Genomic DNA, 72,089 nt, shown 5'->3' on the forward strand with positions numbered 1-72,089 from the left:
TGCCTCCCCTGAAGGACTGGATCGGTGTAAATATAAAAATCCTCTCAGGCCAACTGTTCCGTGTTTTGGTGCAATGTGGGTAGAGTTTTGCATGAATAATTAATATGCAGTGACGTAACAATACTTGGTGTCCCGCTTAAACTTAAAAGGCGACTTGGAAGGAGCAGAGAACTGAACTTGTGTCGGAAAGCAACACTTTCACCATGTCCGAATGGATTCGGTGTCTTGTCGCACTGGTGGTCTGCTTCCAACGTAAGTACAACGCATAATCTATAATATCGATGCATTTCACTTTGTGTGCATGCATGACAACTCTAAGATTAATTTACATTCCCCCAGATACAGTCGCAGATTTTGTTTTGACTCAGTCCCCGTCTATCTCAACTTCTGCGGGGAAAACTGTAAAGATCACTTGTACCATGTCAGGAGACAACGTCGGTAGTTACTACGCGAGCTGGTACTGGCAGAAACCCGGCAGCGCCCCTGTGTATGTGTGGCATGAAAGCTATGGCAGAGCTTCCGGTATTCCAGAGCGATTTACCGGTTCCGTAGACTCATCTAGCAGCAAGATGTGCTTAACCATTGACAACGTGCAAGCGGAGGACGACGCCGAATATTACTGCGCTGTAGGTAAAAATTATGTCATCACCTTCGGAAAAGGAACCAAACTGAATTTAGGCAGTAAGTGTTTTTTTCCTTCTAATGGTCATTTTATGTTATTTCGGTTTCAAAACGGTGCTTAAGTTGACTCTTAATTGTTGGGATATTAGCCACTAAAAACATTTCTGAAATCTCTTAGATCGATATAGTGAGTCAGTTTAAAAGGGGAGAAAACATTGTCATTAAAGGATATTAATTTAGCTTTGCATACATTGACGATTGAGTGTTTTTAAGAACAAGAAATCGAAATGGCGCCTGATATTATTGATGGTGCCGAATCATGAAGAGGGCATACAAGCCATTTATTACCATGTTACAACAATGTGGCTTCAACTTTGATGGGAAACTGGAAAACACAGGAAAGTAACTTCCAAATGCATTGATTTGATTTCCCCAGGGAATGGTGTAAGGCTGAAACAGAGCGACGGAAGTTATTCAGCTGAGAATGGAGAACAAATCTTCCTTCCTCCGCAATATGGACCAACGACTTATCCAAATTACATGTAACTTTCCTCATTCCCTGCTGCACAAACATTAATTCTTCTTTTTTCAAATCTTTTTATTGTTATATACAGGAAAAATAACACGAGTACATCGAAGTAACAACACTGACAATGCCTCAAAAAAAACATTATCTTAAAGATTTGAAAAATAAATTTCAATCTTTTTTAACATTAATTCTTCTAAACTCTGTTTTCTATTTCCCAGTTCCCTGTCGTTCTTTTCTCCCCTTGTATTTGTTGAATACATTTTCTCCCAGTTAAGAAATTACTAACTTGAACTACAGGGGGACCAATATCCTTTCAGGGAGGTTTATTAGTGCTATTGGGGAGGCTTTAAACTAGATTTGCAGGGGGATGGGAACCAAAGTACCAGAGCTGACAGCATGGCTGGGGTGAAAATAAATGTTGTTAAAAGTTCAAGCAAATCCGCTAATAGAAAGGTTGTGAGTGGTGGTAAAAATCTTCTGAGCTGTATATATTTCAATGCTAGGAGTATTGCGGGGAAGGCGGATGAGTTGAGGGCGTGGATTGACACGTGGAATTATGATGTTGTAGCAATTAGTGAAACTTGGCTACAGGAGGGGCAGGACTGGCAGCTTAATATTCCAGGGGTCCGATGTTTCAGATATGATCGAGGCAGAGGAATGAAAGATGGGGGAGTAGCATTGCTTGTTAGGGAAAATATTACAGCAGTGTTCAGGCAGGACAGATTAGAGGGCTTGTCTACTGAGCCCTTATGGGTGGAGCTGAGGAACAGGAAAGGTACGGCCACATTAGTGGGTTGTATTACAGACCACCCAATAGTCAACGAGAATTGGAAGAGCAAATCTACAGGGAGATAGCAGGTAACTGTAGGAAACATAAAGTTGTGGTGGTAGGGGATTTTAATTTTCCATATATTGATTGGGACTCCCATACTGTTAGGGGTCCAGATGGTTTAGATTTTGTAAAATGTGTTCAGGAAAGTTTTCTAAATCAATATATAGAGGGACCAACTAGAGGGGGTGCAATATTGGATCTCCTATTAGGAAACGAGTTAGGACAAGTGATAGAAGTCTGTGTAGGGGAGCACTTTGGTTCCAGTGATCATAACACCATTAGGTTCAACTTGATCATGGACAAGGATAGATCTGGTCCTAGGGTTGAGGTTCTTAACTGGAAGAAGACCAAATTTGAAGAAATCAGAAAGGATCTAAAAAGCGTGGATTGGGACAAGTTGTTCTCTGGCAAGGATGTGATCGGTAGGTGGGAAGCCTTCAAAGGAAAAATCTTGCGAGTGCAGAATTTGTATGTTCCTGTCAGGATTAAAGGCAAAGTGAATAGGAATAAGGAACACACATCAAAGTTGCTGGTGAACGCAGCAGGACAGGCAGCAGCTCTAGGAAGAGGTACAGTCGACGTTTCAGGCCGAGACCCTTCGTCAGGAATAAGGAACCTTGGTTCTCAAGGGATATTGCAAATCTGATAAAGAAGAAGAGGGAGTTGTATGACATGTATAGGAAGCAGGCAGTAAATAAGGTGCTTGAAGAGTATAAGACGTGCAAGAAAATACTTAAGAAAGAAATCAGGAGGGCTAAAAGAAGACATGAGGTTGCCTTGGCAGTCAAAGTGAAGGATAATCCAACGAGCTTTTACAGGTGAGATTAAGAGCAAAAGGATTGTAAGGAATAAAATTGGTCCTCTTGAAGATCAGAGTGGTCGGCTATGTGCGGAACCAAATGAAATGGGGGAGATCTTAAATAGGCTTTTTGCGTCTGTATTTACTAAGGAAACTGGCATTAAGTCTATGGAATTAGGGGAAACAATTAGTGAGATCATGGAAACTGTACAGATCGAAAAGGAGGAGGTCCTTGCTGTCTTGAGGAAAATTAAAGTGGCTAAATCCCCGGGACCTGACGACCTGTTCCTCGGACCTTGAAAGAGACTAGCGTTGAAATTGCAGGGGCCCTGGCAGAAATATTTAAAATGTCGCTGTCTACAGGTGAGGTGCTAGAGGATTGGAGAGTGGCTCATGTTGCTCTGTTGTTTAAAAAAGGATCGAAAAGTAATCCGGGAAATTATAGGCCGGTAAGTTTAATGTGGGTAGTAGGTAAGTTATTGGAGGGAGTACTGAGAGACAGAATCTACAAGCATTTGGATAGATAGGGACTTATTAGGGAGAGTCAACATGGCTTTGTGCGTGGTAGGTCATGTTTGACCAATCTCTTGGAGGTTTTCGAGGAGGTTACCAGGAAAGTGGATGAAGGGAAGGCAGTGGATATTGTCTACATGGACTTCAGTAAGTTTAGCCTTTGACAAGGTCCCGCATGGGAGGTTAGTTAGGAAAATTCAGTCGCTAGGTATACATGGAGAGGTGGTAAATTGAATCAGACATTGGCTCAATGGAAGAAGCCAAAGAGTGGTAGTAGAGAATTGCTTCTCCGAGTGGAGGCCTGTGACTAGTGGTGTGCCACAGGGATCGGTGCTGGGTCCATTGTTATTTGTCATCTATATCAATGATCTGGATGATAATGTGGTAAATTGGATCAGCAAATTTGCTGATGATACAAAGCTTGGAGGTGTAGTAGACAGTGAGAAAGGTTTTCAGAGCCTGCAGAGGGACTTGGTTCAGCTGGAAAAATGGGCTGAAAAATGGCAGATGGAGTTTAATGCAGACAAGTGTGAGGTATTTCACGTTGGAAGGTCAAACCAAGGTAGAACATACAGGATTAATGGTAAGGCACTGAGGAGTGCAGTGGAACAGGGGGATCTGGGAATACAGATACAAAATTCCCTAAAAGTGGCGTCACAGGGTCGTAAAGAGAGCTTTTGGTACATTGGCCTTTATTAATCAAAGTATTGAGTCTAAGAGCTGGAATGTTATGATGAAGTTGTATAAGGCATTGGCGAGGCCGAATCTGGAGGATTGTGTTCAGTTTTGGTCACCAAATTACAGGAAGGATATAAATAAGGTTGAAAGAGTGCAGAGAAGGTTTACAAGGATGTTGCCCGGACTTGAGAAACTCAGTTACAGAGAAAGGTTGAATAGGTTAGGACTTTATTCCCTGGAGCGTAGAAGAATGAGGGGAGATTTGATAGAGGTACATAAAATTATGATGGCTATAGATAGAGTGAATGCAAGCAGGCTTTTTCCACTGAGGCAAGGGGAGAAAAAAACCAGAGGACATGGGTTAAGGGTAAGGGGGAAAATGTTTAAAGGGAACATTAGCGGGGGCTTCTTCACACAGAGAGTGGTGGGAGTGCGGAACGAGCTGCCAGACGAGGTGGTAAATGTGGGTTCTTTTTTAACATTTAAGAATAAATTGGACAGATACATGGATGGGAGGTGTATGGAGGGATATGGCCCATGTGCAGGTCAGTGGGACTAGGCAGAGAATGGTTCGGCACAGCCAAGAAGGGCCAAAAGGCCTGTTTCTGTGCTGTAGTTTCTATGGTTCTATGGTTGTATGGTTTAGACGTTGCCTGTTTGAATTTCGTGGATACATTTTCAGTCACAGCACATAAACTGTGATCGCGTGAATGCTTTATCTGTGGTATGCCAGTGTAATTTCATAAGTGGAGAAATGTAATAAAATCTCTTATCTCCCATATTGACCTAAACTTTCGTACTAACAATAGTAATATTTTGAATATCTGAGTATTTATAAAGGATGATTACCAGAAATCGATATTTGTGTAGACGTGTTAGGGAATTTTGGTAGGGCTGGTGGGTGGCTGTGAGCGTAGAATCAGTGAAAGGATGATTCCCAAAGGAAACCAAGCGCCGTCCATCTGAATCGTCAGTTCTGCGCTTACTATTAGCGCCATTTCACCATTTAAATGCTTCCAGCCTTTTCTCTCTTTATTCCAGAATTAGGGCGACTGCAGCATTTTCTTAGCTGTATGTTTCTAGAAAGGGTATTGCGTGAAGTTAATAAGTCATAATAAATCCCACTCACGAAAGTTCCCTGGAAAAGACTGCAAAATACACGCCCAATATGCCCTCTATTAAAACGTTTCGTTATTTCTGAAAGTCGCCCACATTGACAAACGACCATCTAAAAACTGAAAAATAATCTATTCAAATGGAGAGAAAAGTCAATCCTGTGCCACAACAACTCGGATCTCATTACTCACTAAACTGATAAAAGCCGCGGAGTTGCACAATTACCAGTGCCCCAGTAGTAGAGCTGGGTCATGCACTTTCGGAATTCCGCGCTCATGCGTACATCCGGAAACACGCCAATAATAACCTGCCATCTCCGCCAGGGAAATAATTGTAAAAGTAACATTGTAGGAATCATTTAGCTCCTGCTAGTACCCGGACAACAAGCATCCAATCCATTAACGTTTTGTAACGCTCAGGGCTATCGGCTCGTGTTTATCTGGGGAAAACCCCGTCCGCCCGCCAAACCGTGCCTCACGTTTGCGTAGTTGCTGTGCAATGCACCCTGGTACAAACTCACACATCAAATATCAGACAGCACACGATGTACGATTTACAGATTGCACTTTGTAGATTTTACTGGAACTATGTAATTAATAGAGATACAATATAAAAGGAAAGTAAAAGGCGCCAAACTGATCAGAGTTCAACCATTTCATGCACAACCGTTGGAGCTCAATTAACGGGGTCTTCTTTCCACCAGTCGATCCCCTCCGACCTCCTCGACCCGCCGCCTGGGACCACCCACGGTTGTCGACCAGAGCGCGTCCTGCACTTCCTTCTTCTTCGGTTCTCCTCCCGAAAAGCCCGCGCACTCACCCCGGTTCCCACACATACAGATACAGTAACATAGCTTCCATTGGTCAGCTCCTCCGTTATCTATAACTATAACCCAAACATTTCACTGCAGAGAACATTACCTCATAGTTAATACTGAAAAGAAGCCATTGCATTATTACACTTCAGGGGAGCATAATTAGCAATTAACAGTTAACATTACAGTTAATATTACTCAGAATCCTACATTCACCCCCCACCTCATGACATTCAGATAATTCGTCAACCCTTCCTGCAGAGCACACAGCCCAATCCAAATGCTGAAAGCAGTGGCATAACTCCCCAAAACTGTAGACATCACACCTTTCTCCCAAGCACTACATAAGCCAACCTGTCCGGAGGGTTCCTAATCTGCTGAGACTTCCGTACCCGCCCGCCACCCCGAGCTTCTCCTGCTCAGCCACTACTGGGGACACTTTGGGGCTAGCTGGCGAAACCTCCCGCGATCTGTCACTCAAACCCCTCTGCAACTCGGAGCCCCTTGCCTCGTGTTCGGGACTCCCTCCCTCTCCTCCAGTGTCCGGCTGCACTCCCTGTTGCACACCAATAGCCCCCCTCATCTCCCCTAAAGCAGTGGGAGAAGGGGCTGGAGTCTCTTCCTCCATGAGGAAGAGCGGTTAGCCACCGGCAGCATGTACCGTACATCGGAATCCTCATCCTCCGAATCATTATCCCTTTCCGGGGCTGGGCCCGGCCCCGTCTCTTTCACGGTGGGCTCTTCCCTCGCCCCGCGCCTCCGCAGAGTCCTCGTACTAGGCGTAAACTCCAATTCGGGCTGTTGGTCTACCTGCACCTCTTGGCTCAGGGGCGACAGGTGGTTCCGATGGAGTATCTGGACAGGTCCCTTCCCGTCCTCTGGCCTCACCCGGAAAACCGGTAGGCTGGGCATCTGATTTTACACCACATGGGGAATGGCCGCCCAGCGGTCAGCCAACTTGTGCTTTCCAGGTACAGTAGTCCCAAATTCCTTATGAGGACTCGGTCCCGGCAGGAGTTGGGAGAACCTCACTTTTTGATCATACCTTCTCTTATTTCCTCCATTCTGCTTGCCGGCCGCCACCCCCGACAATTCATAAGCTCTTTTCAGCTCTCTCGTCATATCAGACACATACTTCAGATAAGGCTTCGGCTGTACGTCACCCGTGTCAGTCCCGAAACAGAGGTCAATGGGCAACCTCGCCTCACGCCCCAACATCAGATAATAGGCTGAATACACAGTGGCTTCATTGCGTGTACAATTGTGACAGTGAACCAGAAGCCCAATATGTTGGATCCATCTGCTTTTTTTGCTGATCTCTAGAGTCCAGTGCATGTCTAGCAAGGTCCGATTAAACCTCCCTAGTGGGGATCACAGGATGCATGATAGGGCGTGGTCCTCTATTTCTGAACTCCCAGCATGCCCAGTAACTCATAGATGAGCTTACTCTCAAAAACCCGTCCCTGATCACGATGTATCCGCCGGGGAAGGCAATAATGCACGAAACACTTCTTCCATAACACTTTTGCCACCGTAGTCGCCCACTGGTCCTTGGTCGGAAAAGCCTGAGCATATCTAGTGTAGTGGTCCCTGATGACTAAGACATTCGCCGTGTTGCTGGCATCGGGTTCTATGGACAAACAGTCCACACACACACCAAGTCCAGGGGCCCTGCACTCTGCAGGTGTGAAAAAGGAGCGGCCTGGACAGCCAGTGTCTTCCGGGGTATGCAGCGAATGCATGACGTGCAGTACTCTTCAACCTCCGACTTCATTCGGGGCCAGTAAAACCTGTCTTTGAGCAATCCATAGGTCTTCTCCATCCTTAAATGTCCAGACTCATCATGCAGTGACTTCAGCTCAATCTTCCGATACTTCTCAGGCAAGACCAACTGCCAACACCGCAGTCGATCCGGGGGTGACGTGACCCGGTAAAAAAATTTGTTTCCTCAACTTCAGCTGAGGCCATTCCCTCAGTAACGGAGGCACCGAGGCGTGTTTCGTCTTCTCCACCCATGCCATATCTCCGTTTTCCACCGCGTACCAAACGGTGCCAATGCCCGGGTCCTCTCGCTGAGCAGCTGACACTTGCCCCGGACTCAATTCCAGCAGCTGCTTGGACTTCAAAGCAGTCAAGTCACAGTAAACTGCGGGTAAGGCGTCGTCAGAAGTCCCCAATGAGTCCACTGCGCAATACGACATCTCCTTTTCCTCAGCCTTCACAGTGACGGCAAACTGACAAATGGCCTTCACCCCAGAGGCAGGAACGCTCTCCCACTCCTCGTCCCTCTCCAGTTCCTCATGCATCCGTCAGGACAAAGCGTCCGCATCGACGTTCCGGCTCCCCGGCCGGTACTCCAGGCTGAAATCACACGACGACAAGGCCGCCAACCACCGATGGCCTCTAGCATCCAGTTTCGCCGACGTCAAGATATGAATAAGCGGGTTGTTGCCCGTTCTTACCTCAAACTTGGCCCCGTAGAGATAGTCACTCAGCTTATCCACCACCGCCTATTTCAACGCCAGCAACTCCAACTTGTGGATTGTATAGTTTTCTCGGAGGGCGACAAACTCCGGCTGACAAACGCTACAGGTCTCAACCCGGCTCCCTCATCTTGATACATGATGGCCCCTAATCCCCCTCGGCTGGCATCGGTGTGGAGTACATAGGGTAACCGGGGATCCGCAAATGACAGAACCGGTGCCTGGGTCAGCAACTCCTTCAGCGATTTAAAGCCTCCTCACATTTTGCATCCCACCTCTGTCCGAAGAGTTCCGACGGGTTGAGATAGTCTCCAGTATCCCATCACCTTTTACTTTTCTGCCCGTGGCGGGAGGGGGGGGTGGGGGCGGGGTAACCACGCAGAAGCTGGGTCAAGAGGTGACTCATTTTGGCGTAGCCCTTCCCGAATCTCCGGTATTAACCACAGAACCTCAAAAACGAGTGCAGAGTGCACACAGTCTGGGGCCTCGGCCACGTGGTCACTGCTTCTATCTTCGCCGGGACTGTAGCTACTCCATGACTCGAGATTACGTGCTGAACATAGCTAACAGACGTGTTGCAGAACTGATATTTGTCCCGGGAGAGTTTTAAACCCTTCCTCCTTCCGTCTGCTTCGCACTTTCAGTAGCCTGACTTCGTGCTTTTCTCAGAATCAAAGTTCCACGATACAATTTCCACTATGACAACAGTCTTAACCATACTCAAACCTCGGAGTATCACTTCCTCCGATACATTAGTCTCCACTCCCCTCAACATGCATGCATTGCTTACTAGCACCCTCGCAGCCGCACACCATCGCTGAAAGGCAGTCTCCATGACAACTGTACTTTAAACAGAGTGATAGCACAGCATCTACAGAATTCAATCCCGGACGAGCTCCCACAAATGTAACGCTCAGGGCTATCGGCTCGCGTTTATCTAGGGGAAACCCCGTCCACCTGTCAAACCGTGTCTCACGTTTGTGTAGTTGCTGTGTAATGCATCCTGGTACAAACTCACACATCAAGTATCAGACAGCACACAATGTACGATTTACAAATTACACTTTATAGATCTTACTGAAACTATGTAATTAATAGAGATACAATATAAAAGGAAAGTAAAAGGCGCCAAACCTATCAGAGTTCAACTACTTTGTGCACAACCGTTGGAGCGCAATTAACGGGGTCTTGTTTCCACCAGTCGATCCCCTCCGACCTCCTCGACCCGTCGCCTGGGACCGCCCAAAGTTGTCGACCACAGCACGTCCTGCACTTCCTTCTTCTTCGGTTCTCCTCCCGAAAAGCCCGCGCACTCACCCAGGTTCCCACACATACAGATACAATAACTTAGCTTCCATTGGTTAGTTCCTCCGTTATCTATAACTATAACCCAAACATTTCACTGCAGAGAACATTACCTCATAGTTAACATTGAAAAGAAGCCATTGCAGAGGAATTACAGAATAAGCTGAAGGAACTAGAAAAAAAACACAAACTGAGTTTGGCACAGGATACACTGGAGGAAATTTTTAAAAATTAGGAAAGAAATTAATCGTTTGGCTGCACAAGAAAATTAGAAAAAATTTAATGTTTCTCAAACAGAGACACTATGAAAATACTGGCGTGGAAAATGAAAAAAAATATATATGTAGCAGAAAATACAATTCATAGAATTAGGGATCCAAGAACAGAAGTGATTTAAAAAAAATAAGCTAAGTGAAATTCAAGAAGCTTTTGAAATGTTTTACAGAACACTATATTCCAAAGTTCCAGGGGGAAGCATAATCCGAAATGAAACCCTCCTGAATTTATTAGAATTACCCACAAAAAACAAAGAGCAAAGAACAAAATAAAACGATGACTGCTGACATAACTGACGCTGAACTTAAAACTGCAATTAATAGGGTTAAATTAAGCAAGTCACCAGGATCAGATGGATATACGGCAGAGTGGTATAAAGAGTTTAGAAGTGAGTTAATTCCTGTTTTGATCCCCACACTGAACTGGGCCCTAAGAAAGGTGCAAATGCCACCCAGCTGGAAGGAGACGATAATCTCAGCTATACCGAAAGATGGCAAGGATAAAATGGGATGTGGGTCATTTAGACCAATATCTGTTCTTAATGTGGATTATAGAATATTTACCACCATCATTGCCAAACGATTAGAAGATTTTCTACCCACACTGATACATAATGATCAGACAGGTTTTATACAACAACGCCAAACACAAGACAACATATGAAGGACACTTCACATTATGGATCATATAAAAAAATGAAATTGAAGCAAGGAATAAGCGAGGAAGCTGAAAAGGCATTTGATTCGGTTAATTGTAATTCTCTTCACACAGTTTTACATAGATTTGGTCTACATGACATAATTATTAAAACTATACAGGCACTATATGACAATCCTACTGCCAGGATTAAAATCAGTGGATATTTATCTAATAGTTTTACCCTAGAAAGGGACACGAGACAGGATTGTACATGGTCACCGCTATTCTTCGCATTATATCTGGAACCATTAGCTCAATACATCAGAGAAAATTAAGATATCAGGGGAATTGCTATTAAAGAGACAGAGCATAAATTGGCCTGTTACACGGATGACATTTTGATCTGTCTGGGGCAACCAACGTACTCTTTACCTAAATTGATGCAATCCTTTGACAATATGGCCAATTATCAGGATACAAGATCAACATAGATAAAACCCAACTACTTTCATATAACTATAGCCCACCAAGAGAAATTGAAAGTAGATATCGTTGGGCATGGCAAACAGAGTCTGTCAAATATTTGGGCATCACTATGCCAAAAGCTTTGGCAAAATTATCAGAATGAAATTATCAGCCTATATGTAAAAAATTAAGGAAGATATAATAAGACGGACCTAATTCCTTTTCTTGGTCTCAATTCAAGGATTGAATCTATTAAAATGAATATACTGCCCAGACTACTATATCTCTTTCAGACCCTACCAATAGAGATTAACCAAAATCAATTCAGTGAATGGAACAAGATGCTATCAAGATATATATGGCAAGGTAAAAGGCCTAGGGTTCATCTCAAAACTTTGCAATTAGCCAGAGAAAAGGGGGGATGGGGACCACTTTTTCCTACAGATTATTATTTTGCAGCACAGTTGAGAGCTGTGATATGCTGGTGCAACCCATCATATGACGCTCAATGGAAAAACATTGAGGAGAGGATACTTTCCATCCCCATACAAGCAATCTTGCCTGATAACATCCTACAAAGTTACATAAATAATATTGACAAACGGTGGGTGAAATGGACTCTTAAAATATGGAAAACTATTACAAAAGAATATAAACTAGAGAGAGACATTGCAATTCTTAAATGGTGTGCATATGATTTGGATTTTACGCCGAATGAACTGGATGCTAGATTTAAGGACTGGACAGCTAAGGGGATAACAGCTATTTGCAATATAATGAAAGAAGGAACACTGTTCAGTTTTGAAATGTTCAAAGGGAAACTCTTATTAGAAAAACAAGAGTTTTACCGGTATTTACAGATGCGACAGTATGTTAATAAGACGGTTAAAAATGTAACCAAGGCAAGTACATGTCTGATAGAGCTATTTAAAAAAGCATATAATTCAGACAACGGTAGTAGAATAATTTCAAGCCTGTTTAAGGGTTTGTCAAATCTTAAAACACATTCGACTTCATAGATTAAAACAAAATGGGAGAAGGAAGGAAGGATAATAATATCTGAGTAAGACTGGAAATAATATGGAGGTATCAATGGAAGTGTACCAGTTCACAGAAATGGAGGGAGTTCGGGTGGAAAAACTTGATAAGATATTTTATTACACCATCTCAGAAATCCCATTATGATAGTAACTCCCCAGTTTGCTGGAGAAATTGTGGAAATCAAAATGCAAACCACTATCATATTTTCTGAGAATGCCCCGTTATCAAAGACTATTGGAGTGGGATACATAATGCCCTACAAGACATCTTTAAATGTGAAATACCCTTAGGGAGTAAGACCATATATTTTGGGTATATACCTCAAGAATGGTTGAAAAGAGATAAATATTTAATGACTGTACTGCTGGTGGCTGGTAAAAAGACGCTTACCAGGAAATGGTTATCACAGGAGAGCCCAACTTTAGATGTATGGATGGAAATTACAATGGACATTTACAAAATGGAGAAGATAACAGCATCTGTTAATCATAAGTTGGAACAATTTTATTCATACTGGAAAAAATAGTTTAACTACATAACACCTCATCAGCCTGATTTTATTCTCACAAGTCAATGAATATGTTGTTTAAAAAAAAGATCACTCCCTACTCTATACATAGTTTTCTTTCGATTGTTCTTTCTTTCCTCTCCCTTCTATAAGTGTATACCTCAGATAAGTACTATGTGGAGATTTGTGACAAATATGATTATATGATATATATGTACAGTGTCTGAAATACAGCCTGTGGAAATGTTTGTTTGATGATGAAATTCAACAAAAAAAATTACAAAAAAAGAAAAGAAGCCATTGCATTATTACACTTCAGAGGAGCCAATTTATAATTAGCAGTTAACAGTTAACATTACAGTTAATATTACTGAGAACCCTACAATTATATTCTGAGTCGCGAAACCTAAGACAGATGCCCACCTATGTCCAGTATCTGACTGCAATCCCAGTATGACCTGTCCTGGCAGACTTCAAATAATTTATTTTTCTAAACTTATTGATTTATCTGCGATGTTCTCAGCCTTCTGCAGTCTTGCACCAATGTGACTCTGATATTTTCACATTTCCTCTCTATATGTTTCAAATGGTTTTCATAATATTACAGATTCGTTTTCAAAAGAGGCAAACATTTATTTGCAGAATTCGCAGCTGCGTCCTAAATATCTAAATTATGGACTTTTTACAAGGTCTTCTTTGTTCTTCATTCTATCCGACTGTGAAGATTTAGTCTGTACAATATTTACTGTGCCTTTCAACTCGGCAATAAAAATATTACTGCGTTCAATAGACCAGAATGGACTACTGGTGTAGTGAGAGCGCAGTCTGAATAGTGAGCTCGTCTGAGTGTCATGGTCCCGTCCAGCAATGCCCCATCTTGCTATTATCTCCTTGATTAGGTCTTAATCCCCTCGTCTGATTTCCAATTGTTCCCAATTTTCATTAATCACCGCACACCTGCTTTCCATTAGCGAACTGAGGATAAGAACCTCACTGTCATGCTTCGCCAATTCGTTGGTCTATTCTCCTATGTGTAAACCTCGTTCCCTGATTCCTTAGGACTGTCAGTTCTAAATCCGCGCCATTCGCTAGATAATCTACGTAAACCTTGTCTCCGTGTAAAGATTCTCCTGAATACCTGTTCCATGTTCGTGGCTGTGCTAACCCCTCACGAGCCTGTCTCCGTGCCTGTGTCCCGCTCTTTGGTTCGCCCCCAGTCACGTCCTTGCAACAGAAAGAACTGGTCAGAATGAACCCAGCGGACACGGACCCCATGAACAGGCTCTCGCCAGCCAAGGCTACCTACTGGGAGCCCACGACCAATTGCTCATAGTGGTCACGGAAAACCTTCGTGCGCTGTCCATGAATGTAAGGAAGGTCAGTGAGCAGGTTGACCGGGTATCCGCTTCCCTTACTCCGTCCCTGTGAGCAATACGCACAGCCTGGGATGGCTACGCCCCTTGGGTCGGCCACACAATCCCCTCGAGAGCCCTAGGTACCCGAACCGGAACCCCACGCTGGGAACCGACCTTCTTACTACAATGCTCTTTGGTCTTTGAGCAACAGCCATGTACATACACGTCGGACAGATCAAAAATCATGGGGCCTTTACGAGGGGATGCCTTGGCATGGGCCACCGCGATCTGGGACAACCGACCAAAAGTCTCTTCTTCCTTCTCCTCCTTCGTCTCCGAAATGAGGAAGGTATTTGAACAGCCCATTCGCTGTAAGGACGCCGCTAAGCGCTTGTTAATTCATTATCAGGGTTCGCGAAGCGTAGCAAGATAATCCATCGAGTTCCGAACATTAGCGGCCGACTCTGGGTGCAATGACGAGGCACCACGTGAAATGTTTCGGCAGGCCCTCTCAGATAAGATAAAAGATGAACTGGCAGCGAGGGAGGACGCGGACAGCCTGAACTCACTGATCCCTCTAGCCTCCAGGCTAGATAATCGACTTCAAGAAACATCGACTGAGAGAAAAGACCAGTCGCCCCGCTCCTCGGGTCATCCCACGGTCCACCTTACCATCTTCAGCAAGCCTCCCTTTCCCGGCCGCTCAAAGTATAGCTCATGCTCCGACTGTCCCCACTACCCTGGGGGAGGAACCGATGAAGCTGGGACGGAACCGTCTCTCCCCTGCCGATCGACTTCGGAGGCGGAGAGTTGGGGATTGTTACTACTGCGGCCAGCCGGGACATTGCTGGGATACTTGTCCTCTGCGCCCAAAAGAGAGGGCTCAGCAGTAGAAGGGGGGACCCTGGTGAGCCGGACGACATTCCCTTCCAGACCCGAATGCAGATCGCGGCTACCGTGAACTATCAACAACAGTCCCTGTCCCTATCTGCCTTGGTGGAATCCGGTACCGAGGGAAATCTGCTGGACGAGGACATAGTCTCCCGGGCCGGAATACCTCGGGAGCCGTTATGTACCCTTCTGGAGGCCCGGGCGCTGGACGGAAAACTGCTGGCTCGCGTTACCCACTGTACGGCACACCTGACCTTGATTCTGTCCGGAAACCATTGGGAGGAGGTACGATTTAATCTTATCCTTTCTCTTCAACCTCCTATAGTTCTAGGATATCCCTAGCTAAACCACCACAACCCCTACATCAACTGGTCTACCGGGAGGATAGCCAGTTGAAGCCCGTTTTGCCACACCACCTGCCTGCGGTCGGCTCCATCCTTTAGGGAGGCTACCGCGACCTCGCCAGTCTTGGAACCCCTCGACTTGTCCGGGGGCCTCGTTATACTATAGAGTCTTTTAAGAGACTTTTAGATAGGTACATGGAGCTTCGTAAAATAGAGGACTGAAGGTAAGCCTAGTAATTTCTAAGGTAGGGACATGTTCGGCACAACTCTGTGGGCCGAAGGGCCTCTGTTGTGCTGTAGGTTTTCATTGTTTCTATTTTTCTCTGTTTCTATAACAGTAAAAAATAAGTACCCAATGCCCCTCATAACTCGGCATTTGAACCACTTCACGGAGCCACCATCTTCTCGAAGTCTGACCTTCGTAGCGCCTACCATCTAGTCAGGATGAGGGTGGGAGACGAGTGGAAGACGGCCTTTAATACACCATTAATTCATTTCGAATAATTGGTCATGCCATTTGGCCTCACCGATGCCCCCGCCGTTTCTCAAGCCCTAATCAATGATGTGCTGAGGGACTTTATTAACCGCTTCGTGTTCGTCTACCTTTTATGCTATCTTAATATTTTCTAGCAGCCTCCAGAAACATATTCACCATGTCCGTGTAGTCCTGCAGAGACTGTGGGAAGACAAGTTATTTTTGAAGGCGGAGAAGTGTGAGTTCCACGTTCCCTCGGTCAGTTTCCTGGGCTACATCATCGAGAGCGGGCAAGTGAGGGCAGATCCTGTGAAGATCCGGCCGGTGGAAGAATGGCCCAGACCCACGACCCGCAAGCAGCTTCAGCGGTTTTGCGGTTTTGCAACCTTTTTCCGCAGATTTATCAGGGATTATAGTCGGGTGGTCGCGTCCCTCACCCGATTTACATCGCTCACAACACCTTTACTTTGGGACTCCGAAGCCGATTCAGCTTTCACGGAACTAAGGAGACGTTTCACGACCGCACCCATCCTGGTCCAACCGGACCCCTCCCGCCAATTCATTGTTGAGGTTGATGCCTCCGACTCCGGGGGGGAGCAGTCCTTCTCACGATCAAGTCCGGACGAGAAGCTTCATCCCTGTGCTTTCTTTTCTCGCCGGCTGCCCCCGCCGAGCGGAATTACGACCTGGCGAATTGGGAACTACTGGCGGTCAAGCTAGCGCTGGAGGAGTGGAGGCACTGGCTGGAGGGGGAGGAACGCCCGTTTATTGTTTGGACTGATCTTAAGAACCTGGGATATATTCAGACCGCCAAACGTTTGAACTGCCGCCAGGCCCGTTGGGTATTATTTTTTGGACGATTCAAGTTTTCTATCACATACCGTCCAGGGTCCAAGAACGGGAAACCTGACGCGCTCTCCCGCCAATACAATTCCAAGGAGGACACTTCTAGCCCAGAGACTATCCTCCCACTATCCTGTGTGGTGGCTACCCTCATTTAGGAGATTGAGTCCTTAGTAAAGGAAGCCCAGCGGGATGACCCTGACCTCTGCAATGGACCCGCCGATCGCCTTTTTGTGCCTGAATCCGTCAGTTCTCAGGTTCTCCGGTGGAGGCACACATCTCGGTTCGCCTGCCACCCCGGGAATGATCGGACACTGGATCTCCTGAAAAGACACTTTTGGTGCTTTCATGAAGGCGAATACCCGGTCCTATATCTCTGCATGTTCCGTCGTTGCCCGTGGAAAAGCCTCCCATCGGCCACCTGCGGGATTACTTCGTCCCCTACCTGCCCTGGTCGTCCTTCGTCGCTCACCGCCCTAGATTTTGTCACCGGTCTACCCCCTTCAGGAAACACCACAGTACTCACCGTGGTAGACCGGTTCTCCAAGACAGTGCACTTTGTAGCCCTCCCTAAACTCTGAAGTCCTTCTCGTCTGCCACGTCTTTCGCATCCATGGAATTCCCGCGGACATCGTCTGCGATCGAGGTCCTCAATTCGTCTCGAAGATATGGAAGGCCTTCTGTCAAGCCTTAGGTGCCTCGGTCAGCCTGTCATCCGGCTTCCACCCACAGACGAACGGGCAAACGGAACGGGTCAACCAGGATTTGGAGGCGACGTTACGTTGTTTAACAACCCGCAACCCGTCTACCAGTAGCAACCACCTGGTGTGGGTTGACTACGCCCACAACTCTCTGGTTAGTACTGGCATCGGAAGGTCTCCCTTCGAGTGCAACAAAATGTGAATGAATTTCTTAGAAAGTCTCTATAACGTCATCCTAAATATTTCAAAGTATCTTTTGTATTGGCAAGAACTCGAAAGATAATTGTTGACTATATCGTCTCCCCTGATTCACTACTAAAATTCCTTTCAAAAAGTGTCATCAGGTATTAAATACTTCCTTTACAATTGCTAGCTCACCACCCAATCTTCCGTACATCTGTTCCAAAATTAAAATAAAATCGTAGGGGTTGTAAATCTGAAAAGAAAATCAGAAAATGCTGTTAGCTTTCGGCGACAGGCGGGGGGAGCGGATGTTGGGTTATACTGGAGGGCTTTTGACTTAAAACATAAACACCGCAGTTCGTTCTCCTGTACACATTTGCAGATATCCCATTTGCCGCGATACGATGTGACATGGATAGAATTTGCAGGAATAATTGAAACTTAGTGATGTTGCTGTGTTTCAGGGTTATTAAAGGGAGGCCAATAATAGAGATCCGAAATTGTGCACAAAAATATTTCGTTTTTGAACCTTAACCATCTCTTTCACGGTGCCTGAATAGGTTCCGTGTCTCGCTTCGTTCATGTTTCGTTTACACTGTAAAGCAAACCATTAAGGCAGTAACTCGTTACACTGTATCTGAATATTCATTTTATCGTTTCGGTAGCTACAAACGCTGAGACTTTGTTTACTCGGTGTCTTACTTTTAATTCTATTTCTCCGGGGGAAACCGGCAAGGTGACCTGTCCATATCAGGAGACAGTATAGGATATTATTACCCGAGATGGTATTGCCAAACACATTTGCGTGATATGAAAGCGCCAGTCGTATAGCAATCCCCATTGTTTCACTGGTACTGTGGACAAACCGAGCTGCTTTTTGCTTCACTTGACCATCTACCGTCTTTTGTGTCTCCATTTTAAAAAAAATTCAAGTTGGTACTGGATTCACTTATTAAGATGGCCCTCTCCGGAGACACTTTCACTTGAAAGGAGATAGAAATGTTAAGTCCAGATGTAGCATAGACATGGGTGATACATTTTAAAGCACATTAGCGGAGTCAGTGAAAATAAAGAATTCCCAAATACACCAGTGCAACATCGGCCAGCTTGTGTTCTTTACTCACGGGTCTTCATTGCACTAAGTTCCATATTCTTGGGAGCATACAAATGTTTGTTGTCATATTATAACACGCATCAAAATCTCGTACTCCCTCTTTCACAACCCGTCCCCGTTTCGATCCAGCATGGTATACCCTTGCTCATAGATAAATCTTAGAGTGGATTGTAAGGTCGGCACGAATTCGTGGGCCGAAAAGCCTGTACTGTGCTGGAGTGTTGTATGTTTTGTTTTCTAAACCGATATTCAATTATGTTGGTCCTTCGCCCCACCCAGTTTAAATGCAACCCGTCCTTCTAATCTTGGTCCACCTGTCCCAGAAAGGAACACAACGATCCTTATACATAAAACCCTCCTTCCCTCATCAGCTCCGTGGACACGCATTTAATTGCACTATATTCCTAATTTGCGCCTTGGCAGTGCGTGGCACGATGGGTGATTGTAGGATCACCTCCCTTAAGGTCCTTTTTTTTAATACTGGTATGTCCTTTAGCTGAAGGGCGTTAAAGTCCCAAAGTACGAGGAAGTAAGTTTCTGGACAAAACAGTCGCTGACGCTTCATATACAATATTGCAGTCAATTTGGGACATTGAAGCTCAGGAAAGATGTTATTGGTTTTAGGGAGGATCCAGAAATTCCCTGGGATGACAGGGAGGCTCTATGGACTCATCCAATAATAACAATTAACATGACGGAATACTATACAGTAGACAGAGCGGGGGAAATCCTCTGCAAGGATAATAATGAAACATGTTGGAGTTTGCAGTTAAATTATATCGTTCAGATGCGATATTTTGCAGCATTTTTTCTCGTTTACAGCAATACGAATCTGTACCTCAATCTACTAAAGCCGGGATACTGAATAAATAGATAATTTCAAAAGTATCATCAATAATTTTGATTCAGAAAAGAGAAAACTGCATTACATATTCGTTTCGGTATTTTCAGTTGCCCCAGGGCAGAAATGTTCACTTAAAAGGGAGTAAGGGACTGTTCTTAATTTGCGTTGTAACAAACGAGAATTAAATGATAGAAACATGCTCTAATTTCAGTTGGGTGCCTACTTTGCGCGGATAGAAATATCAGTTTTTAACATTGTAATCCTTACTGCACTCAAAATCTATTCAGAATAGGTAATCTCTCTTTATTCCCCAACCAATGAGTTTTACATATTGGATAAAAGAGTTTAAACGCCTCTAGCATATTTCATTAAGCTCCCAGAATGTCTGGGAACTAAATCAAAATACCTCAGCAGCTGAAGCAGTTTGCCTTCACATTTTGCGGATGTTGAACTGCTGACAAATGTCCATCCAATCCTAAAAAGCGATGGCGAAAAAGGGTTTAAAATTTCAAGGTCTTCGAATGACCATGAATATTTCTGACACTTAGACATACTCACAAACGGGATTTTTAAATGACCATAATATGCATTTAAATTAAACAACTAAAACTTGTTAACTCGCCTCTAAAAGTTAAAGATAAAAATGTTCAAGATTGCAAAGCTTAACAAAATCCACTTCAAAATAAGCCAGTGCCTCGTGTGCCAGGAACGAAAGACCAATTTCTCTAACAGTATTGCTGAAGATGTCATTGACTTTCTGCTTCACTGCTCGTGATAACCGCCTGAATTTTACTATTTTACATTTATTGGGAGCTTAGTTTTCCTTTTAATATTTGAAGATGCGTTAAATATATGGTAGGATAGGTGTGGCAGAGGGGGTGGCGTGGCTCTGGTGGTAAAGAACGACATCAAATCATGAGAAGGATGTCCCATAGAATAGGAAGAAGCTGTAGGTTGAGTTAAGAAACTGAAAGGGTAAAAGGACCTTGATGGCAGTTGTACACAGGCCTCCAAACAGTAACTATGGTGTGGACAACAAAATTATAACGGAAAATAGAAAAGGCGTGTCAAAAGGGCGATGCTATGATAGTCATAGGCGATTTTACCATACAGGTAGATTGGAAAAATCAGGTTGGTAATGGATCACAAGAGAGTAAGAGAGTGAATTTGTTGAATTTGTTTAATGCCTACGAGATGGCTTATTAGAGAAGTTTGTCGTTGAGCCTACAGGTTTGGGTGTTATAGAATGAAACGGGGCTGTCCTTAACCTTCCTTGTCAGCTACGATTGTCCAGCTCTGCCATTTATGAACAATTTCGTCTGTCTATCCTGCGCCTTATGAATCGTTCACAGATACTTCAGCCACCTCGGTTCTGCCGTCACCCCGGCCACTATCCCTCTCCTATCCAGTGGGCAAGCTCCTCTTTCATTCGTCTGTAATTCCTTTTTTTCCATTGTGATGCTGATAATGTGCTCTGATAAGGAAATATATAGGGAGATTTAGTATTTAGCATTGGAAATGTGAGACAATCTGACTTGGAGAAGGTGATCCCACAATCGGTGGATCTAGAATGAGATCAGATAAATATAAGGCTGCATCAACTATATAGTTGCTTGAGAGTATGGCCTTGCTGTTGTTCAGAAAGTACGAGACAAAGGCTGGGATTCTAATTTGCCCATGATTTTCTGAATAGCTGAAATTGCATTAGGGTCAGAGCAAGGAGAGACGTGCACCAGTACGTGGAGTTGAGCAATGATATGGGGATGGATTTACTTTTACCTCCGGGGATTCGTTACTGAGGACACGTTATGTTATCTGCATTCACCACCCACAGACATTGTCTTCTTTGGATGTGGAGGAACCACTTTCTCTGGTCGAGCTTGACCAAGTAAAAAAACGGGGAGGCAATGAGTGCAACAGAACCCTGAATAATTAAAACAAACGTAATTTATATTAGTCTTATATTTCACACCCACACTCTCCATTTAAATAAATGCGTCGTGCATAGAAGAGGTACAGCAAATGCTGGAAACCCACGTAAATGCTGGAGGACCTCAGCACGTCAGGCTGAAAAAGAGGCCCTAGACTGAGATGTGAGAAGGGAATGCGGATGGGAATTAAAATTGTTCGCCACTGGGAAATATCGCTTTTTGCGCATGGAATGAGGGTAGTCAACAAATTGGTCCCCCCAGTTTACGTTGAGTCTCACCAATGTAGAAGAGGCCGCATCGCAAACACAGGATACAGAAGCCGACCCCAACGGATTCTCAGATGCAGTGTTGCCTCAGCTAGAAGGACTGTTCGGGGCTCCAAATAGAGGTGATACTGGCAACTTCAGCAGACTCTTTTTTACAGAAAGTATTCCAAGTTAATATCGCTGATGAACGAAACCAGCTCCTGCATACTTCTCTTCGCCGAATCAATACACTGCATCGAACAGTTCTTGTTAACGTAGTAACCGCGTTTAACGACCGCTGCTCTGGTATTTTAATTATCAGTTTATATATTGGCATGAATTTCACTTCGCCAGAAAATTGGCGTGGACAAGTCTTGCTCACTCCCAGCCCACTGATATGTACAGTATAGATCCAAACAATGCATTGGCCTTCAACAACAGTCGGATTGAGTTTAAGAGCTGAGAGGTAATGTTACACCTTTATAGGACTCTGGACAGACACCACTTGGAGTACTGTGCTCAGTTCTGGTCACCTCACTACAGGAAAGATGTGGAAGCCATGGAAAGGGTGCAGAGGAGATATACAAGAATGTTGCCTGGATTGGGGAGCATGCCCTATGAAAATAGTTTGGCCTTTTCTCCTTGGAGCGACGGGGGATGAGAGGTGACCTGATAGAGGTGTATAAGATGATGAGAGGCATTGATTGTGTGGATAGTCAGATGCTTTTTCCCAGGGCTGAAATGGCTTACATGAGAGGACACAGTTTAAAGGTGCTTGGAAGTAGGTACAGAGGAGTTGTCCGGGAAAGTATTTTTTTACTCAGAGGGTGGTGAGTGCTTGGAATGGGCTGCCGGCGACGGTGGTGGAGGTGGATACGATAGGGTCTTTCAGGAGACTCCAGGATATGTACATGGAGCTTAGAAAAAATAGAGGGCATGGGTAATCCTTGGTAATTTCTAAACTAAGTAAATGTTCGGCACAGCATTGTGGGCCGAAGGGCCTAAATTGTTCTGTAAGTTTTCTATGTTTCTATGTTAATGAGTTGCCCTGAGAACCAGGTTCGGATACGTTACGAGTGGCATGCCAGCTGCGCAGGTGAACAATTTACAGTTCAGTTCGGACTTATTGTCTGCGAAGCTCCTAATACTGGCGTGCTCGTTGACATATTGTAATCTGCAATGGCAAGTCTGTGAAAGGTCTTGTAGTTTTCTCAGTAATGCAACCCCTCAAAAACACTTGATGCCGCTGAATGTTCCTGACACGCGGAAGATCTTGAAATCTCTCATGAGCACTGAAAAGTAGAATAGAATTTAAAGGAATGCTATTGAAAAATTTAATTAGTAGCTAATCAGCATTTGTATATATTTTAAAGCTGTAAAATATGTTTAGTTAATGCAAAACTATTGAACATTGTTAGGCTGATCATTTTCCCAGTGCAACTGTGACCCTTCGTTCAATTGTTCGTTCTTAATTAGGTTACCAGATTATCGGCCTCTGACATTAGTGATTTTATCCTTCACTGCTGGGCCTCACGTGAACTCCACGTTGAACTTTATTTCTGAGGACTCTCTGGAATTCTCTGCAGAGGGTCGCCGGTAAGTTCCAGTTATTCGCGTTTAGGTAGATTTCCAAAATTAAAGTTAGATGTTACAGTACTCCCAGTCCAGTGCAGCATTTCTGAGCAGATCTGGCGTTTCCGACATCTGCGACTTGACCAGCAGATGGCAGAAACGTATTACGTAATATTTCGTACATACCGCCGCGTTAAATAGTTGTGTATGCATTTTAATGGCAGGGAATTCTGCAATTAACAACAACAGAGAACTTATTTTCCATGAGCAAGTAAACCAAAGCACATTTAATAACCGTTTCGCTTCTTTAGATGCAATATTACCAACAGTAGCTGAATTTAGAAACAGAAGCTTTGTCGAAATAAGAAGCGGAAACGAGAGGAACCAGAACAGAAAGTCATACAGTGCTGGTCTCAGAAAACAGACTAGATTCTACATGAATATTTTGAGTTGGTAGACTGGACAACGATCACAGACTCAGCCTCCAGTCTACATGAGGATGTCACCACCTTCACAGATTTTATCAGAAAGTGTGTTGAGGACTGTGTACTACAGAGGACACCCAAGTGTTCCCATACCGGAAACCACGGGTGAACCGGGAGATCCACTCTCTTCTGAAGTGCAGGCCTGCAACATTAAAATCATGTAACCCTGACCCGATAAGAAATCAAACTGTAACTTCCATAAAGATGTTAAGAGACTATCCCAGTCCACCGTCGAGTCTCGGTCCAGCCGTTGCTATGGCAGTCCTTACATATTTTAAAGGATTACACAATCAAATGGGCAACATCGCCGAAAATACCACAGTCTTTCCCGAGCAATTTCACAGATTCTCTCCACGCTTTATGCAGAAGGGACGGGTATGATATGATGCACGTGAATCTACTGTCACCGTTGCGGACGTAAGATCAGGCTTAAACATTTATTTGGATGCCTGTGGTGTGGAGGTGATTCTGGAGGTGTGAAATTTGTATGTAGTTTCAAATAACTATTTTCTATACTTAATAAATACAGAATTGTCCTTTGATGTTTGGCACATAAAATGCCGAATCCCAAGATGGGCCAGCCAGACCTTTCGACAAATAGCGTCTCCATATGGTGTCTGCTGTACCTGGTTTTGTCGAATAAAGAAGCTGCTTTGTATCCAACACTACTTTTCTTTTGTGACTTCATTGACGCAGCAACAGAGAGGTTGTTGTTTTCCAGATTATCACGCAAAACATTTACAGCATCATGTGATATGTCATTAATACATCGACTTACTGCACTGCATCTTGATCTAGCATTTTACCTTTTATAATTTTAAATGCTGGCATTATTAGGTTCTCACCAATTGTGTGACCTTTCCTTTCCTGGGTAATAAGTTATGCTGCTAAACAGCTTGCATCCTGAGTACTTTTACTGAATGTGGCTTTGTTGACAAAAGCTTTACACTGATTGTTTTAAGATTCAAATAGCTGTTTAAAATAATCAGCACTTTTACGTATCACATGGCAATGATTTGTAGTTAAAGGTCCTTTCTAGTTTGCTGGAGACAATGCTGCACGTGTAAGTTGTCTGCCACAGACTGGGCGCAATAGAATGGGACGACTTGAATCGCCAGTCCATATAACACCGATTGATAAAGTAGCTTTCGTTGTAAAGACGGATTTGTTTGTGTCTGTTATTGCACTAGTGCGGGGAATTGACTTAAAGAATTATAATTCTTCATCATTAACTTTATCAGAATTGTCCATAGGCACAGGCCTAGAATCCTCCTCTTCCATCTCACACCTCCTCTTCAAAAATCGCCACATTGGACCATGAAACATGTCCGTGAAACACATGGATTAATAAATGGGAACATTGAGAAGAAAATATGGTGAGGCTGTTGTTGGGGAGGGGGTGGAAATTCGGATGGGAGAGAGTGACATCACAGCCCAAGTTGGGCAAGGCCATTCAATGCACATAAAACGCACTTCATGCTCCTCATCAGCCAACAGCCCTTCCCCCCGTGTAATACAGCGCTAAGCAATTATCAGCGGCCTCCCCATCTCACATTAAAAACTAACAGATAACTCAACCAAATAACATGGTCCTACTGCGCACTGATAAACTGTGCTGGGAGACTTCTAATGAGATTGCTGACGGGACTGTTCAGACACTGCCCAGCACTGCGAGCGCGCGCATTGTGTGTTGTTATTGCTGTTGAATTCTAAACTGCTCCACGTCCTTAGATCTGATAATGTTTCTTATTCCTTGCAAAGTTATATCACTGTTTTATGGATCGAATACTAGTCATTACATCTTCTGCTGGAGATTATTTGATCTTCTATTTCCCTTTATACGCTGTACCAAACATAGAAATACTTTACAGATTTTTAAAGTGTTATGGACTACTCGGGAACATTTTCTGGAAGTGATTTTATCAAGAAAGCAGTTTTGAGTTTTGACCGATTAATTTGCAGTTTAATGTTGATAGAGAGCAGGTCCCTATTGACGCTACAGTTAGATAATATGAGGACAGGGTATGTACTTTTGCGGGTGCAAGTGAGGCAGAAGATATGATGGAAGACTGAAAGGCCAGACAGATCATTATAGATTGGCTGGCGCCTTGATCCGAAAACCCAGAGCAATGCGGATTTCCAAGACAAACAGAGGTAGATGCAGATAAAGTTATTTAGACTTTGTTAATACAGGGAGTTTTGCAAGAAATAATATATACAAATAATTCTCCCCCATGATCAGTTCAAAAATCCGATGAAAGTCGAAGGGTTGCCATAGATTACCGGGAATTGAATAAAGTTATCCCTTTAACGCCTCTACTGTAGGCGTAAGTTCTGAGACTATGATTAAGCAAAATTATGTAGCACTACTGAATGTAATCAACAGAATATGGTCTGTCCCATTAAAAAGAGAGTGTCAATATAAAGTTGCTTTCACTTGGAAAGCACAACGGTATACGTGGACAGTTTTGCCGCAAGGATTTCATAATTCTCCATCCATTTTTCATAAATGGTTGGCTAGTGGGCTGAAAGCCTTCTCAACTCCATACTGTTTCATTCAATATGTAGATGATCGACTGTTACAAAGTCCCGAAATGAGCATTATGAGTTATTTAAAGAACTACTGCAATTGTTACAGGAGATGGCTTTGAAGGTTTACCCGAAAAATGCTCAAATCATAAAGCGGCAGCTTAGTTACTTGGGACTGGTCATAGTCCACGGGAAAAGAGGGAAAGATAAACAGCATGTGGATGTAGTGGCTAAACTACATTTCCCCATTGACGTGAGGAGATCGAGGTAGTTTCACCGTCTGATAAGGCTTTGGAGAGACCACAAGAAGAGTTTTCCACCAAAGCCGACCCACTTATGGAGCTCCTCAAAAACACTGTTCGTTGAAATGAAAACTAGAACACAAATAAGAGAATTTTAGATCTCAACACTCGCCTTGCAGAAGCACCATCTCTTAAGACACCAAACAGTTCCGAGCCATGCCCTTTGGAGGCCGCTGCCACCAGTAGCTTGATATCAGCAGTGTTACTCTAGGAGACACATGGTCGTCTGGAGCCAATGACGTATGGATCTCGAATGCTTACTCCAGTAAACCAAGGATATACAACACGTGAGTATCAACTATTAGCAGTGTTTAGGACAGTTAAGCATTTCACATATCACGGCTCCTAATCCGCTAACTATTTTACCAGAGAATACTACAATTTAGCTTTTTTTTGGATGGTCGTTAAAGATTGGAACATTCAGTCAAACTGGATAAGTCCGATGGGCATTGCTATTAGAGGGTTATAATGTCACAGCTAAAAGTGGTAACACGACAAACGTGCTTGCTAACAATTTAACTTATCTGCATGAACCTCCTGAGTGTCAGGTGACAATAGTCCAAGTACGGAATGGACATTCGTTCCCATCAAAAATCAGGAGAGGAAAATAAAGTCGTGTGACTGGAAAGTTCCTCTTTAAGGATGTTTGTTGATGCATCGTCACCAGTTCAGGATGCAGAGAGACTTACAGAATGTGGTATATATGTAGAAGTGGAGGAAGTATTGGAGATCGAGTTACCTGAACCATTAAGTGCACAAGCGGCAGAGCTTGCTGCAATAGTTTTTGCTGTCAGCCATCCAATGAGAGATTTCCTTCAGGAGGAATCATATTCCTCAGATATTATGTGCGTTTATAATAGATTGACTATTATAAACTTACCGTCATGGGAAGCTCGGGGGATATGCCAGAAGGTGAAAGAAACCAGATGATGTATTGGTACCGTGATATTTGTGAGCATCAAGGAGCAGATAAAGCTATGGAGCAGTTGACGCATCTGTGTTGCTGGCAAAAATACAAGGTGATATAGAACATTATTGTAAGAATTATTGATTTGTATCCTGTATAACCGAAATAAATTGGCTAGAAAAGTGGGTCTATCCTGATTACACAGCCTGTTAACTCACTTTCAAGAACCCTACAACTCATGCTCTCCATATTTATGACTTGCGTATATATTATTATTAGTTTGGGCTTTTTTCCTTTTATAATTTCACAAATTGTTGTCTTTGTAATATTGGACTTACTGTGATTCCTGCAAGAAATTGAATCCCAGGGAAGTATATCGTGGCAAATATGTATTAGGGTAATAAAATTGACTTTGAACTTTGGCCCTAGAAAACTGAACGAATGTCTATGTCACAAGCTGTCGCTGGAATGACATTTTATAAATGGTTTTGTTTCTTCGAGCCATGTGTGTCTTCTATTTAAGGCAAGTAACAGATCTGTCCAAGCTGTTTATCGTAAATCGAATGCCTGATAACTTGAGAACTGCATGAGGTCAGCGTATTTTGAATAACAGTGTCTATTTCAATGAAAGTTTTGTTCCGAAGCAGAATCTCAATCCGAAACGTCTATCACCCTGTTACCTTCTCAGATGTTGCCTGTTCGGACAGTGTTTCGAAAATATTTGCTCTGTAGTGCCAGACGGCCCCAAAACCGGATCCTCTGTGCATCAGCGCAGCGTCTAACAACGCAGCAGGATGAGATGGGTAAAGTAAACTCCATTCACAAACTTTCTTTAAATCACTCCTGTAACCACATCATCGGATAAGATAAAATAAAGATGGGTAAGACACTGAAAATAATCTCTGCTCTGAAGTGTTCTAAATGGACACGCATTGCTTGCGCAACTTCCCGACGATGGTCGAAAGAATTACCCAAAGTCACTTGTATTTCTACATTTCCTCCTTTTCAGATACTTGATGCTCTATTCCTGTTATCCATTAGCCACTGAAACTAATCGTTAGCTCAAACTCTTCAGGCTACCAGTGAGCTAGAACTTTGCAAATGTGGTGAAGGGGCTTATCACTAATATGCTCTATCTAAAAGGGTGATCACATAACAGGCCACATGAAAAACACCTATGGGAGTAATGTCCCCTCTAATTTGTACTGACCGGTGTGTGCCAACAAAATGTGCACGGAGAATTTTAAAGTGGAAGTAAACTTGAAGCGATTCTAAAGATGATAAGCTACCAAGTCCAGTTGATTGTTCATTGTTTGAAAGAAATAAAGTAAATGTAAATAAGAACTTTGATCTCCTCTGGGTTTGACCGTTTTCGTTCTCGTTCATCTGCACTCTCATAAAACATACGAAGGAGGCCTGCAGCGGTTTATGAAGGAGCTTTTACGTACCGCCATATGTGACTTGCTCGTTAAATTACAATTTAAAAATTCAAGTTTCCAAATATCCCTCAAATTCTTTCCACTTGCAAACTATCCAGCAATTTTTTCATCGGGACAATACACGCAGTAACACCAGTTTCTGTAGTTTACGTAAATGTTTCTCACAGCTGCGCGTTCCTACCCTCGTGAGCTTTCAGTGTAGCAGTTTCTCATGTCTGGTTAAACCATTCCGCTTTAAATGAACTAACAGTTCTTTAGGTTTCACGCCCGTCGCTTCTTTGGAATTCGACTCCGGGTAAAATAACTTCTTCAATAAAAACAGTATAAATAAGCCTGCACTAAATTCAATAAACAAATCATTGCAAACTCCACGGTGTCAACGCCGTTCGCATCATAAACGGGAAAAGGAAATGTGATTTGTGTACTTAACATGCCAACGAGGTGGGGGGTGGGGTGGTAACAATATTTTGTGCGCATTTTAAATTCCTTTCTGCGCTTGTCGCAAAGGATGATTGCGCTCACACCTCAGAAGGAACATTGTGGAGCAGTTTTACATAATACACCGTGTAATTTCAATTAATCCTACACGACCCTAACTGTCTCCGGTCATGAAAGTACCGAGAAACGGAAAATATGAACGTTAGTAACAGAGAGAGGCAGCTGGTATTTCGCACCTTCTATCATACAATGCGATTATGACTGATACGTAATTTGAATGTCGTATTGCGACTCCTAAACAATAGTCCGGTATCCCAGGAATGTTTTCTACTCACTCTATGGCAACTAGATCCCACCGAATTTGATAGCATTGGCCAATTCAGAAATATTACATTCACTTCCTTCAAGCAACTCATTCGAATACATTCTAAATGGGTGCGGCCTAAGCACTGATTCTTGCAATTAATGACTGCTTTCTCTTCATTCCTTGTACAACATTCCTGTCAGTCACGAAATTCTCAAGATATGCCAGTATATTGCCCCAGTTCCATCTGATTTAGTTTACGACTCTAAATTTCGAGGTAGGACTTTATTCCATACTATACGCCTGTAATTTCTTGTCATCCTTTCACCTCCTTTCCTCGGCGATGAGATTACATTTGCGAACGCCAGAATTTCCATCACCTATATAAAATGTGAACAGAACAGTCACTGAAACTATTCCGTCCACGTCTGTTTACTTTAGTAATACTGGTTGCTTATTATCTGCTGATTTTCGGGATTTCGGCTCCATTAATTTGTCCAGCACTTCTTTGAATGTTGAACAGTGCCGCTCGACAGTCGCAACTTTCATTGCAACTCCCCCGTCTGTGTCAATATGATTATCATTATGTACTGCGTTGTATGACCATGATTGTTCTTGACAAATTCTACAGAAATTATTTGTTATTGCCTGTTTTGTCTTTACATGGCGAGTGACCCCCAGCAATTATCAATACTCTTCAGAGATTATCTGCCTGGCGTCACTAGTCCCATAACCAGGACTTCTGATAAGCACCAGCTTCTCATACATCCATTTACCACAGCTTGCATGGCTTCACGTGATCCTGAGCGGGGGGGGGGGTGGGGGGGGGGCTCAGCATGAGCTATACCCTTGCCCAAAGGTAATCTGTAAAGTAAAGGAGGGAAGAAGTGGCTTACAACTCCTTTGGTAAAGATATACCTTCACCCGGCACCCAACTCTGTTAGCGATGTTCCATTTATTATACAATAGATTTAATCCCTTTCATGCAGACACCTGGTATTGATACTTCCTGAACATTCGCTCCATTCGTAGCAGAAATAACTGTTTCCTCACTCTCAGCTCCTCGTCCTTGATCTTCCTCACTCTTGCTCTCTCACCCGTTTTCTCTCCCACTTTGGTGTCACCCTTAAAATGCCCACACGTCCTGGCTTTCAAATGGCTCAAATTAATATCTGAAGATGTATTCACCATACAACCTGAAAGTCTTACGCTTCACAGAGACAATCACGGAGCAAGAAACCCGAAAGTATGAATGATGGTGACATCAGATCCCCAAAGTCCCCCCACCTCCTCCACACACAAGCAGCAGCACCGACCACAGCACCACCACCCCGAACGCCCTCACCATGCAGTCAATAGTAAATGCCCCAAAGACACCTTTGATCCAAGTCCATCATTTGATGCATTCTTTCAAGGATCTACAATTCCCAAGATTATCTAACAGAGAAAACCTGATTTAAGGACTTAAATTGGAATCAAACGGAAATCTAACATAATTGTTTTCAAAGTAATGTTGTCCGCCGCACCGCAGGTAGTACACGTGAGCTTTTCTTCTTTATAATTTCAATGTTTGTTTTCGCGCAATAATTTATTCGGCTACAATATGTTCATCTGTGTGTCTCTTGACAGAGCATGAGACAGTCTCCTGGGCAATTATCGCCCTCCAGCTACTCCTGTCTGAAGTAATATTTGGGCTTGTATAGGTCGCATTATATCGAATCTATTGTTCCTTCCCGTTTTACCGTGCGGTTTACTCTGATGTTTTCTACTATTTGCTTGTCCCGAAGGGCTGGTACGATGCAAATATAAGATAAATTCAGACCAACAGTTTCGTGTTTTGGTGTCACGTGAGTAGACGGTTGCATGAATAATTAATATGCAATGACGTAACGATACTTAGGACTATTTAAAGGGGGGTTCAGATGGAATTAAGAACCGAACTTGTGTCGGAAAACAACACTTCTACTCCTTCACCATGGCCGAATGGATTCGGTGTCTTGTCGTACTGGTGTTCTGTTTTCAAAGTAAGTACAATGCCTAAATAAGCTATAATATCGCTGCATTTTACTTTGTATGGATGTGTGACAACTCTAACACTAATCCATATTTCCCCAGATACAGTCGCGGATTTTGTTTTGACTCAGTCCCCGTCTATCTCGACTTCTGCGGGGAAAACTGTAAAGATCACTTGTACCATGTCAGGAGGCAACATCGGTAGTTACTACGCGAGCTGGTACTGGCAGAAACCCGGCAGCGCCCCTGTGTATGTGTGGGATGAAAGCGATGGCAGAGCTTCCGGTATTCCAGAGCGATTTACCGGTTCCGTAGACTCATCTAGCAACAAGATGCACTTAACAATCACAAACGTGCAATCGGAAGATGCTGCCGACTATTACTGCGCTGTAGGGAAAAGTGGTGTCCTCACCTTCGGAAAAGGAACCAAACTGAATTTGAGCAGTAAGTGTTTTTTTCCTTCTTCGGTCATTTTATGTTAATAAGTCCAATAAGAACAATAAGTCCAAATGGCGCCTGATATTATTGATGGTGTCGAATCATGAAGAGGAGATACACGCCATTTATTTCCATGTTACCACAACGCGTCTTCAACTTCGACAGCAAGTTGGAAAAGGCAGGAAGGTAAGTCCCAAAGGCGTTGATCCGATTTCCCCACCGAATGGTGTGAGGCTGAAAGAGAGCTACTGAAGTTATTGAGCTGAGAATGGAAAACACTTCTTTCTTCCTCCGCAATCTCGACTCGCGACTTTTCAAATTTACTTGTAACCTTACCCCATTCTGTGCTGTGGGAACCTGAATTCTTCTAAACCCTGTTTTCCATTTCCCAACTCCCTCTCGTCCTGTTCCTCTCCTGTGTTTATTGACTTATAATTTCTCCCAGTTAAAGAATTACGTACGAAAAAAATGTCACCCTTGTTATGATATGATCCTTAGGCTTGGACCAATTTCATTTCTGTAGTATTCAACCTTATAACCAGTTGCGATCTAATTTTCGCCACTTAATCATGTTAGCAGCGCTTTCATGTGTAGATGCTCCAAGCTCTGAAATGCCATCCCTAAAACACTCTATGTCGTTATCGTTCTTTGTTCTTTTTTAAAAACTTTTAAAACGTATGACTTTGTCCAAATTTTGCTCCTCTAGTTTTCAGTGTTTATGGGCTCAAATTTGGTCTTGTTGTGTTACTATGACATGTTTTGTTGTCGTTGAAAGCACTACATAAAGGATTTTTGTATTATTTGTGAGACGATTAGGGACACTAAGGTTCCTTTTTGACCGATGTTATCAGACAATCAGTAAGTCCCATCTGAAACGGAAGTTCAAACAGTACAAACGGGTAATTAACAATAGACAAAGTCAGAGAGTGCAGGTTTCAAGAAAACGTTGACACCAGATCGACTCCCTTCTGAACTGTTAAATCTTAAGACCTCCGAGACTCAGGTTGTCTTTGACTGTTTTCCAGACTGTCTGATCTGCACAATCTGAAACCCCAACAGGAAACGCTTATATTTTACCATTTATTCTCCATGTGATTGTACAACATTAAATTCTTCTTGGACAGTGCTGCAAATTGCTTCAGCTCATGTCCGAAATCACACTAAAAGCCTTAATGCCACTGTCACGTAACTTCCCTTTGGTAGACGCAGATCTGAATATGAGGTTTTTTTTTCGAAATACCTTCTCAGAGTTTCTGTTTATTGACTTTTGCCATTTCTTCTGTGATTTGTGTCACCAAAAGTGTAATATCGATGAACGTGCCTATAATCTCTCAGGATATTAAATCCTATTCCGATTTAAATACTCGCCGTCAGTCTTCTCTGTGATATGTGGGTTCGGAGATTCAGGTGTGTTGCTGAAGGGTAGAGGAAGGAAGAGATTAGGACGAGATCGCTTCAGCAACTTTACCTAGTACATTCCCTTAACATAGTTGTGAGCTTGCATGAAGACAAAATGTAAACCTGCATTGATGGCGCACTTTCCCAAAGCTCGTGAGTGCATTCAGCACCGCAATCGGGGGTGAGTTACAGACAATTGTCCCGGAGTTAGCAATGTGAAAACGAGATGATTATTTGTTTCGTCTACTTTTTATGATGGACAATTATAGGAGAGAAAACTCCAGGTGTAAAAACAGATTATTTCTTGGAACTTAAATGTAGCATTGTCTAATTTGTTTAGAAGAAAATTTAGTTTTAAGAAAACTTTAGTTTTAAGAAAACAATTGCTTTTATTCAGGTAGCGCCTGACATTCCGACTCTGGTTCCGTCCCCAGAAGCAGATCCCGAATGTGACGGGATTGCTGGATTTTTTGGGAGGGGGGAGTGGAACTTGCTTGCCTCATTGGCGCGTGGGAATTAGTAAAATCTACCAGTTAAATAGTTCAAATAATCGAAATAGTTCGGTCAGTGATTGTCCCGGTTTGATATTTGCAACTGTCAGCAACATTAGCGCCTAATGGGAGGCAAAAGCAAATTAATGATCGATTTAGCAACTTGAATTGACCCGAATTTTTTGAGTTAAATATTACAATATACAGTCTTTCCATTCGGCACGCTTAGGCGTTTATTCAAAGTTCATATCTATTATTTGTTTCGACATGCATGTCGAAATGTGAATGCGACAAAGAAGATACAATCTTAATACCCACAGTAAGTTCCTTATTCATTTCCATTGCTCGCTGACCTTCCCCCATCAATATTTATTCCGAATTCCATTCGAAACTTGTATAAGGTAAAGAAAATGCATAAAATTGGAAACTCTACGGCCTCTTTGATTGACGGCGCGGTTAATTTTGAAATTCAAAGCATCTGATTAGTCAACATTGTTTTCTTTGAGAAAGAAAGATTTGTTTTTGCTTTTTGTCTTGGTTATATTCTTTAAATACCCCCAGGCTATTGCATTTACAGTCACCTCGGCTTCTATCGCTATTCACGTTCAATAAATCGGGTTCCATTGGATAACAGTTTTCATACTGATACAGCGATGTCGGTCGTGTAATCAATAAAGAAAAACTTTTTAGTAAAATTAAAGCTACTGGAGGAACTCAGCCTGTCAGGCAGCATGTGTCGAGGCAAATGGGTCCTAATGCACGACTGTCTCTTTGCTTCTACAGATGCTGCCCGACCCGATGAATTCAGTCGGTTGGCAGTTCTTTTGCTTCAGATCACAGCATGTGCAATCTCTCGTAGATCCGAGGAAAGGCATTAATTTCAGATTACTCAATCAGTAATTGATTGGCAGCTATACATGTTTTTTTTATTTCAGATCCACAACCCCCCGTGGTGTCCGTCCTCGGACCTTCGACAGAAGAACTCAGGGGAAAGGGCACCGCCACCCTGGTGTGTTTGGTGAGTGGGTTTAATCCGGGCGCTGTGAATATCGAGTGGACTATGGATGGTAATACCAGAAAGAATGGCGTTGAGACCAGCCGGATCCAGCAGGACACGGACAACACGTTCAGTGCGAGTAGTTACCTGACTCTGCCCGCCTCAGACTGGAACTCACACGAGCTTTTCTCCTGCGTGGTTAAACACGAGACTCAAGCAGCCCCACTTAAAGCAAACGTCATGAGATCCAGCTGTATCTAATTCAAGCAATCTATGTACCGATTCATTACATTTGAAAATAAGTGTCTCGTTTCGACGTTGCCTCTTTGATTTTGTTGGATACATTTTCGGTCATAGCAGATGAACAGTGATTGCTTGAATGCATTGTCTGTGGTATGCCAGTGTCATTTTACCAGTGGAGTAACGTAATTAAATCTCTTATCTCCCATAGTGACCTATACTTGCGTACTAACAATAGTAATATTTTGAACATCTGAATATTAATAAATTGATGATTACCAAAAATTTATATTTGTCCAGATGTGTTAGGGAATTTTGGTAGCGGATGGCTGTCCATGGTGGGAGACTGTGAGCGTGAATTCAGTGGAAGAATGATTCCCCAGTGAAACCAAACGTCATTGATCTGAATCGTCAGTTCTGCGCTTACCACTAATGCCATCTCGCCTTTAAAATATTTCCACCCTTTTCTCTCTTTATTCCAGAATCAGGGCGACTGCAGTAATTTCCTAGCTGTTTGTTTCTTGAAAGGGTATTGGGTGAAGTGAATAAGTCATACTCACAAATCCTCTCTGGAAAACACTGCAAAATGCACACCCCCAGTGTGCCCTCCATTAAAGCGCTTTACTATTTCTGTAAGCCTCCCGTATTAGCAAACGATCATAAAGTATTAAATAGGAAATAAAAACTGAAAAATAATCTATTCATTTGGAGAGAATGCTGGATCCTGCGCCACAACAACTCGGATCTCTTACTTCTCTGAACTTATAAAAGCCGCGGAGCTGCGCAGTTACCAGTGCCCCGGTAGCGAGGTGTACAATACAATTGTTGGTAGAACTATGTCTGTCACTTTGGGGCTTCCACGTTCATGTATGGATCCGGAAACACGTCGATAATAACCCGCCATCTCTGCCAAGATAATAATTGCGAAAGTCACATTGAACATGGATAGATGCCGGTGTAGGAATTATTCTGCTCCTGCTGATTCTCCGACAACAAGTATCCAAAGCACTAACATTAACTCCTGAGTGCCGAAACCTAAGACAAATGCCCACCTATGTCCAGTGTCTGACGGCCATCCCCAAAACACAACAACACTAAGTTCTAATTATTCCTGCAAATCTCTATCCATTGAATCGTGGCAAATGGAATATCTGGAGGCGTCCTGCCTTTAGGGGTAAAATTACTAGAACCAAAAGAGAGAAGGGCTGGAGAGAAAGGAAGTAAACAGCAAACCGAGATATAGGAAATGTGACTAGGAAAGGTGTCATTCTGTAGGCAAACCTCTCTCTCTCTAGCTTCGTGTGTGCATACACACACACACACACACACACACACACACACAGAGAGAGAGAGAGAAAGAGAGAGAGAGAGATCGCTGTCTCTCTCTCTCAATCTAAAAACATATATAGCGAGAGAGAGAGAGAGAGAGAGAGTGGGGGGGGAATTCTTGCCTATACAAAAGATACTTTGAAATATTTAGGGTGACATTATGCAGACTTTCTGAGAAATTCATTTCCATTTTTTGGATGAAGTTAAGCTTTACATTGTAAATCTTTGCGTATATCTTGCGTTACATGCGATTACAAGTGCAGAGGCCGTTACTGTCTATCATATTGTCTGGTGTGTAAACCCTTTATCAATTAATTAGAAGGGTGGCATCATTTGCAAATAAGATCAAGGGATAATTTAGCTTAATATGAAGTTGACCACAAATATATTCCGTGGCTTTCTGATACTTCAGCCGCTATAACAGCTACAACTGTTACATTATGCAGCAACTTGCACGGATTGGTCGGAGGAGTAAGGAGATCATCGATCAGAGTTAAAGGGAAGTAGTCACCCCTAAGTTGTAGGAGGCGGATAGCTGAGTGGCTGTCAGGAAAAGAAATGGGACAGTGAATAAGCAGTTAGCGCAGAGCACTCCTGTGGCCATTCCCCTCAATAATAAGTCTAACGTTTTGGATACTGTTGTGGGGGATGACCTCCCAGAGGAATGCCACGAGTCCAGGTTACTACCACTGAGCATGGGTCTGTGGTGCAAAAGGGAGAGAGAGAGAGAAGAGGTGAGCGGTAGTGATAGTGCACTCAATTGTCAAAGGAACAGACAGGAGATTCTGTGCAAGTGAACGGAACATACGGATGCATGATGGCAGGTGCCTGGGTCAGGGACGTCTTGGATCGCGTCCACAGCACTTTGGCGGGCAAAGGAGAGCAGGCAGATGTCTTGGTACATATTGGTACCGATGACATAGGATGGAAAACCAAAGAGAGAATTTAGTTTGCTGGGCAGAAAGCTGAGAAGCAGGAACTCGATAGGAATGTCTGGATTGCTACGTGTGCCACGCGCCAGTGAGGGTAGAATCAGGGTTAAGTTGGCAGATAAATATGTGGCTGAGAAGCTGGTGCTGAGGGTAAGGCTTCAAGATTTGGACTATTGGGATCTCTTCTGGGGCACGTATGACCTGTACAAAACTGACAGATTGCACCTGAATCCGACGAGGACCAATATTCCGACGGACGAGTTTGATAGAGCTGTTTGGGAGGTTTAACCTAATTTGGCAGGGGGGTGGGAATCGGAGTGATGGGATTCAGAATAGGACGGATGGTAGAAAAGCAAAGTCAGCGTTCAGTCAGACCGTCGGGGGGGGGGGGGGCGGGGGGGGCAGGCAGGTTACAGGACAAAACTGCAGCCAGCAGGGGAATACCAGTGCACTCGGGATGCGGAACCAAAGAAGGTAGCCAAAGCTGTACACAAAGTGTTATATCTCATGCATGGAGTATAAAAAATAAAGTGGATGACCTTGTTGCACTTTTACAAATGGTCGGATATGAAGTTGCGGGCATCACTGAATCGTGCCTGAAGGATGGTTGTAGTTGGGAGCTGAACGTTCTAGATTATACATTTATCGGAAGGATAGGAGTGGCAAAGGGGCTGCCGTGGATCTGATGGTAAAGACTGACAACAAATTATGAGAAGGATGTGCCATAGAACAGGAAGAAGCTGAATCATTGTGTGTTGAGTTAAGAAACTGATAGGGTAAAAGGAACTTGATGGTAGTGATATGCAGGCCTCCAAAGAGTAGCTAGGGTGTGGACAGCAAATTATAACGGGAAATAGAAAAGGCGTGTCAAAAGAGCGATGCTATGATAGTCATGGGCGATTATACCATGCAGGTAGATTGGAAAAATCAGGATGGTAGTGGATCACAAGAGAGTAAGAAAGAGAATTTGTTGAATTTGTTTAATGCCTACGAGATGGCTTATTAGAGCAGTTTGTCGTTGAGCCTACAGGTTTGGGTGTTATGCAATGAACCAGAGGCTGTCTTCAGCTTCCCTTGTCAGCCACGGTTGCCTAGTTCTGCCATCTGTGAACAACTTCTTCTGTAGAACATGTCTATCCTGCGCCTTATGAATTGTTCCCAGATACTTCAGCCACCTCGGTTCTGCCGTCACCCCAGCCACTATCCCTCTCCTATCCAGTGGGCAAGCTCCTCTCTCATTCCTCTGTAATTTATTTTTTTCTATTGCTGAGCTGATAACTTGCTCTGATAAGGAAATATATAGGGACATTTAATATTTAGTAATGGAAATATGAGACAATGGGTGGTTCAGGAATGAGATAAGATAAATATAAGGCTGTATCGACTATATAATTGCTTGAAAGTATGTCCTCGCAGTTGTTCATAAAGTACGAGACAAAAGGCTAGGCTTCAAACTTGTCCCTGACTTTCTGAATAGGTGAAATTGCCTTAGGATCAGAGCAAGGAGAGACGTGCACCAGTACGCGGAGATGAGCAATGATGTGGGGATGGGATTATTTTTACCTCCGGGGATTCCTTACTGAGGACACGTTATGTTATCCACGTTCATCGCCCACAGAAATTGTTTTCTTTGGATGTGGAAGAACCACTTTCTCTGGTCGAGGTTGACCAAGTAAAAAGCAGTGAAACGATGAGTGCGGCAGAACCCTGAATAGTTAAACCAAATGTAGCTTACACTGGTCTTATATTTCACACCCACACTCTCCATATACAGAAATGTAGTTTACACTGGTCTTATATTTCACACCCACACTCTCCATATACAGAAATGTAGTTTACACTGGTCTTATATTTCACACCCACACTCTCCATATACAGAAATGTAGTTTACACTGGTCTTATATTTCACACCCACACTCTCCATATACAGAAATGCGTCGTGCACAGAAGAGGTACAGCAGATGCTGGAAACCCATGAAAATGCTGGAGGAACTCAGCACATCAGGCTGAAAAAGAGGCCATAGACTGAGATGTGAGAAGGGAATGCAGATAGGAATTAAAATTGTTTGCCACCGGGAAATCTCGCTTTTTGCGCAGGGAGCGGGGGTGGTGAACAAATTGCCCCTCCCCCCAATTTACATTGAGTATCACCAATGTAGATTGAGGCCGCTTCGGAAACACGGGATACAGAAGCCGGCCCCAACAGATTCGCAGATGCAGAGTTGCCCCTGCGAGGAGGACTGTTCGGGGCTCTGAATAAAGGTGATGCTGGCAACTTCAGCAGACTCTTTATTACAGAAAAAAATTAATATCGTTGATGAACAAAACTCCAGCTCCTGCATACTTCTCTTCGCCGAATCAATACACTGCATCAAACCGTTCTTGTTAACGTAGTAACCGCGTTTAACGAACGCTGCTCTGATCGTTTAATTAGCACGTTTATATATTGGCATGAATTTCACTTCGCCAGAAAATTGGCGTGGACAAGTCTTGCTCACTCCCAGCCCACTGATATGTACAGTACGTATCTAAGCAGTGCATTGGCCTTCAACAACAGTGGGATTGACTTTAAGAGCCAAGATGTAATGTTACAAATTTATAGGACCCTGGACAGACACCACTTGGAGTACTGTGGTCAGTTCTGGTCACCTCACTGCAGCAAGGATGTGGAAACTACAGAAAGGGTGCAGAGGAGATATACAAAGATGTTGCCTGCATCGGGGAGCATGCCTTATGAAAATAGTTTGAGTGAACTTGGCCTTTTCTCCTTGGAGCGACGCAGGATGAGAGGTGACCTGATAGAGGTGTATAAGATAATGAGAAGCATTGATCGTGTGGATAGTCAGAGGTTTTTCCCCAGGGCTGAATTGGCTAACACGACAGGGCACAGTTTTAGGGTGCTTGGAAGTAGGTACAGAAGAGATGTCAGGGGCAAGTTTTTTTTTTACGCAGAGTGCTTGGAATGAACTGCCGGCGACAGTGGTGGAAGCGGATACGATAGGGTCTTTTAAGAGACTCCTGGATTGGTACATGGATCTGAGAGAAATAGAGGGGATGGGTAATCATAGGCAATTTCTAATGTAAGTACATGTTTGGCACAGCATTGTGGGCCGAAGGGCCTGAATTGTTCTGTGCATTTTCTATGTTTTTATGTTAATGTGTTGCCCTGAGAACCAGGTTCGGATACGTTACGAGTGGCATGCCAGCTACGCAGGTGAGCAATTTACAGTTAAGTTCGGACTTATTGTCTGTGAACTCCTAATGCTGTCGTGCTCGTTGATATATTGTAATCTTCAATGGCAAGTCTGTGAAAGGTCCTGAAATTTTCTCAGTAATGCAACCCCTCAAGAACGCTTGATGCTGTTGAATGTTTCTGACACGCAGAAGAACTTGAAATCTCTCATAGACATAGAACATAGAATAGTACAGCACAGTGCAGGCCCTTCGGCCCACAATGTTGTGCCGACCCTCAAACCCTGCCTCCCATATAAGCCCCCAACTTAGATTCCTCCATATACCTGTCTAGTAGTCTCTTAATCTTCACTAGTGTATCTGCCTCCACCACTGACTCAGGCAGTGCATTCCACGCACCAACCACGCTCTGAGTAAACTTTCCTCTAATATCCCCCTTGAACTTCCCACCCCTTACCTTAAAGCCATGTCCTCTTGTATTGAGCAGTGGTGCGCTGGGGACGAGGCACTGGTTATCCACTCTATCTATTCCTCTTATTATCTTGTACACCTCCATCATGTCTCCTCTCATCCTCCTTCTCTCCAAAAAGTAAAGCCCTAGCTCCCTTAATCTCTGATCATAATGCATACTTTCTAAACCAGGCAGCATCCTGGTAAATCTCCTCTATACCCTTTCCAATGCTTCCACATCCTTCCTATAGTGAGGTGACCAGAACTGGTCACAATACTCCATATGAGGCCTAACCAGATTTTTATAGAGCTGCATCATTACTTCGCGACTCTTAAACTCTGTCCCTCGACTTATGAAAGCTAACACCCCATAAGCTTTCTTAACTACCCTATCCACCTGTGAGGCAACTTTCAGGGATCTGTGGACAAGTACTCCGAGATCCCTCTGCTCCTCCACTCTACCAAGTATCCTGCCATTTACTTTGTACTCTACCTTTGAGTTTGTCCTTCCAAAGTGTACCACCTCACACTTCTCCGGGTTGAACTCCATCTGCCACTTCTCAGCCTACTTCTGCATCCTATCAATGTCTCTCTGCAATCTTTGACAATCCTCTGCACTATCTACAACACCACCAACCTTTGTGTCGTCTGCAAACTTGCCAACCCACCCTTCTAACCCCAAATCCAGGTCGTTAATAAAAATCACGAAAAGTAGAGGTCCCAGAACAGATCCTTGTGGGCACCACTAGTCACAATCCTCCAATCTGAATGTACTCCCTCCACCACCACCCTCTGCCTTTTGCAGGCAAGCCAATTCTGAATCCACCTGGCCAAACTTCCCTGGATCCCATGCCTTCTAACTTTCTGAATAAGCCTACCATGAGAACTGAAAAGTAGAATAAAATTTAAAGGAATGCTATTGAGAAATTTAATTAGTGGCTAATCAGCCTTTGTATATATTTTAAAGCTGTAAAATATGTTGAGTTAATGCAAAACTATTGAATATTGTTAGGCTGATCATTTTCCCCGCGCAACCGTGTCCCTTCATTCAGTTGTTCGCTCTTAATTAGGTTACCAGATTATCGGCCTCTGATGTTAATGATTTTATCCTTCACTGCTGGGTCTCACGTGAACTCGACATAGAATTTTATTTCTGAGGACTCTATGGAATTCTCTGAAGAGGGTCGCTGGTAAGTTCCAGTTATTCGCGTTTCGGTAGATTTCCAAAATTCAAGTCAGATGTTACTTGGTACACACAGACAGATTTTCATGGAACTCCCAATACAGCATCTGTGTTTTCCGGCATCTGCGACTTGACCAGCAGATGGCAGAAACGTATTACATAAAACGTACATCAGTCAAAGTTAAAGTCCTCTCCTGAACCGCCCCGTTAAATAGTTGTGTATGCATTTTAGTGGTTAGGCAATTCTGCAATTAATAACAACAAAGACTTATATTCCATCAGCAAGTAGACCAAAACACAGTTAATAACTATTTCGCTACTTCAGCAACAATATTAACAACGGAAGCTGTATTTAGGAACAGAAGCTTTGTCGAAATATGAAGCCGAAACGGTAGGAACCAGAACAGAATGTCATGCAGCAGTGGTCTCAGGAAACAGACTACATTCTACGTGAATGTTTTGAGTTGGTAAACTGGACAACGATCACAGACTCAGCCTCCAGTCTACATGAGGATGTCACTACCTTCACAGATTTTATCAGAAAGTGTGTTGAGGACTGTGTATTAGAGAGGACACCCAAATATTCCCAAACCGGAAACCACAGGTGAACCGGGAGATCCACTCTCTTCTGAAGTGTAGGCCTGCAACATTGTAATCCTGTAATCCTGACCCTATAAGAAATCAAACTGTAACTTCCATAAAGATGTTAAGAGACTATACCAGTCCACAGTCGAGTCTCGGTCCAGCTGTCAGCTATGATAGTCCTTACAGATTTTAAAGGATTACACAACCAAATGGGCAGCATCGCCGAAAATAGCACAGCCTTTCCAGAAGAATTCCACAGATTCTATCCAGGCTTCATGCTGAAGGGAGTGGGATGATGCATGATGCAAGTGAATCTACCGGCACGGTCGCGGACGTAAGATCAGGCTTCCGGAGGATGAACCCACGTGAAGCCTCTTGCCCGGGTGATCCTTCTGGCTGTGTACTTAGGTCCTGAGCGGATCAGACGGCAGAGGTATTTGCAGACATTTTAACCTCCTCCTCCTTTAAGAAGACCACTGACACTCTGGTAGCAAAGGAAAGCACGATAAGGTGTCTTAACGACTACAACTCAGTAGCTGTAACATTTCCTAAGCAGTGCTTCATATAGCTGCTCATGGCACGCATCAACCCCAGCTATCCAGATAAACTCGAACTGCTGCAATCTGACCAAGGCCGATACGGGTCGATGGAAGATGTATCCCCCTAAACCTATATGTAACTCTGCAGCATTTGAAGAGTAAAGGCTATTGTTTATTGTATTGACTAAAGTCCTGCCTTCAATACTTATCAGTAAAACCCAGCGCACTGAAAATTAATGCCTGCTTCTGCAATGGTATACTTGACTTTCTGACCAATAGACTGCAGTCATTAAGGAGAGGCCACAGACCTCCGCCACAATTATTCAAAACACTGGTACGCCACAAGGTTGCGTCGTTAGCCCGTTATTCTCCTCCCTGGACACTCATGTCTGCGTTGCAGATCCTGCTCTAACTCTTATCTGCAAGTTTGCAGATGTTACCACTGTAATATGTCGCATTTCCAATAACGATCATTCGGAGTACATGAAGGAGCTAGAGAACTTACTGACATGATGCCGTAACCACACATTTTCCTTAATGTCAACAAAACCAAAGACCTTAAAAACACAAAAGAAAAAACGCTTCAGAGAGTGGAAGTCGCGGTACACATTTGAGAGGATAGCTTGAAGCTCCTGGGACTGAACTTCCCCAATTGCTTGCCCTGATCCAGCCACATTATGTCGCGGCAAAGAATACTCACCAGCCACAAACTCCCTATCTATTCTCTGCTACTTCAGATTTAGAATACAGACATGCAAACAGCAATTAGATGCATCACAAGATTTTTTCTTCAAAAACGTCAGGAACGTAACGACAGTCAGGATGTTGTCAATGTCCTGTTTTTCTAGTGTGGCCTATATTTATTAATAATCGCAGAGTGTTGGCTAAACACTGGACCCTCTGTTAGCTGGGATCTTCGGTGGAGGGTGAAATCATGCATGTAATTGGAATTTCATGCTGGAGAGTTTTGGCAAATATTCAGTCTTTATTATGTTAGCATTCTTTTTTTTCTTTTATACACAGTTTTCATGGAATTACATCTCCCATCTCACCGAATTGTTGAGGTTTATGGAACGTGGATGGCAAACATCAGTGCATAAAATTTTACTTCTATGCATTAGCAGCCGCGTAACTGTTACTTCTAGTTATCCTCATTGACACATGCTATCCAGGTGCATTTGCCGATTGTTGGTCGAATTTTAGTGGAAATATTAGGAATGTAGAAACGGTAAGATTTTGTTGGAATATGTTATAGTCCAAAGGATCATAACGACACCTTGCTTAAATGAGATAATACTGTTTTCCATCCAAATCATTTAGCTCACGGCTAATGCCAGATAACAAAGATTATGTAGTACATAACTTTGTCAACGATGTATTAAATCAATGCATTTATGGCAGTCAAAGTTTTGTTTCCTCCACGTCATTTTCTGTATGATCAGTCTTGGATCTGGCCAACTTTTAACATTATTGTGGTTCGCAGCGTAAATGTATAGATCGCTTCTTATGACAATCTTTCTTCCACATAGTATACTATATGGAGTAATTCTGATTCATAAGCTGGGAGAATTTAATAGGTTTTAAGCAGTTAGTAGCTCTCCTGTCGGAACTTCGTCCATGGATTGAGACTTCAATGGGCCTGAAATTAGCGCCGATTCCTAATCGAGGCATTTCCTCACGAATATACAACCTTATACTCTCTGGAGGAACCATTTAAATGATTTTCAGGATGTCAGGGAATCCCTGCATAAAAATTATTATATCTCAGCTCATGGTATGTTAGCGTGATCAGTAAGTTGTAGATATACTAATCCAAATTTCACCTTCAACTGAAATGGATTTTATCTTCAACTAAAAGCAGACGATTTCTATCCTTGCTCTTCATTCTTGTTAAACAAGAAAAAGCTTGCTGAATGACGTAGGAAGTTGCAAACTACAGGACTATGTTCATTGCTTTCCTATGACTGCCAGGAACCTCTTCACAGAAATCCAGAACTTTTCCAGGGTCAGGTCAGTAAATCTTATCTTGAATGCATGGTCAGACTGCTGTCTACAATGTTCTTCCTCTTCCCTCAAAGTCAATTTCTCAGGCTGAGCAGAAGATTCAGAGAAAGAGTCCCTCACCCAGTCATATACTTGTGTTGAAAGGGAGGAAATATACTGCTCAATTTTCTTCTGCAGTTCTTCCAGGTGACTCCAGACTTTCTAATATTCTTCCTCACTCTCAAGCCCGAGCAGCAGTGGAAGTATTTCAAGATTTCTTTTTGCAGCATGATTGCTCCGAAGTCTCAGTTTTCTTTTAAATGCAAGATTCCTGTCACTTGAATTCAAAACATTTTCTCCAGGGCCTTGTAGAGTCTTGTTCAGCTGGTTCATATGTTGAAACATGTCGGCTAAGTAGGTTACTTTCTGCAGCCATTCATCATCTTCAAAGTCAGAGACTGCTTCCCAGGGCTGAAATGGCTAGCACAAGAGGGTACAGTTTTAGGGTGTTTGGAAGTAGGTACAGAGGAGATATCAGGGGTAAGCTTTTTACGCAGAGGGTGGTGAGTGCGTGGAATCGGCTGCCAGCGACGGTGGTGGAGGCGGATACTATAGGGTCTTTTAAGAGACGCCTGGACAGGTATATGGAGCTCAGAAAAATAGAGGGCTATGTGTAACCCGAGGTAATTTCTCAGGTAAGGACATGTTCGGCACAGCTTTGTGGGCCGAAATGCTCGTATTGTGCTGTAGGTTTGCTATGTTTCTATGTTTCTAAAACTCCCGGCAACATTTGCCCTACTATTTTCCGTAAAGAACTCCTGCAATTCACCTTTCAGCTCAAACAGCCTGTTGACAACTGTTCCTCTGTAAAGACACTCGATTTCTGTATGTAGCAGCAGACTGGCGTGCTCTTTGTCCAGGTCTTCACAGAGGTTTTGAAACATTCTCGGGTGAACTGGTCTTTGTTTAGTAAAGTTAATCACCTCAGTAGCGTCATCCAGAACATTTCCAATTTTATCGTAAAGAGTTTTTGAAATCAACACCTCACTGTGAAGAAAGCAGTAAGTTGTGACAACGTTAGGACTATCATCTTTTTTAGCAAGAGAAACAAAACGTCTCGTGGAGCCAGGCATTGATGAGACACCATCAGTACGGATACCCACACAACTCCTCCAAGACAGACCTTTTGTTTCCAGATATGAAGACGAAACATTAAATATATTTTGGCGTTTGCTTGTTTCGGGCAGCTCTTTGCAAGAGAAAAGGTTTTCTGAAATTTCACCAACATTTATAAATCTTACAAATGCTACAGCGTGACATTTATTGGTGAAGCCTTTTGATTCATCATCCTAGATAGTGAATGTTAGAACAATTGTTTCGGCCTAGCATATTTACATTTAGCAAATGGCTTTGGCTATCAGTCTTCACATCTGAATATGCATTGCGGAATTAATTTGGAGTGCAGCTTTGAACAACGGGTTCCTAAAAGCCGTGAATCTCAGATCAGGCAATCCTGATTAAAATTCGATGTCCGTGCTGTGGAGGTGATTCTGCAGGTGTGAAGTTTGTATGTAGTTTCAAACATTTTCTATACTTTATAAATATGGAATTGTCCTTTGATGTTTGGCACTTAAAATGCCAAACCCCAAGATAGGCCAGCGAGACCTTTCGACAAAAAGGGTCTCCATACAAGGCTTGTTGTACCTGGTTTTGTCGATTATAGAAACTGCTTTGTATCTAACACTACGTTTCTCCAGTTACTTCATGCACACAACAACAGCGAGGTTCTTGTTTTCCAGTTCATCACACGAAACATTTTCAGCATCATGTGACATGTCGTCAATACATGGACTTATCGCACTGTTTGAGCCTGAATTCTGTTCAATTTATCGCACTCCATCTTGTAGTAGCATTTTACACATTATAATTGTAAATGCTGACATTAAAAGGTTCTCACCAACTGTGTGACTTTTCCTTTTCTGGGTAATAAGTTCTCCTACTAAATAGCTTGCCTGCTATTTTACTGAATGTGGCTTTGTTGTCAAAAGTTTTACACTGATTGTTTTAAGACTAAAATAGTTCTTTAAAATAATCAGCACTTTTACGCATCACTTGGCAATGATTTGCAGTGAAATGTCCTTTCCAGTTTGCTGGAGACGATGTGTAAGTTGTCTGCTACCGACTGGGCACAATGGAATACGACAACTTGGATCACGAATCCATATAGAACTGATTGATAAAGTAACTTTCGTTGTAAAGACGGACTTGTTTATGTCTGTTAGTGCACTAGTGCAGGGCATTAACTTAGAGGAATATAATTCTTCATCATTAACTTTATCAGAATTGTACATAGGTACAGGCCTAGAATCCTCCTCTTCCATCTCACACCTCCTCTTCCAAAATAGCCGGATTGGACCAGCAAACATGTCCGTAAAACACAGGGACTAATAAAAAGGGACGTTAAGAAGCAATTAAGGGGTTTTTTTTTTTGGGTGGTTGGTAGTTCGGATGGGAGAGAGTGACATCACAGCCCAAGTTCGGCGAGACCATTCAATGCACATAAAACGCACTTCATGCTCCTCAAAAGCCAACAGCCCGTCCCTCCGTGCAATACAGCGCTGACCAATTATTAGCCTACTGACCTGCCTTCCGTACAGTACAGCGCTCATACATAGCAGCCCACCGACCTCCACTCCGTGCAATACAGCGCTAGAAAATCATCAGCCTCCCGTCCTCCCCTCCTTGTAATACAGAGCTAAGCAATTATCAACGGCTTCCCCTATCTCATATGAAAAACTGAGAAATAACTCAAACCAAATAACATGGTCCTACTGCGCACAGCTAAACTGTGCTGGGAGACGTCTGACAAGATTGCTAACGGGACTGTTCGGACACTGCCCACCACTGCGAGTGCTAGCATTGTGTGTTGCGCGAAGTACAAAAAACAATGGTTATTTTTATTAATCACGATCTCCCGCGGAACTCCTGCCTACCTCTCGCGGAACCCTAGGGTTTCATGGAAGTTCAGATGAGAACCCTTGCTTTCGTCTGACCATCCCGCCGCTGGGACCTCATACACTGTCATGGTTCGGGCCGGGAAGTCCACATTCCGGTTTACGGTCCGCTCCGTGGACTCAGGACTCCGGGTCTTCCAGCTGTCCCTTGTTTTGTTTGAGTTAATCATAGGCACCTGATTCCCATCTTGAGGCTTGCAATATAAGTAGCCTTAGGGTTGAGTGTGGTCTGCTGGTTTGTCTTGTCAAGATCCCCTGGGAGCAACCTGCTGGTGGAAGGCTAGAGCGGCCACTTGCCATCTTTAGGCCGCGTTGGGAAGCCATCCCCTCATAGAACCTTGCTGTCAGCAGTCGGAACTGTCTTTGCGGTATGGATTCGGCCGTTTCCTGGACCAGCTGAGTGGACGTCAGCCACTCCAAGCTAAGTAGGGATCAGGCTGTTTCCGTAGCCAGCCAAGGTTGCTGGCCGTAACTGCTACTCGGAGCAACCCGATGCAAAGATGGAATTGTCTGTCGTTCTTTGGTGTTTGTCTCTTCTTGTCCTCGCTTCTGTGGGGTAAGTCCGGCCGTTCTGCCTTTACCCGACGGATAGTCCTGTCCCAACTTGGTATGGAGAAGAAGTTGAGTCCTGGCTTTTCTAAGTATAAGTCCCGGCTCTATGTGTATGTACTGTCCTGTCTCATGTTGGTGTCGTGTTAATGATGAGTCCCGGCTTTTCGGAGGATAAGTCCCGGCTCTATGTTGATGTACAGTTCCTAGTCTGTCTCCGAGCTCCAGCCCCCAAGTTATCAGCCTCCACATTCCAAGGGCCAAGACACTAGCCTCTAACCTCAAGAGCCAAGACACTAGCCTCTAACCTCAAGAGCCGGGAGCCCCAGCCTGTAGCCTCAGGAGCCGGGAGCCCCAGCCTGTAGCCTCAGGAGCCGGGAGCCCCAGCCTGTAGCCTCAGGAGCCGGGAGCCCCAGCCTGTAGCCGCCAGCCATATCCTGTCCTGTAGTCATGTCATGTCCTTGGCTGGTTCTGGGGCCCGAGCCCGAGGCAAGACCCAGGTTCTGGGTCTTTGTCCAGTCTCTGGCTCGAAGCCCAAGCCCAGCCACCTAGTGCATAGTTCCTTGTCCAGGTTCCCTGTCTTGTCCATGTCCTAGCCCAAGTATGCGTTCTTGTCCCTGCTCCTTCTCTGTATCCTGTCACGTCCCTTCTCTAGTCAAGTCCTGTTCCTTATACTTCAGTGCCTGTGTCTTGCATTTGGGTCCGTTCCCAACGTCCCCATTGTGACATACACAGCTGGATGATAATCGATTAGACTATGATGCAGGGGAGAAGTTTCGGCTCACCTGCAGTTGCCTTACCTGAATTATAGACCAGAATCTGTACTTTTAACAATTCACAGAAATCAGACCTACCTATTTTCCATTGCCTATCCAAAGAGTTCCACCTTCTGAAAAAATAAACTCCAACTAGTTTGTCAAACAAATTTCGCTTTCATAAAGCTATGTTAAATTTGCCTGGTTTCATTAAGTATCTGAATATCACAATCTTTACAATAGACATCAATATTTCCGATGTTAACATTACTTAGTCTCTACTTCCTTGTTTTCCTTCTCTCTCTCCCATTTTACATTGTCCAATTATATTTGCCGAGCTTCAATGTCTTCAGTGGCTTACAGAACCTGTAATTCCGTCGAAATGTTCATGTTTTCTTGCTTCGATATTATAGGATTCATGTTCTGCGTTGTGTATTTGTGGGGGTGGGTTTTGAGGCCTGGAACATCAGATCCCTCATGAAAGGCAGATTTATTATTACTATTATTCTTTATTTTGTGCTTCTAATTGTTTAGTGGTTCCATGCATTACCGGGAGGTTTTTCTATGATATTTCCAGTTAAAATAGTACAGAGGTTTCGCTGTTCCTCTTTATGTATCTGTTGCATAGTCATTGTGAGCAACTCATATGTCCGATATTTTATCTGCTTGCAGATGCATTTGTAATCTCCTTATGCCATTGCAAGTTTGCTTTTATAGGCAATGTTTTCTCTTTATCTATCATTTGTTTTTCTGTTGTTGTTATTATTGCTGTTAAATTCTAAACTGCTCCACGTCCATAGGTCTGATAATGTTGCTTATTCCTTGTGAAGTTATATCACTGTTCTTTGGATCGAATATTTGTCATTATATCTTCCGCTGGACATTATTGGATCTTCTATTTCCCTTTGTACGCTGTACCAAAAATACAAATACATAACAGATCTTTTGCATGTTACAGACTGCTCAGGAATATTTTTTGGGAAGTGATTTCATTAAGAAAGTAGTTTTGAGTTTTGATCTGATTAATTTGCAATTTAATGTTGATACAGAGCAGGTCCTTATTGACGTTACAGTCGGATAATAAGAGGACAGGATGAAGGCAGAAGATATGATGGAGGGCTGAAAGGCGAGACAAATCATCTTAAATTACCAGGCGCCCTGATCCGAAACCCCAGAAGCAATGCTAATTTCCAAAACAAGCAGAGGTACATACAGAGAGAATAATTCAGACTTTGTTAACACAGGGAGCTTTGCAGGAAATAACATATACAAATTATTCACCCACATGACCTGTTGAAAAATCCTATGAAAGTTGGGAACTTGCCATTGATGACCAGGAATTGAATAAAGTTATCCCTTTAACTGCCTCTACTGCAGGCGTAAGCTCTGAGACTATGATTAAGGAAAATACCGGAGTACAACTGGATGTAAGTAATGGAATATGGTCTGTCCTATTGAAAAGAGAGTGTCAATATAAAGTTGCTTTCACTTGGAAAGCACAACGGTATACGTGGACAGTTTCGCCGCGAGGAATTCATAATTCTCCATCCATTTTTCATAAATTTGGGTGAAAGCCTTCTCAGTTCCACAGTGCTTCATTCAATATGTAAATGATTGACTGTTACAGGTAAAGTCCTAAAAGGAGCATTATGAGTTATTTAAAGAACTACTGCAACTGTTACAGGAGATGGCTTTGGAGGATTACCCAAAAAAATGGTCAAACCATGAAGCGACATTTTACTTACTTGGGAGTGGTCATAGTCCACGGGAGAAGAGGGACAGATAAACATCTTGTGAATGTAGTGGCTAAACTACCTTTCCCCGTTGATTTGAGGAGATTGAGGTCGTTTCTCCATCTGATAGGGTTTTGGAGAGACCACACAGATGAATTTTCCACCAAAGCCGACCCATATATGGAGCTCCTGAAGAACATTGTTCATTGGAATGAAAACTAGAACACAAATAAGATAATTTCAGATCTCAACACTAGCTTTGCAGAAGCACTATCTCTTAAGACCCCAAACAGTTCCGAGCCATGCCAATTGGAGGTCGCTCCCACCAGTAACTTGATACCAGCAGTGATACTCTACGAGACAGATGGTCGTCTGGAGCCAGTGACGGATGCATTTCGAATGCTTACTCCAGTAAAAGAAGGATATACAACACTTCAGTGTCATCTATTAGTACTGTTTAGGGCAGTTAAGCATTTCACACATTATGGCTATCAATCCACTTACCATTTTACCAGAGCATACTGCAATTTAGCTTTTGTTGGATGGCCGTTAAAGATTGGAACATTCAGTCAAACTGGATTAGTCCGGTGGACATTGCTATTAGAGGGTTGTGCTGTCACAGCTAAAAGTGGTAACAGTACCAACGTGCTTGCTAACAATTTAACTTATATGCATGAACCTGATGAGTGTCAGGTGAACGTAGTACAAATACGGAATGGACCATTCATTCTCATCAAATTCTGGAGAGGAAAATAAAGTCATGTGACTGGAAAGTTCAAAACCCTTAAGGATGCTTATTGATGCATCGTCACCAGTTCAGGCTGGAGAGAGACTTACAGAATGTTATATATATGTAGAGGACGAGGAAATATTGGAGATCGAGTTACCTGAGCCAATGAGTGCACAAGCAGCAGAACTTGTTGCAATAGCTTTTGCTGCCAACCATCCAGGGAGAGATTTCCTTCAGGAGTAATCATATACTCAGATAGTATTTACGTTTATAATGGATTGACTGAATACTGACTGTCATAGGAAGCTAGGGGGTCTGCCAGAAGTTGAAATAAAAACAGATATGTATTGGTACCATGACATTTGTGAGCATCAAGGAGCAGATAAGACTATGCAACTGTTGACAAATCTGTGTTGCTGGCAAAAATCCGAGGAGATGTAGAACATTATTGTAAGAACTGTTGGTTTGTACTCTGTATAACCCAGATAAATTGGCTAGGAAAGCGGTTTTAAGACACACGGGCTCCATAGAAGGACCATGGGTTAAGTTGCTGATTGATTTTGTCGAACCTTTATTTCCAACCCCTGGAGGAATTAACTCTATCCTGGAGATTGTGGATACTTTCACAAAGTGGGTAGAGGCTTTCACAACCAGAAATAACACTGCTAAAGTTACAGTAGTGTTTTGATTTTGTTCCAGAGAGTTTTTAATCGTAGTGGATTGCTAAAAAGTCTAGAATCAGATGAAAGTCACAACTTGACCATACAGATAATGCAAAATCTGATTAAACTCTTTGAGGTAAAACAAAGGTTCCATATCCCTTATCAAACCCAATCCGGTGGAATTGTTCAACAGATGAACAGGCTATTAAAGACAATGTTAGCTAAAATGGCTAAATAACTCAGGACCACGTGGGTCACTGTCTGACCATATGTCCTTATGATCATCCGTACCACCGAAGTTTCTTCCACTGGGTTTACGCCTTTCAAGTTGATGACCGGAAGAGAAATGAGAGGGTTAAAATTCCTGGTTGGGCTAGATTGGGCTAGGTTGGGCTACAATGCTCAATATGATGGCATTGTAAAGGATAAAAGAGGTACAGCAATTCGTCGATACTATTAAGGAACCCCATAATGCCGCACCCCACTACATGTGACCGGTTACATATCTGAGACTTGTGGGGCCATTAATTCCATTGACAGAGTCAGTACATCATTCTATCAAATCCACGCTGCTCTTAATAAGTTAGGTTGGTATCATATTAACCAACATGAACCCCTTGGGGACAGTCAATGTCTTCTTGCACCTGAGGTCCATAAGGCCCATTGCCAATAGGATACTCTTAGATTTATGCTTCAGGCGATCGATGACGATGAGGATGAAGGTGCAGTTAACCCCTCAGTGACTTTGGCAACCAGTTCTAGTTTGCACACGGAGGATAAGGATAGTTTACTTCATCTTCAACATGAAGAAGAGAGGATTAATGCGAGGTAGTCTTTGCAATCGTCCTTGCCAAGGCTGAGTCAATAGAAGAAAGAAACAGATGGGAGACTGTGTTCATCAACTGACGTTCTGGAAATAAAGCGGGAGAGAGAGAGCGGAGGATGATAGAGGAGATGAAATCTAATGGGAGTATCAGGAAGTTAGGTAAGTACAGAAACTGCTCTTGATGTTCTTCTTTTCAGGTTTTCGGTGATGATTAGTGTTCCATTACCTCTGATGAGTGGCCTCATAATGGTTGACTGTAGTATTGGCCACTTGTATATTGATTTAGACAGATGGAAAGATATGGAGATTATGTTGGCAGGAGATGGACTATTCGCAACAAATCTATTTGATGTCATGGTAGTAGACGATGTGGTTGAGGAGAGTGAAATGGTAGTACGAATTTATGAAGAACTAAGACGAGATTTTGTATAGGAAATGAAACTGATGTCTGCTGATGATCACAGTAACGGTAACGGTAATATGGGGGAATGCTGCGATAACGGTATTAGTCGTTTTGGGTTTTTTTTTGGAATCCTGCTTCGGGAAAAAAATCACTTATGAACTTAGTACAACTTCATTGTGAACGTGATCGTACTGTTGACATGGACATAAATTGGAAGTAAGATCAGCAGCAGTTAGCATGTTCCCCAGGCAACTCAATCCCAGTTGCTGTGGAGCCCCAAGATCTTGGACAAAGAGTCGACAAAAATTAATACCACAGCCATTGCGCTGTCAACTGTTACTTGTTCTGTGAGAATGTTCAGGCAGATACAAAGAGTAAGACTTGTATTTAAAGAACAGAAGAACGAATTGTTCCAACACCAGGATATTATTGAAGTTTTCTTTGTGAATGATATTTATTTAAATGGCTACTTCAAGATGGGATCTTCAATTTGATTAGATTAACTCGATTATTGTGGTTTCCAGTGTTTCGAGGGATTTAGATTTAGCTGGGCAAGTATTACCTAAACCAGTTATAAAACCATTTATTCCCTCTAATTTGCAATTAGTGTGGGCACAATTCTTGTGCTGTGCCATTTTTTGCCAACATGTGTAGAGTGAATTTTAAAGTGGAAGTCAACCTGGAGATAGTCTAAAGATAATAAACTACTAAGTCCAATTTGTTGATCATTGTTTAAAAGAAATAAAGTAAATGTCAATAAGAACTTTGATCGCTTCCGGGTTTGACCGCTTTTGTTCTCGTTCAGCTGCATTCTCACAAAACAGACGTCGCAGGCCTGCAGCGTGTAAAGAAGGAGCTTTTACGCACTGTTCATATGTGATTTCCTTGCTAAATGACGATTTAAAAAGTCAAGTTTCCAAATATCACTCCACTTCTTCCCATTTGCAACTTATCGAGCAATATTTTCATCGGGACAATACAAGCGGTAACACTAGATTCTGAATTTTACGTAGCTGCACGTTCCTACCATCGTGAGCTTTCCGTGTAGCAGTTTATAATGTCTGGTTAAGCCATTCCGCTTTAAATCAACTGGCAGTTCTTTTACGCTTCACGCCCTTCGCTTCTTTGGAATTCGACTCCCGGAATCAATAATTTCTTCAATAAAAACAGTATAAATAAGCCTGCTCTAAAATGTGCAGAAAAATCATCGCAAATTCAACGGTGTCAGCGCCGTCCGCACCATGAACGGGAAAAGGAAATGTGATTTGTGTGCTTAACATGCGAACGAGGTGGCGGGGGGGGGGGGGTTACAGTATTTTGTGCGCGGTTTAAAATCCTTTCTGCGCTCGTCGCAAAAGATTCCGGTTAGTCGCGAAATTCTCAAGATATGCCAATATATTGCCCCAGTTCCAACTGAATTATTTTCCGACTCTAAACTACAAGATAGGACTTCATTCCAAACTATACGCCTGTAATTTCTTGTCATCTTTCCACCTCCTTTCCTCGGCAATGAGATCATATTTGCGAACACCAGAATTTCCATCACCTCTATAAATTGGAAATGGAACAGTCACTGAAACTATTCCGTCCATGTTTGCTAACTTTAGTAATCATGGTTACTTATTATCTGCTGATATTCGGATATCGGCTCCATTCATTTGTCCAGCACTTCTTTAAACGCTAATCAGTGCCTCTCGACAGTCACACCTTCAATGCAACTCCCCGGTCTGTGTTCAATGTGGTCATCTTTATGACTGTGTTGCATGACATGGGCGATCATGGTCTATGACATGATCGTTCGTGACAAATTCTGCAGAAATTATTTGTTATTGCCTTTTTCAGAGCGGGGTCTTTACATGACGAGTGACTCCCAGCAATTATCAATACTCTTCAGAGATTATCTGCCTGGCGTCACTGGTCGCATAACCAGGACTTGTGATAAGCACCAGCTGCTCATGCATCCATTTACCAGGTGCTTGCATGGCTTCACAGGACCATGATCGGGGGGTGGTGGGGGGGGGTGGCTAAGCATGTGCTATACCCTTGTCCAAAGGTGATCGCCAAGGTAAAGGAGGGAAGGAGTGGCTTACAACTCCTTTGGTAAAGATACACCTGCGCCCACCACTCAACTCTATTAGCGATGCAATTTCTTATACAATAGTTTCAGTCACCTTCATCTCGACACATGGCATTGATACTTTCTGAACATACGCTCCAGTCGTAGCAGAAATAACTGTTTCCTCACTCTCAGCTCCTCGTCCTTGATCTTCCTCACTCTTGCTCTCCCACCTGTTTACTCTCCCACTTTGATGTCACCCTAAAAATTCCCACAAGTCCTGGCTTTCAAATGGTTCAAATTAATATCTGAGGATCTATTCACCATACAACCTGAAAGTCTTACGCTTCACAGAGACATTCACGGAGCAAGAAACGCGAAAGTATGAACGATAGTGACATCAAAACTCCAAAGTCCCCCCACCTCCTCCACACACAAGCAGCAGCACCGACCACACCATCACCACCCCGAACGCCCTCACCATGCAGTCAATAGTAAATGCCCCAAAGACACCTTTGATCCAAGTCCATCATTTGATGCATTCTTTCAAGGATCTACAATTCCCAAGATTATCTAACAGAGAAAACCTGATTTAAGTACTTAAATTGGAATCAAACGGAAATCTAACATAATTGTTTTCAAAGTAGTATTGTGCGCCGCACTGCAGGTAGTACACGTGAGCTTTTCTTCTTTATAATTTCAATGTTTGTTTTCGCGCAATAATTTATTCGGCTACAATATGTTCATCTGTCTGTCTCTTGACAGAGCATGAGACATTCTCCTGGGCAATTATCGCCCTCCAGCTACTCCTGTCTGAAGTAATATTTGGGCTTGTATAGGTCACATTATATCGAATCTATTGTTCCTTCCCGTTTTACCGTACGGTTTACTCTGATGTTTTCTGCTATTTGCTTGTACCGAAGTGCTGGTACGATGCAAATATAAGATAAATTCAGACCAACAGTTTCGGGTTTTGGTGTCACGTAAGCAGACTTTTGCATGAATAATTAATATGCAATGACGTAACGATACTTGGGACTATTTAAAGGGGGGTTCAGATGGAATTAAGAACAGAACTTGTGTCGGAAAACAACACTTCTACTCCTTCACCATGGCCGAATGGATTCGGTGTCTTGTCGTACTGGTGTTCTGTTTTCAAAGTAAGTACAATGCCTAAATAAGCTATAATATCGCTGCATTTTACTTTGTATGGATGTGTGACAACTCTAACACTAATCCATATTTCCCCAGATACAGTCGCGGATGTTGTTTTGACTCAGTCCCCGTCTATCTCGACTTCTGCGGGGAAATCTGTAAAGATCACTTGTACCATGTCAGGAGGCAACATCGGTAGTTACTACGCGAGCTGGTACTGGCAGAAACCCGGCAGCGCCCCTGTGATTGTGTGGCATGAAATCTCTGACACTGCGTCGGGTATTCCAGATCCATTTACCGGTTCCGTAGACTCATCTAGCAGCCAGATGCACTTAACCATCGCAAACGTGCAATCAGAGGATGCCGCCGACTATTACTGCGCTGTAGGGAAAAGTGGTGTCCTCACCTTCGGAAAAGGAACCAAACTGAATTTGGACGGTAAGTGTTTTTTTTTTCTTCTTCGGTCAGTTTATGTTAATTCAATTTCAAAATGCTGCTTAAGTTGACTCTTAATAGAGTATTGGCCACTAAAAATATTTCAGAAATCACTTTGATCGGTGTAATGAGTCAGATTAAGTCGGGGAAAACGCTGTCATAAAAATATATTAATTTAGCTTTGCATTCCGTGTCGAATGAGCTTTTGAGAACAATTAAGTCCAAATGGCGCCTGATATTATTGACAGTGTCGAATCATGAAGAGGGCATACAAACCATTTCTTGCTGTGTTACAACAACGCGGCTTAAACTTCGATAGCAAACTGGAAAACGCAGGAAAGTACATCCCAAATGCGTTGATCCGATTTCCCCACCGAATGGTGTGAGGCTGAAAGAGAGCTATGGAAGTTATTGAGCTGAGAATGGAGAACACTTCTTTCTTCCTCCTCAATATCGACTCACGACTTTTCAAATTTACGTGTAACCTTCCCCCATTCTGTGCTGCAGGAACCTGAATTCTTCTAAACCCTGTTTTCCACTTCCCAGCTCTCTCTCGTCCTGTTCCCCTGTTCCCCTCCTGTGTTTGTGAACTTATAATTTCTCCCAGTTAAGGAATTACGTACCAAGAAAAATTTCACCCTTGTTATGATATCATTCTCAAGCTTGAGCCAATTTCATTTCTGTAATATTCAACATTACAATCTAATTTTCGCTACTTAATCATGTTAGCCGCACTTTCATGTGTAGATGTTCCAAGCCTTGAAAAGCCATTCCTAAATCACTCGATGTCGCTGTCGTTCTTTATTCTTTTATAAAGACTTTAAAAATGTATGACTTCGTCCAAATTTTCTCCTGTGGTTTCGAGAGTTCATGGGCTCAAATTTGGTCTTATTTTGTTACTGTAACATGTGTTGGTGTCGTTAAGAGCACTATATAAAGAATTTTTGTATTATTTGTGAGGCGATTAGGGAAATGAACAATAGACAAAGTCAAAAAGTGGAGGTTTTAAGAAAACGTGGACACCAGATCGACTCCCTTCAGAACTGTTAAATCTTAAGACCTCCGAGACTCGGATTGTCTTTGACTGTTTTCCAGACTGTCTGATCGGCACAAACTGAAACCCCAACATGAAACGCTAATATTTTACCATTTATTCTCCGTGTGATTGTAGAATATTAACCTCTTCGTGGACAGTGTGGCAAACTGCTTCATCTCAGGTCATCTCCGAAATCACACTGAAAGCCTTAATTCCACGGCTAAGTAACTTCCCTTTGGTAGGCGCAGATCTGAATATGATTTGTATCGGAATACCCTGTCAGAGTTTCTGTGCATTAAGTTAAACGGCTTTTGCCAGTTTTTCTGTGATTTGTGTTCACCAGAAGTGTTCTATCGAAGATTATACCGAAATTCTCTCACGATATTAAAAACTATTCCGATTTAAATATTTAAATATTTCTCTGTGATACTTGGGGATCGGGGATTCATCTGTGTTGCTGGAAGGTAGAGGAGGGAATAGCTTCAGCAACTTTACTCAGTACGTTTCCTTAACATCGTTGCGAGTTTGCTTGAAGACAAAGAGCAAGCCTACATTGATGGCGCACTTTCCCAAAGCTCTTGGGTGCATTCAGCACCGCAATCTGGAGTGAGTTACAGGCAATTGTTCTAGAGTTAGCAATGTGAAAACGAGAAGATTATTTGTTTCTTCTCTTTTGTATGTGCACAACTCCAGAAAACTCCAGGAGAAAAAACAGATTATTTCCAGGAACTTCAATTTAGCATTGTCTGATTTGTTTAGAAGAAAACTTTCGTTTTAAGAAAGCAATTGCTTTTATTCAAGTAGAATCTGACCTTCCGAGTCTGGTTCCGTCCGCCGAAGCAGATTCCGGATTGCTGGAATTTTTTTTTTTGGAGGTGGCGGGGGAGTGAAATTTGCTGGATACGCTCTTCATTGGCGCCTTGGGAACTTTGTAAAATCTATCAAATAGTTCAAAGAGTCAAACAGTTCGGTCAGTGATTGTCCAGAGGTTTGATATTTGGAACATTAGCGCCTAATGGAAGGCAGAAGCAGATTAATGATAGATTCACCAACTTGAATTGACCCGAATGTTTTAAGTTAAGTATTACAATATACAGTTTTTCTGTTCGGTACGGTTCGGCGTTCATTCAAAGTTCATATCTATTATTTGTTAAACCGAGTCTACATACATGTCGAAATGTGAATGCGACGAAGAAGATACGATCTTAATGCACACTGCAAGTTCCTTATTCATTCTCCCTTGCTCACCGACCTTCACCCTATCAATATTTATTCCGAATTCCATTCGAAACTTGCATAAGGTAAATAAAATGTACAAACTTGAAATCTCTACGACCTCTTTGATTGACGGCGCAGTTACTTTTGAAATTCAAAGCATCTGATTACTCAACATTGTTTTCTTTGAAAAAAGAAGATTCATTTTTGCTTTTTGCTCTGTTTATATTCTGGAAATACCACCAGGTTATTGCATTTACAGTCACCTCGGCTTCTATCGCTATTCAAATTCAATAAATGCGGTTCCGATGGGTAACAGTTTTCATACTGATACAGCGATGTCGGTCGTACAATTAATAAAGAAAACTCTTCTGGCAAAATTAAAGCTACTGGAGGAACTCAGCCGGTCAGTCAGCATGTGTCGAGGCAAATGGGCCCTAATGCACGACTGTCTCTTTGCTCCTACAGATGCTGCCCGACCCGATGAATTCAGTCGGTTGCCAGTTCTTTTGCTCCAGAACGCATCATATGCAATCTGTCGTAGCTCCGAGGAAAGGCATTAATTTCAGATTACTCGATCAGTAATTGATTGGCAGCTATTCATTTTTTTTTTATTTCAGATCCACAGCCCCCCGTGGTGTCCGTCCTCGGGCCTTCAACAGAAGAACTCAGGGGAAAGGTCACCGCCACCCTGGTGTGTTTGGTGAGCGGGTTTAATCCGGGCGCTGTGAATATCGAGTGGACTATGGATGGTAATACCAGAAAGAATGGCGTTGAGACCAACCGGATCCAGCAGGACACGGACAACACGTTCAGTGCGAGCAGTTACCTGACTCTGCCAGCCTCAGACTGGAACTCACACGAGCTTTTCTCCTGCGTGGTTAAACACGAGACTCAAACAGCCCCACTTAAAGCAAACGTCATGAGATCCAGTTGTATCCAATTCAAGCAATCTATGTACCGATTCATTACATTTGAAAATAAATGTCTCGTTTCGACGTTGCCTCTTTGATTTTATTAGATAGATTTTCGGTCATAGCAGATGAACAGTGATCGTTTGAATGCATTGTCTGTGGTATGTCAGTGTCATTTCACAAGTGGAGAAATGTAATAAAATCTCTTATCTCACATATTGACCTATACTTTCGTACTAACAATAGTAATTTTTTGAATATCTTAATATTAAAAAATTGATGATTTCCAAGCATTTGTATTTGTCTAGATGTGTTAGGGAATTTTGGTAGGGGATGTCTGTCGATGGTGGGAGACTGTGAGCGTGGAATCAGTGGAAGAATGATTCCCCAATGAAACCAAACGTCATTGATCCGAATTTCAGTTCTGCGTTTACCACTAATGCCATCTCACCTTTAAAACTATTTCCAGCCTTTTCTCTCTTTATTCCAGAACTAGGGCGACTGCAGCAATTTCCTAGTTGTTTGTTTCCTGAAAGGGTATTGGGTGACGTGAATAAGTCATGCTCACAAATCTTCTCTGGAAAAGACTGCAAACTACAGACCCCCAATGTGCCCTCCATTAAAGCGCTTCACTACCTCGGTAAGTCTTAGCAAACGATCATAAAATATTAAATAGGAAATAAAAATTGAAAATGATCTATTCATATGGAGAGAATACTGGATCCCGTGCCACAGCAACTCGGATCTCATCACTTCTCTAAACTTATAAAAGCCGCAGAGTTGAGCATTTGTCAGTGCCCCAGCAGCGAGGAGCACAAGTAATATTGTTGGAAAAACTGGGTCATTCACTTTGAGACTGTTCCCTTAGAAGGACTGTCTGGGGCCCTGAATGGTGGTGAGGGAGGAAGTGTAAGGGCATGTTCCACTTACAAGGATAAGTGCCAGGAGGGAGATCAGTGGGGAGGGATGGAGGGACGAATGTACAAGGGAGTCGCGTTGGGAGCGATCCCTGCGGAAAGCGGGGGGGGGGGAGATGTGCTCAGTGGTGGGGTCCCGTTGGAGGTGGCGGAATTTATGGAGAATTATATGCTGGACCCGGAGGTTGGTGGACCTTTCTTTAAAAAAGGAGGACATCTCCCTCATCCTGGAATGAAAAGCCGTGCTCCGTCTAGCAGAATTATTCCTTACTCTTAATAATTTCTCCTTTGGCTCCTCCCTCTTCCTCAACTAAAAGTGTAGCCATGGGCACCAGTATGGGTTCTAGCAAAGCCTGCCTTTTTGTTGGCTTTGTGGAACAATCTATACTGTATTAGTATCTGTCTCCCACTTTTCCTTCGCTACATCGAAGACTGCATTGGCGCTGCTTCCTGCACGCATGCTGAGCTTGTTGACTTCATTAACTTTGCCTCCAACTTTCACCCTACCCTCAAGTTTAGCTAGTCCATTTCCGACACTTCCCTCACCTTTCTAGATCTTTCTATCTCTATCTCTGGAAACAGCTTGTCTACTGGTGCCTACTATAAGCATACTGATTCTCACAGCTATCTGGACTATTCCTCTTCTCACTCTGTCTCTTGCAAAAATGCCATCCCCTCCTCGCAATTCCTGTCAGGATGAGGCTTTTCATTCCAGGACGAGGGAGATGTCCTCCTTTATTAAAGAAAGGGGCATCCCTTCCTCCATCATCAACTCGGCGCTCAAACGCATCTCCCCCATTTCACGCACATCGGCTCTCACTCCATCCTCCCGCCACCCCACTAGGAATAGGATCCCCTTGTCCTCACCTACCACCCCACCAGCCTCTGGGTCCAACATATAATTCTCTGTAACTTCCGCCACCTCCAACGGGATGCCACTACTAAGCACATCCTTCCCTCCCCCCACTCTCTCTGCTTGTCCATTAGTCCCCCACCCGTCCCCACCGATCTCCATCCTTGTAAGCGGAACAAGTGCTACACCTGCCCTTACACTTCCTCCCTCACCACCATTCAGGGCCTCAGACAGTCCTTCCAGGTGAGGTGACACTTCACATGTGAGTCGGCTGGGGTGGTATACTGCGTCCGGTGCTCCCGATGTGGCCTACTGTATATTGGCGAGACCCGATGCAGACTGGGAGACCGTTTCGCTGAACACCTACGCTCTGTCTGCCAGAGAAAGCAGGATCTCCCAGTGGCCACACATTTTAATTCCACATCCCATTCCCATTCTGATATGTCTATCCACGGCCTCCTCCACTGCAAAGATGAAGCCACACTCAGATTGGAGGAAGAACACCTTATATTCCGTCTGGGTAGCCTCCAACCTGATGGCATGAACATTGACTTCTCAAACTTCCGCTAATGCCCCACCTCCTCCTCGTACCCCATCCTTTATTTATTTATATAAACGCATTCTTTCTCTCTCTCTCCTTTTTCTCCCTCTCTCCTTTTTCTCCCTCTGTCCCTCTCACTATACCCCTTGCCCATCCTCTGGGCTTTTATTCCCCCCCCCCTTCTTTCTCCCTATGTCTCTTGTCCCATAATCCTCTCATATCCCTTTTGCCAATCACCTGTCCAGCTCTTGGCTCCATCCCTCCCCCTCCTGTCTTCTCCTATCATCTCGGATCTCCCCCTCCCCCGCCCACTTTCAAATCTCTTACTAGCTCTTCTTTCAGTTAGTCCTGTCGAAGGGTCTCGGCCCGAAACATCGACTGTACCTCTTGTTAGATGCTGCCTAGCCTGCTGCGTTCACCAGCAACTTTTATGTGTTTTGCTTGAAATTCCAGCATCTGCAGGTTTCCTCGTGTTTGCTGCCTTTATGATTTGTTTTTACAGTGTAAACGGAACACGAGGCACGGAAATTATTCAGGCACCGTCAAAGAGATGGTTGTAGTTCAGAAACGAAATGTTTTCGAACACAAGTCCGGTTCTATATTCTTTACTCGCCTCCCTTTAAGAACTCTGACACACAGCAACGTCACTAAGTATGAAATATTCCTGCAAATCTCTATCTATGCAACATCACACCCGCGGAAAGTCTGGTGCACCATTCACTGATACTGGCAAATGTCCTACCTTTAGGGATTAAATAACTAGAACCAGAGAGGAGAAGAGGAGAAGTACATAATCGTAAAATCTTGGGGCATTCTGAGCCGGCCTAATAACACAAGAAAACAAAGAGGCGGTGTTCATGTTTTAAGTCAAAATCCCTTCAATATAACCTAACATCTGCTCTCCTCACCTGCCGCCGAATGTTAACAACATTTTCTGATTTTCATTTCAGATTTACAACGCCTACGATTTTAATTTAATTTTGGAACAGATGTACGGTAAATTTGATGGCGAGCTAATAGTTGTAAAGAAAGTATTTAATATTTGATGACACTTTTTGAAAGGAATTTTACTAGTGAATGGGGCAGACTATATAGTCAACAATTCTCTTTCGAGTTCTTGCCTATACAAAAGATACTTTGAAATGCTTAGGATGGCATTATACAGACTTTCTAGGAGATTCATTCACATTTTGTTGATGAAGTTAAGCTTTGCATTGTAAATCTTTGCGTATATTTGAAGTGATTCACTCTCAGATGAGCGAACTATTCAGAATGCGCTCTCAGTACACTTGTAGACCACTCTAGTCTATTGAACGCAGTAATCTTTTTATTGCCGAGTTGAAAGGCACAGTAACTATTGTACAAACTTAATCTTCACCGTCGGAGGGAATGAAGAGCAAAGAAGACTTTGAAGAAAGTCCGCAATTAAGATATTTAGGACGCAACTGCGAATTCTGCAAATAAATGTTTGTTTCCTTTGAAAACGAATCTATAATTTCATGAAAAGCATTTGAAACATAGGGAGAGGAAATGTGAAAATATCAGAGTCACATGGGTGCAAGACTGCAGAAGGCTGAGAACATACCCGATAAATCAATAAGTTTAGAAAAATGAATTATTTGAGGCCTGCCCGGACAGGTCATTCTGGGATTGCAGTCAGATACTGGACGTAGGTGGGCACCTGTCTTAGGTTTCGGCATTCACGATATACCTGTAATGTTAAGGCTTTGCATGCTTGCTGTCCGAGAACTAGCAGGAGCTAAATGGTTCCTACACCTACAAATGTCCAAGTTCACCGCGACTTTCGCAATTCTTTCCTTGGCGGAGATGGCGGGTTATTATTGGCGTGTTTCCGGATGCACACATGAACGTGGAAGTCCCAAAGTGAATGACCTAGCTCGACCAACAATTTTACTTGTGCACGTCACTGCTGGGCTACTGATAAGTGCACAACTCTGCGGGTTTTATAAGTTCAAAGAGTACTGAGATCCGAGTGTTGTGGCACAGGATCTACTATTCTCTCCATTTGAATAGATTATTTTTCAGTTTTTATTTCCCACTTAATATTTTATGGTCCTTTGTCAATGTGGGAGACTTTCAGAAATAATGAAACGTTTTAATAGAGGGCATATTGAGTGTGGATTTTGCATTCTTTTCCGGAGGAGATTTCTGAGTGGGATTTATTATGCCCTATTCACTTCACCCAGTATCTTTTCAAGAAACGAGGAGCTACGGAAATACTACAGTCGCCTTAATTCTGGAATAGAGAAAAGTCTATCCACGGCCTCCTCTGCTGTAAAGATGAAGCCACACTCAGGTTGGAGGAACAACACTTTATATTTCGTCTGAGTAGCCTCCAACCTGATGGCATGAACATTGACTTCTCAAACTTCCGCTATTTCCCCACCTCCCACTCGTACCCCATCCGTTATTTATTTATATAAACGTATTCTTTCTCACTCTCTCTCTCTCCTTTTTCTCCCTCTGTCCCTCTCACTATACACCTTGCCCATTCTCTGGGCTTTTACCCCCTCCCCCCCCCGCCTTTTCTTTCTCCCTAGCCCCCTGTCCCATGATCCACTCATATCCCTTTTGCCAATCAACTGCCCAGCTCTTGGCTTCATCCCTCCCCCTCCTGTCTTCTCCTATCATTTCGGATCTCCCCCTCCCCCTCCCACTTTCAAATTTCTTACTAGTTCTTCTTTCAGTTAGTCCTGTTGAAGGGGTCTCGGCCTGAAACGTCTACTGTACCTCTTCCTCGAGATGCTGCCTGGCCTGCTGCGTTCACCAGCAACTTTTATGTGTTTGTCATTGTTTCTGAATATTCATTTTATTATTTCGACGGCTGCAAACGCTAAGATTTTGTTGACTCGGTGTCCTACTTTTAATTCTATTTCTGCGGACAAAACCGTCAAGGTCACCTGTCCGTGTCATGAGACAGCATGGGCGACCCGAGCCGCTTTTTGCTTCACATGAGCATCTATTACCTTTTGTGTTCCATTTTAAAAAAAACTTAAAGTCGGTACAGGAATCACTTATTAAGATGGCCCTCCTCCTGAGACAATTCACTTTGAAAGGAGATAGAAAAGGTTAAGTCCAGATGTGGCAAAGGCATGGATGGTATATTTTAAAGCACATTTGCGGAGTCAGTGAAAATTAAGAATTCCCAAATACACTGGTGCAACATCGGCCGACTTGCGTTCGCTACTCACGGGTCTTCATTGCACTAAGTTCCATATTCTTGGGAGCATGTAAATGTTTGTTGTCATATCTCGTACGACGCACATAATCTCGTACGTCATCTTTTACAACCCGGCCCCGTTTCTATCCAGGATGGTATGCCCTTGCTCATAGATAAATCTTAGAGTGGATTATAAGGTCGGCACAAAATCGTGGGCCGAAAAGCCTGTACTGTGCTGGAGAGTTCTGTGTTTAGTTTTCTAAACCTTCGTTCAGTTATGTTGATGCTTCTGCCCCACCGTTTAGATGCAACCCGTCCTTCTAGTCTTGGCCCACCTGTCCCAGAAAGAAACACAACGATATGTGTACATAAAACCCTCCCTCCTCCATCAGCTCCTTGGGCACGCGTTTAATTGCACTATATTGCTAATTCGAGACTTGGCAGCGCATAGCACGATGAGCGATTTTGGGATTAACTCCCTTATGGTCCTTTTTTTTTAAATGGTGGTATGTCCTTTAGCTGAGGGAAGTTGGGACACCCACCTACAGGAAAGATTAAATAACTTTGAAAGAGTACAGTAAAATTAAAAGCATGGTTGCGACCGGAGGACGTACGTTAGAAGGAAAAGATTGAATAGGTTAGGACATTATTCTGTCACGGAACCTACTGTTAATTCCCCACTTTCTCCTAATTCCCTTTGATAGCACACCTAGTTCTCGTCAAGACCCGCAGCATTAAACCCCCGGCTTTGCATCCACTCGTTGTCAGATCGTTGTTTAGCCAGTGTGGCAATTAATGTTCCCGGCCGCTTAGGATTGTGTATTCTAAGTTTTACTTCAGTACCGAGGTTTATCTGGGTAACTTTGTCTGTCCGTATCGAGATAAGTATTCTAAGTTTTACTTCAGTCCCGAGGTTTACCTGTGTAATTCCGTCTCTCCGTGTCAAGATAAGTTTTGCCTGCCGCCTGTCTCCTGTTTGCCGTTCAGCAACAGCAACGCACTGTGTCAAGATAAGTTCTGCCTGCCTCCTGCTTTCCTGTTCATCCTCCTGTTTGCCGTTCAGCTCCAGCCACTCTCACACCCCCGTCTGCATCCTAACTCAATCTCCGTGCCAGTGTTCTGCGTTTGGGTCCGCACCTTTCTTTGCAACAGAACGATTTGGCCACCATGGTCCCAGCGGACACAAATACCCTGCAACAAGCCCTCGCCAGGCAGAGTTCCCTACTGGGACAGCACGACAAACTCCTCCGGGAGGTCCTGGAGAACCTTCGTTCCCTGTCTGCTCACGTCACGCAGATCGGCAACCAGTTGGACGGTGTCTCCACTCATTTCACTCAACCTTCTCGTGGAACCCTGACTAACCAGCCCAGACAGCCTGTAGCGGCAACCCCCCACGTGTCACCAACACACCGCCAAAACAGCCTCACATACCTGAGCCGGAGCACTACGCTGCAGATTTGGGGAAGTGCTGGGCCTTCCTCCCTCAGTGCTCCCTGCTGTTTGAACAGCAGTCGTCAAATTACTCCACCAATAGGTCAAAGATTGCGTCTATCATGGGGTTGTTGTGGGGAAGTGCATTAGCGTGGGCCACAGCAGTTTGGGATAACCAACCGGATATCTGCTCCACTTTCGCCACCTGCATCGCGGAAATGAGAAAGATCTTTAACCATGCGTCCGTAGTAAAGACGCTGCCAAGCGTCTACTTATTCTCCGCCAGGGCTCCCGCAGGGATGCCGAAAATTGGGTGGAGTTCCGGACGTTAGCGGCCGACTCGGGGTGGAACGATGAGTCACTCCACGGGGGGTTTCGGAATGGACTCAGCGACATGGTGAAAGAAGTGTTGGCGGCAAGGAACGACACCGACAGCCTGGATTCCCTGATCTCCCTAGCCACCAGGTTGGAAAATCGCCTCCGAGAACGCCGTAGAGAAAGAACTGGTCATCCACCACCTTTGGCCACTTCTTGGCACGCATTACCGCCTCCCGCCAGAACAAGCCTCTCTCCTCCTTCTGCTCCCAGAGTAGCTCCCAGCCCGGCCGTTTCCACCGCCCGGGGAGAGGAACCCATGCTGCTGGGACCGAACAGCCTTTCTCCCGCTGAACGACTCTGGAGATTGAGAGTGGGTGAGCATCTATATTACGGCCAGTCCGGTCACTTTCTTGCCACCTGTCCCCTTCGACCGAAAGGGAAGGTCCACCAGTAGCAAGAGGGACCCTGCTGAGCCAGACAACATTCCCTTCCATCCCCCGACCCCGGATGCAGCTTCAAGCCACTTTGTGTTACAACCAGCAGTCCTTGCCTCTGTTAGCACTAGTGGACTCCGGCGCTGAGAGAAACTTTTTGGATGAAAACTTAGCCTTCCAAGCCGTAATCCTCGCGAGCCATTGTGTACCCCCTGGAAGCCCGGCCACTGGACGGTTGACTTCTGGCCCGAGTCACACACTGCACAGAACCCCCGCTTCTTCTCTCCGGAAACCATCGGAAACAGGTACGATTCAATTTAATTTCCTCTCCTCAAGCTCCGATAGTTATTGGTTACCCCTGGTTAAGCAACCATAACCCCCACATCGACTGGCCCACCGGGAAAATAGTCAGCTGGAGTCCGTTCTGCCATTCCACTTGTCTGCAATCAGCTCTTTCCCCAGTGGGAGTCACCGCAATCTGGTCCGTCTCTGAGCCTCCTGACTTGTCCAAGGTTCCCGTTGAGTACCACGACCTGGGAGAAGTGTTTAACAAACAACTGGCCCTTTCCCTGCCCCCACACCGCCCTTACGATTGCGCAGTTGACCTTCTCCCCGGAGCCTGACTATCCACCATCGGCTGTACAACCTGTCCCGACCAGAAAGGGAAGCTATGGAGACTTACGTAAATGACTCCCTCGCGGCTGGCATTATCCGACCGTCATCTTCCCCTGTAGGCGCAGATTTTTTCTTTGTGGGAAAGTAAGACGGCTCACTGCTTCCCTGCATCGACTACCGTGGCCTTAACAACATTACCATAAAAACTAAGTATCCCCTGCCGCTTATCAACTCGGCATTCAAGGCGCTTCACGGAACCACAATTTTCTCCAAGTTGAACTTGCGGAATGCCTATCACCTGAGGGAGATGAATGGAAAACAGCTTTTAACACCCCCCTCTGTCATTTCGAATACCTTGTCATGCCATTCGGTCTCACCAATCCCCCTGCTGTCTTCCAAGCTCTGGTAAATGACGTCCTTAGGGACTTTATTAACCGTTTTGTTCTCGTTTATTTCGACGACATCTTAATCTTCTCCCGTAATCTTCAGGAGCACACCCATCATGTCCGTCAGGTCCTTCAGCGGCTTTTGGAGAACAAGCTATTTGTTAAAGCAGAGAACTACGAGTTCCATGCCCGTTCCGTCGGTTTCCTGGGATACATCATTGAGAGCGGGCAGGTGAAAGCGGATCCCGAAAAGATCCGGCTGTGGCACAGTGGCCAAAACCCACGACGCTCAAAAGCTCCAGCGATTTCTGGGGTTCGCAAACTTCTACAGTCACTTCAGCAGGGATTACAGCTGGGTGGCAGCGTCGCTTACTCAACTCACCTCTCCTACGACCCCTTTCCACTGGACGCCCGAAGCGGACTCAGCCTTCTCGGAGCTGAAGAGGCATTTCACCTCCGGTCCCATCCTGGTACAACCAGACCCCTCTCGCCAATTCATTGTGGAAGTCGACGCCTCGGACTCTGGGGTGGGAGCGGTACCCTCCCAACGCTCCGTCCCAGACCAAAAACTCCATCCCTGCACCTTCTTCTCTCGCCCTCTATCCCCCGCCGAACGGAACTACGACGTTGGGAACCGGGAGCGATGGCCGTCAAACTCGTCTTGGAGGAGTGGAGGCTCTGGCTGGAGGGAGAAGAACACCCATTCATCGTCTGGAAGGACCATAAGAACCTGGCATACATCCAAACAGCTAAACGCCTTAGTTCCCGCCAAGCCCGATGGGCACTATTTTTTGGCCGTTTCAAATTCACCCTCACCTATCGTCCTGGTTCCAAGAACGGGAAGCCACATGCCCTCTCTCGTCAATACGTCTCCGGGGAGGGCCCTTCCAACTCTGATACCATCCTTCCACCATACTGTATTGTGGCAGCCCTCACCTGGGAGTTCGAATCCATAGTCAAAGAGGCCCAACAGGCTTAACCTGACCTAGGCAATGGACACCCCAATCGCCTCTTCGTGCTTGATTCTGTCCGGTCTCAAGTTCTCCAGTGGGGGCATATTTCCCGTTTCGCCTGCCATACTGGAATCGATCCAACTCTGTTCCTTCTGAAGCGACATTTCTGATGGCCCTCCATGGATGCTGACACTCGCTCCTTCGTCTCTGCGCGCTCTGTTTGTGCCCGCGGAAAAGCCTCCCATCGGCCACCTGCTGGGCTGCTTCGTCCCCTACCTGTCCCTGGCCGCCCTTGGTCGCATATAGCTCTGAATTTCGTCACTGGACTACCCCCTTCACATGGTAACACTGCTGTACTCACCGTGGTCGACCGTTTCTCCAAAGCCGTGAACTTCATAGCCCTTCCCAAACTCCCTACATCCCGTGAAACAGCCGAACTCCTTCTCCAACACGTCTTCCGCCTTCATGAAATTCCCTCTGACATTATCTCTGACCGGGGTCCCCAATTCATCTCTCAAGTCTGTAAATTCTTCCGTCAAGCCCTCGGAGCTTCAGTAAGTCTGTCTTCTGGTTTCCACCCACAGACTAACGGTCAAACGGAACGAGCAAATCAGGATTTGGAAGCAGCACTGCGCTTCATATCCGCCAACAACCTGTCATCCTGGAGCACCCATCTCACTTGGGTGGAGTACGCCCACAACACCCTGGTCAGCACCGCCACCGGAATGTCTCCCTTCGAATGCTCCCTCGGCTATCAACCCCCTCTCTTTCCTGCCCATGAAGACGACATCGCTCTGCCTCCATTTCAGGCCCAACTCTGCAGGTGCCGCAAGGTCTGGAAGGATCCACGCTCGGCCCTGCTGCGCTCCGCTGACCGCAACCGGAGGACTGCCGATGGCCACCAAATTCCAGCGGCCAACTATCGGCCTGGTCAGAAGGTTTGGCCCTCTTCAAGAGACATCCCCCTCAAGAATGAATCCAAGAAACATCAGACCATTCGTAATCGAGAGCCTCATCAACCCCTCGGTCGTCAAACTCAAACTGCCCAGATCTATGCACATTAATCCCACGCTCCACGTCTCTCAACTGAAACCTGTGTGTGTCCGCCCTTTGTGCCCTCCTGCTGAACCTCCTCCACTCGCCCGGGTCATTGACGACTACCCAGCTTACGCAATCCGGCGAAGTCCGGATGTGCGCCACCGAGGTAGGTGCGCCGACCAGGTATAGTCTCCGGTACTTGGTCGATTGGGAGGGATACGGTCCTGAGGAGCGCGCCTGGATTCCCTGCTCCTTCATCTTGGACCCTTTCCTCATCCGAGATTTCCATCTCGACAATCCAGACAAGCCTGGTGGTTCGCCTGGAGGCTCCCGTTGTAGGGGGGGGGGGGGAACGGAGACTGTCCCGACCGTTAGTTCCCCATTTTCTCCTAATTCCCTTTGATGGCTGCACACCTGGTTCTCATCGAGACCCGCAGCATATAAAACCCCGGCTTTGCATCCACTCGTTGCCAGATTGTTGTTTAGCCAGTGTGGTTATTAAAGTTCCCGACCGCTGAGGACTGTATATTCTAAGTTTTACTTCAGTACCGAGGTTTACCTGTGTAACTCCGTCTCTCCGTGTCAAGATAAGTTTTGCCTGCCGCCTGTCTCCTGTTTGCCGTTCAGCAACAGCAACGCCCTGTGTCA

At 43.9% G+C, this 72,089-nt stretch overlaps 2 protein-coding genes across 2 annotated transcripts; both read left to right on the forward strand.

The window, feature by feature from the left end:
- The first annotated feature begins 203 nt into the window (after positions 1-203).
- LOC134359759 (immunoglobulin lambda-1 light chain-like) lies at positions 204-35,375 on the forward strand. The gene is made up of 3 exons (XM_063073357.1): positions 204-252; positions 340-681; positions 34,797-35,375. Exons 1-3 carry the CDS (start codon positions 204-206, stop codon positions 35,117-35,119), a joined length of 714 nt encoding a protein of 237 aa, XP_062929427.1. The 3' UTR covers positions 35,120-35,375.
- Positions 35,376-57,130: 21,755 nt separating this feature from the next.
- Positions 57,131-60,872, forward strand: LOC134357553 (immunoglobulin lambda-1 light chain-like). The gene is made up of 3 exons (XM_063069186.1): positions 57,131-57,179; positions 57,271-57,612; positions 60,481-60,872. Exons 1-3 carry the CDS (start codon positions 57,131-57,133, stop codon positions 60,870-60,872), a joined length of 783 nt encoding a protein of 260 aa, XP_062925256.1.
- Positions 60,873-72,089: the final 11,217 nt, after the last annotated feature.

Source organism: Mobula hypostoma, chromosome 2, assembly GCF_963921235.1.
Source record: "Mobula hypostoma chromosome 2, sMobHyp1.1, whole genome shotgun sequence".
Lineage (NCBI taxonomy): Eukaryota > Metazoa > Chordata > Chondrichthyes > Myliobatiformes > Myliobatidae > Mobula > Mobula hypostoma.

Coding starts and splice junctions, on each gene's coding strand:
- LOC134359759 (XM_063073357.1), top strand. CDS start 204: ATGTCCGAATGGATTCGGTGTCTTGTCGCACTGGTGGTCTGCTTCCAA. Junction 253..339: donor ACTGGTGGTCTGCTTCCAAC/GTAAGTACAACG, acceptor ACATTCCCCCAG/ATACAGTCGCAGATTTTGTT. Junction 682..34,796: donor AACCAAACTGAATTTAGGCA/GTAAGTGTTTTT, acceptor TTTTTATTTCAG/ATCCACAACCCCCCGTGGTG.
- LOC134357553 (XM_063069186.1), top strand. CDS start 57,131: ATGGCCGAATGGATTCGGTGTCTTGTCGTACTGGTGTTCTGTTTTCAA. Junction 57,180..57,270: donor ACTGGTGTTCTGTTTTCAAA/GTAAGTACAATG, acceptor ATATTTCCCCAG/ATACAGTCGCGGATGTTGTT. Junction 57,613..60,480: donor AACCAAACTGAATTTGGACG/GTAAGTGTTTTT, acceptor TTTTTATTTCAG/ATCCACAGCCCCCCGTGGTG.